At 46.4% G+C, this 72,089-nt stretch overlaps 1 protein-coding gene and 1 long non-coding RNA gene across 2 annotated transcripts; one reads left to right on the top strand and one right to left on the bottom strand.

Moving 5' to 3' along the window:
- The first annotated feature begins 3,951 nt into the window (after window positions 1-3,951).
- LOC135899395 (uncharacterized) lies at window positions 3,952-31,565 on the top strand. The gene is made up of 4 exons (XM_065428649.2): window positions 3,952-4,483; window positions 20,676-20,904; window positions 23,372-23,836; window positions 30,423-31,565. The coding sequence occupies exons 1-4, from the start codon at window positions 4,041-4,043 to the stop codon at window positions 30,936-30,938; spliced, it is 1,653 nt and encodes a 550-aa protein (XP_065284721.1). The 5' UTR covers window positions 3,952-4,040; the 3' UTR covers window positions 30,939-31,565.
- Window positions 31,566-41,401: 9,836 nt separating this feature from the next.
- LOC135898482 (uncharacterized) lies at window positions 41,402-49,458 on the bottom strand. Its single transcript, XR_010563344.2, has 4 exons — window positions 49,333-49,458; window positions 47,001-47,086; window positions 45,850-45,930; window positions 41,402-43,539 (listed from the first exon to the last, which is right to left on the bottom strand). It is a non-coding gene; the product is annotated as an uncharacterized lncRNA (long non-coding RNA).
- Window positions 49,459-72,089: the final 22,631 nt, after the last annotated feature.

Here is a 72,089-nt window from a genome sequence, read left to right on the forward strand (position 1 = left end):
TAATTTTATTTTTGTGGTTAACGCCTTATTTAGGTAACAGGGAAAGTTTGAAGTGCGAACTATTTGCAGCCGCGTGGAGGAACAGTGGATGGCGGTTATGAGGGCGTGGGCGGGGCTTCACTGCAGACTTGGGCTACGAATGAAAACTTGCAGCTGCATCTGGCGCGTAGCTTCGTGTCCGCACTGTCAACGCGGGTTTATACGGACGACACCCGCAAGAACCGTGCCCTTGGAGAATGCTGACGACTCGGGGAAGTCCGAGTGAAATGCGAATTGAGGGGACCTTCCGTCGGGCCCAAGGTTGAATTAAGCCTCGATCCGCTTGCGTTGACCGAGTCACACACAGTGACCTCGAAGGGGGGGGGGGGGGGGGGCAAGTTTCCGCAATCCTTGCAGCAGACGCCGTAATTCAGTGATTTACACACGCGACGTCCTGTATATATACTTTATGAAATTCAAGGGTGAGGCATCTCGATTACGACGCACGTGTCAGACGTTATGCTTTGGAGCGAGTACAAACATCAAGGGCAGGCGAAAACCGATCGCATTCAGGAAGTTTACCCGCGGCGCTCAGAGTGTTCGGAAGGTTAACTCCGGTGCACGTAATGTCAGCAAGGACGGATTCGATGTCGCCCGCATTTCGATGGGAACGAAATGCAAAGACGAGACAGGGGGCCAACATTAATACGGACCAGTCCACCACGACAGCGTGCTTCATAATCAGAGCAAAACTGTTGGCACGTAGAACCCCAGAATTCTTTTTTGTCATCAAGCAAGAGGGTGAATGAATGTTTTCTTGGGCACACTGTACTCGCGTCACTAAGGGGGGGGGGGGGGGGGGGGTCAGGTGGACCACCTAGGGTGCAGCCCGCTGAGCAGCGGCTGTGCTGCGGTCGGTACTAAATAACTGTTTCAGGTTATAAGGAATCTTATATTTTTCTATAACCATGGTTTGCATCGTGCGGGGAATTGTTTAACTTTATGCCGTCTTAGTGCTTAATATTTAAGCTGCTAACTATGGGCTCAGAGTGTGGAGTACCTAGCAGTGGCGCAGCCAGGGGGAGGGGGGGGGAGGCTTACCGGTCTTCAGCACCCCCCCCCCCTCCCCCCTAACGTATTCCGGCCGGCGACCTGCTCCCTTTTATTTTTGATGCCTAGCACGTCGCCTATGAACAAAGGCGCATATCCTTCGGACGCCCGCCCCAGACAAGTACGATGGTACACGGCTTCCAGGCAGACCAAGGGCCATGCTCAAGGTAATAGTTGCATTATTACGCGCCAAGCAAGCATGGGAAACTTAACAGTCAGTAATGCAACCTTAGCCCCGGCCCCCCTTCCCCCCAATCCCCGGAAAAAAAAAAACAAATCCTGGCTACGCGACTGGTATTCCAGCGCCAAAACTTCTAGATCTCTTACAAAATGTGACACGTCAAACTGCCACCATATTGTCCTTATTTTTTTATTTTCACAGAAATAAATGCCAAATTACAGGCAAAAATGGGAGCGTTGGCCGTTTAAATTATTTCCCATTCAATATACAAAACGGACGTCAAGAAATAGGAGGGAGTGGCAAGGGAAAGTGAGGAGGAGGGGGGTTGACACTCCCAGCAGCCACACCACGTCCCGGAAATCCAAGTGACGCCGGTAGGCACACCATAGAGAGTAAAACAAAGTTGGTTTATGTAGCCCGCATGTTGAAATATTAGTTCCAAAACTTAATCTGCATTTGTTTGGCAGAAAGGGGCATGTTATCAGTGGAGAAAACAACGTTCTTACCTTTTGAACGGCGCGCCTAGAACCTATACCCTACAATGCCCAACATGTCACGTATACCACGCTAAAGTTGACACCTCAAAATTAAGCTTGATTCATGCAAGGGAAACTTCGCGCATTGCGGTGTGTTTTAGGTGCCCTGCAGTGAGTTTCCCAGCTGTCGATAGTTCAGCAAACCGATTACTAAATAACCATTGTTGCAGACGTCGATTGCATACATATACGAGCTATCTAAAAACATATAATGGCTGTCGCTGTAAACTGAGTGTGTTATCTTTCTATGTAAATATACGAAAAGGAACAAGGAAGTATCCTGGGAAACTTCTTCAGGAGCAGTCACCGGCAGAAAGCGGTAAGTCTTCAGAGAGATCGACCTCCCCACCTGAGCTGCAACGATTAAACGCTTTGCGATCCACGCGTATACACATGCGTGTTAATCTTCACTGAGGAATTCTATACTGAAATCATTATCATTGTCACAGCGCGAGCGGCGACGAAAGCACATTCAAAGGACGCTGAAGTGAAACAGTGACTCAGATTAGACTCGTAACGTATTCTTGAAGAATTCGATTTTAGCCGATTTTGCTGTAATAGATTGATTATTAAAGAGAAAATGACGTCCAAGGTTTAATTTTTTGAAGTTCGCGCCGAAACAATAGGGTCGGTGCGTCACTGTGACGTCGAGGATTGCAACGCGTTTCTTTCTCATTTCGGCCGTCGTAGTTCAGTTTTAGTTTTTGAAACTTTCCGTGTTCGTTTCACTGTTTGACTCCTTCAGAGTAATATGTAGTCCATCTTTACCGACATAAGCTTAACTAGGTCCGGACAGACGGCATAAAAGTCTGTGACGTGACGGTGGGCTGGTGCGGGAATTTCAAAGGGGTGTCGCCACCAGTCTTTCGTTTTTCGCACGATTTCTCGTTACTCCAGTAAAACGCGTTGTGGGGCTAGTTGGTGCATAGCTTTCAATAGATTAAGCGCCAAAAGTGACGGCACACAAGAAGATATACAGACAGGACAAGACGCTTAGACCACCACCGAAGGATTCGGCGCACTGGAAGGCACACATAGAAAGGGGCCCACTGTAGAAGAAAGGTACTGCAGTAAAACACGTTGTGGGGCTAGTTGGTGCATAGCTTTTAATAGATTAAGCGCCAAAAGTGACGGCACACAAGAAGAAATAGAGACAGGACAAGGCGCTTCCTTGTCTGTCTGTATTTCTTCTTGTGTGCCGTCACTTTTGGCGCTTAATCTATTGAAAGGAATTCTCGTTACTCCCCTGATTCTTTGCCTATCCCTCTTAGTGGGTGCGAGCCATGACAGAGGTTCATCATCATCAGCATCATAATAATCGTCATCATCATCAACAAACTGTCTTCTCGCGGGAAGGTGGAAACTGTGGAAAGGTTATTTACCAACACAGCTGAAATAATATTTCTCCTTAGTGTCCCCCTTTAAAGGGACTTCTAACGAAAAATGATAAGTCTACCTGTGTAAGGAAATTGTCTGTAATAGCAAACAATTATACTCTTGCCGTATGAGCAAACTTGTGCCCAATAAAAGACGCTTATGTAAAGGAAGTGTGGCGAGAGGCTGCCTTGAAAAAGTTCCCACACATGCTTGCCCGGACTTCAAAGATCTTGAAGACGTCTGCTCGGGCCTTGCAAACTTTTTTTTTATTACAAAGGTAGATTGCATCGTTTTTCTAAAAAAAGTCATATACTGAACTGAGCACTCTTCAAGAACATTTACTACGTCACAATTAACTGCTAACATACGAGAATATTTACTTCGAAATTAGTGACACCACATTGACTTACCGACGCTTGGGTTTCGGTTGCGAGAATCGGAATATAAAAGTCTGGCCTTCAGCTTTATCTTTATACCCAACGTCTTATCACAAAAGCAGCAAAACTCAGAGTTTCCAAAGAACACTTTGTCGACCCAGTTATCGCTTCTTGTCACTGTTCATTTAATTTCAGCAACGCGCCCTAATAAGTGCCATTCCAGGGTTGTACATCGTCGAATTCCACCAAACTGTAGAATTCTGCAATGGCGGCGCTGTGAGCGAATCAGAGGAGTCGTAGCAGCCCTCTGAGCCAATCACAGACGACAACATGGCGAATTCGACAACGCGACGGAATTCGACGACGTTCAGACTGGCATTGCGGTACCGAAGCAACTGTGCAGAGAGAGGAATCAAAGACGACGACGAAGACGCCCCAAACACGGCGTGCACGGCCAGCCGAAGAGAAAAAAAAAAACAAATGTCCGGCCGCGCGCCAAGGCTGGCGAGAATGTACTCGACTGTCCTGCACAATGCCGTCGACGACAAGCCTTCCTCCCCGGTAGTGGTCCCTTCCTCCGTCGCCGCCTCGTCGGTCGCGTTGATGTCGCGCCGGTGCAGGCCGTCCTCGCTCGAGGCCCTGGCCACGGACGTTATCGTGGCTCGGGTGCTGCCGGCGCTAGAGCGCGTCGTGCTGGCTCAAGCCGACGGGAGCTGTGTGGACGACGCGCTGCCCGAGGGCCGCAACCCGTTCGCGACCTGCAAGCCGGCCATCATCGAGTCGCTGATCGAGAAGTTGCAGAAGAAGCGCGGCCACCTCAACCTGACCAGCCTGCAGTTCGAGATACTGCTGTGCCGCGCGGGAGTCAAGAAGCTCGACCTCTTCCTCACCTCCGAGTTCCTGGCGCGAAAGGACGCACTGAGGTGATTTATCGTCGCGGAATGTATCAGTGCGGTCCGCTGTTAAGCGGAACACTCGCTAATGATGTGTCACGTGCGGCTCTCTCCACTTTGCCGGCGCATCTAGCTGCCAGAGTCTGTTGAAGCTGTGTCGATGCAGGTGCGTAAAAAAGTGCCACTAGCCACAAGTCGTCTGCTGCAAAGCCGTGCGATTGTACGCTTGCCAGAGGAAAGAAAAGCACACTCACGTGTTCCCCCTAACAGTGGACCGCACTGTACAGCCTTTCACTCCACGTGTCGCTTGCGATTGTGACGGGCGGTAAAGCGATTGTCCTTGTCCGTCTTTCTTGTTTCCGTGTTTTTATACGCGCTAAGTTACTACTTCAAATATGGCCATTAGTGCCGACGTGTATTAAATGAATAGGCCTGTCAGTAGCAGCCTTGACGTGACAATAGCATAGCGCAGTCTACTTTTTATGCATGAGCTATGGAAGGGACACAAGCTTCCTGTACTTTACGTCCCAGTCTGCTTGTGCTTGCGCTGTTTATTTTTGTACTGAAATGAAAACTAGCATTCGCCAACTCGTCACCTTGCTTGTAACGCATAGTCGTTAGTTATCGCGAAGAAAGGGAGGGAAGAGGTGAACTGTGTCACTAGCTCTATTGTTTGACAGCGCCAAGGTGGGCCTCTGCGTGACGCGGGATTTTAGCCCCGGCCTCCGAGATCACACACCGCGCGCCGGTCGATCTCGGAGGCCGTGTTTTAGCACAATAAACTCAGGATTGTTCGCCGTGATGGTGCTGCGGAGAACTGTCAATAATCGGAGGTAAAGAGACAGGAAGGTTATAAGAGTACAACGGAATTGCATCTTTTTTGCTAAATGGGGTGTACTCGTGCGTGCTAAGTACCGTAGGAACGGTTACTGTTTTGCTGCGATATCAATCATATCGACACTCGAGGCGGGCTCGATCTGCCGCCGTTGCCGCCGTGCTGTCCGGTATCAGCGGCCCGCGCGTGGAGGTTTAGAAGGTCTTCCGGGACGCCAGAGAGGCGCCGTGCCCCCTAGCTAGTTTAGCTGCAAAAACGACGCAGCCAAGTGCACGGCTCCTCTCACTCCGCTCAATCGGCTCTGCCGCAGAGTCAGGGCAGCGTCGTCTCCCATGCTGGCGTGACCGTTGTGCGCCTTTATATACGGTAACGTTCTCGCTGGCCAGGAATGTGCGTAACACACTGTGGTGCATGAAGATACAGAGATCTTGAGCGGAACGGACAGCATGCACTTCGACATACAAACGCCGGCGGTTTTCCTTCTGCCGCATCTTGCGCACCGTTGAGGGTGTGGAGCCTGCGATGCCGGTGGCGAGGAGGACATCGGTGCGCACCCTACGGTGGCGGCAAGCGTTGGGAAAACGCTCGTCACGCCAGCGAACGGCGGTACCATCTGTAGAGGGCGCTACGCGCCATGCGTTCTATATATGTGATGTTGTCCAATAAAGGTGTGGGCATTCGTTTGGTCAACGCGGCTCCGAGTTACTTTGGTAGACACGGCTAGCGTCTGTCAGCACCCCACATCGTACATGCTGTCAGAAGTGGCTGCTGTTCGCTCTCTCTAATGTTGAACAAGCCGGACGCTGCATTTGCCGGGGTACCTGGACTCAACAGCCATCGAGCTTCGACTTAGCCGACCCAAGTGCATGGTCTACCTGGCTTGAGCAGTTCGAGGACTGTGCCTACGATACAGGATCACGTGTGGCGGTACAGCCACTCGTTGCAGACAGTATGCTGCAACCACACGAGCGCAAAGACGTGAGCCATTGGTGGTAACGAAGACTCAAGAACAAGCATGGCGAGAAGTAGGAATGGACTTGTGTTGTTACAAGGGGCACAATTACCTACTATTAGTTGATTATCGTTCTCGCTACCCTCATGTCATCTACATGCGAAGCACGAACTCTGAGGCGGTCATCAGCGCAGTCAAAAGCATTTTTGCTCGTTCTGGAATTCCTGAAGTAGTACGAAGTGATAATAAACTGCAATTTGCTTCACATGCCTTTGCAGGTTTTGCGAAGCGCTATGGATTCCGACACATCACCTCAAGTCCAAACTACCCGCGGTCAAACGGGGAAGTTGAAAGGGTGATGCGTACGACCATATAATTGTTTGCGAAAGCAGACGATCCTTTTCTGGCTCTTCTGTCGCACAGAGACACTGCAGGCGTCACATGGTTCAGCCCAGCGCAGCCACTGTTGGGTCGCAGCTTGCGAACCAGGCTTGCCAAGACAGTCGACCGCCTGGAACCGAAGTGGCCTGCGCCAGACGATGTCAGGTGCAAAGACAAAGAGGTGAGAAGGCGGCAGAAGAAAGACTTCGATCGCCGTCATGCCATGATCGTCCTTCCTCCGCTGCGGCCGGGATATGCGGTGTGGGATCGAGACGTCAAGGATACGACGTGTGTTCTCAGCCCAGTCTCCAAGCCCCGCACGTACGTCGTGGAAAAACCCAACGCGGTGCTTGTGCGTAATAGGATACATCTAGGCCCCTATTCAGACTCAACGATGAGCCAGCTCAACGATCCAGCTCGGAGTGAAAACCGTGAGGGGCACGAAGAGCAGACCACGGTGGCAGACGCCAAGGCAACAGCAACACCACAAGTCTCCAATGATTGTGCAGTGAGAGTCACCAGGTTTGGACTTCGAGTCAAGACTCCGGGACGACTTGACTCGTCAAGTGTTTGGTGTTTCTTGCGTGCATATCTCGGGGGAAAAATGTAGAGGGCGCCACGCCTTCTATATATATGGTGTCGTCCAATAAAGGTGTGGGCATTAGTTCGGCCAACTTGGCTCCGAGTCACTAGGGTAGACGCACCTAACGTCTGTCAGCACCCTACATCGTACACCATCGAATCGCCCTACGCCAGCGCTTTCTTAACACACTGTATGAGGAGGTCTACATGACGCTGCGCTTACTGTGCTTCATCCGTAGGGGTGTGCGCCGTGTCGGTTTCGAGCGGCGTCGGCGGCAGCGGCGTGGAATCCGAAACCAAAAATTTAAAAAGCTGTTTGCTACATCCTTCTTCGCTAAACTGGTTGAAAGTCTGGCTTTTTTCATACTAATGGGCTTAGAGGACCGAATACAGAGGTGTTGAAAGCGAGAAAAATGCGAAACGTTTTGTGAGTCTTATGCTTTTCAAAAACCTGACATGATGAAAAAAAATTGGGCACATATCTAAAAACGTCCACGTTGAGTGTGTTTCAAATCATTCCTCGACGAATATGCAGAGACTTGCTATTTTCTCGCGTCGTAGTCGCAATTTTTTTCTTTTTTTTTGCTATGCCTCGGTTTATATGAGATTCTTTCATTGAGTAAACAGTCAGTGAATTCGTGTAGAATTGCTAAGCCAGCACCGATGAACGTGACACGTTCTAAATATGTTAACCTTGCTTCCACTTGTTCTGAATGAGATTGTGTTTATACAGTATGCTTTACGTAAAAATTAAGCTGCCAACCAATGAGCAGATGTTATAACGCGCATTTCCGACTGGAAAATAAGTGATATCACTTGTTCTGAATATTATTCACCTTTTGCTCATGTAACTTTTCTTATAACGTCCTTTTTCCATGAAGAAAAAAGAATCAAAACAGTTTTTTTCTCTGCAGCAAGTTAAATTTTTTTTTTCAGCTGAGATGTTATGATGCGGTAGAAAATAAATTTGCTCAATTACTTAACTCGTCGTCGCCAGGTTGAATGAACGAAGTTTGGATTAGTATGAATGCAGGCATCGCTCGGATGCACCATTATTTCCGAAAAAAAAAAAAACTTTTTAACCTACACGTCGAAACTGTTTTATAGTTCAGTGCAGCTATCGGTGCTGATTGCATTCAATTTTTATATGAATGCTTCAAAGAAAGGGCACCACGTAGTAGACATGCAAAAAAAAACATTAAATGTAGAAGTGTAGAAAAGCTCCTTCGAATGCAACAGCCGGAATAATGCGAAAACTTCCGTTGCTACAAGTTGCATCACTCGCGCTGATGCCGCTTCCAAACACATTGCCGATTCTACCTGCAACTACAGTGCCCGCGGCCCTCAAGCCGTGATTCCGACGTTCCGAGGTCGCCTTTTATTCTTGTTGCGCCACATTGCGCTTTTGAAGGAGAAGTTTCGGAATCCCTCGTTGGCGCTGACTTGTGACGCCACGCATGCGCAGACGCGTGGTTGCTTTTGCTTCTATTGTGTCGCCTCATTGCGCCCCTTCTTGACATGATTCTATGCTCGAGACAGGCACAAGAATTGAGCAAGACAACACAACATCTCAAACGGAGCTGGATATCTTTATTCCCTTAGGCTGCTGAGCACGAGGTCGCGGGGTCGAATCCCGGCCACCGCGGCCGCATTTCGATGGGGGCGAAATGCGAAAACACCCGTGTGCTTGGATTTAGGTGCACGTTAAAGAACCCCAGGTGGTCAAAATTTCCGGAGTCCTCCACTACGGCGTGCCTCATAATCAGAAAGTGGTTTTGGCACGTAAAACCCCATAATTAATTAATTAATTATCTTTATTCCTATTTCAATGGCGCACCGAGCTCGCCGATAAGAAACATCGGCGGCGGCGGCAGCGGCGCAGCGATGTACCGGCGCACACCTCTATTCACCTGTCGGGCGAAACTGCTCTATTTTTTTTTTCTCGTTAAGAAGAATTGAATGGGTGTCAACGTATAGTCATGCGCTCGTTCCACCTCACCGCGTATATCTTGTCTGGAGACTATACTGTAGACACGTGAACACTGCGTCAGTACAGAACGTCGCGTATGCGCTATTTTCTTGTTAAAAAAGAAAAACCGTCCGCTTACGCTCACGATGGCTGCGCGCCTCTCGGTAAGACGAAGTTGCCGCCGCGCGCGCAACGCAAGACAGCCTGCCTTGCTCGATACCGGCCGTGGCGACCTCATTTGTAGTGAAGAGAAATATAAAAAAGGTGCCCTTGTACTTTGAGTTCGGCGCACGCTAAAGAACCCCGGGTGGACGAAATTAATTCGGAGTCTCCCACAGCGGGGGGCCTCGTAATCATGTCGTGTTTCTGGCACGTACAGCTTTAGCGGACGTCATCGTATGTATGTACTTTATATATACTACCTTTGCTAACAAGACACGCGGTGCGTAAACGCATTATCATGGACAATTTGACCTGCAGATGACCCGTCAGTTCGCAGCAAACCGCGACTGGGTGTTCTGCGTCTTCAGGCACAGTTTCAGGAATGTACGCATACAGGGCTCTTAAAGAAATACACGCGACAAACAAACACACGCTGACTCGCACCGTAGGGCAAGCTATCACAACGTCTCCACGTACTATCTCTCATTCACCAGCTCGCTGAGCAACCCGCTATGGCAAGGCGAGGAAAGTGCCTTGCAGTATACACGTCTCATAGGGAAATGTCCTTTTCGAGTACCGGAAACTCCATTTGGAAGAAATACTGTTCGTAACATTTAGCTCTATTTTCGAGAGTCATCATACTTCTTGATAAGCCCATTAATTTTGGGCGCAATCGGAGCCAGCGTACTCTGTCGTTAGAGTTAACGTATCGGGCCGTACAGGAACCAAATGGGGTGCATTGTCGGAGAAGGGTTGCGAACTGAGCTTGTTGGCACATATTTACTTGGATACTTGGGAACAGCGCGGAAATAACGGCACACGTGTTGTCTAGCCGTGTCCCATTTTTGTTTCTCAATGCGAAGCATTTCTCTGCCTATAGTGGGAGCCAAGGCGGTCCGAACGAGGTCACGCGCAAGGACGTGCCAATTTTGTCGCCGCTACCCATCCAGGACGTCCCGGACGTAGTGCCCATCCCGGATATAGTGCAGCTCGAAAAAAAAAAAACCCACCCGACATTGTGCAAGCGAGCACCGGAAATAGTGCGAATTAAGGCGACCCGCGGCGGCAGGTGATGCACGTGGGCTCCAACGTGACGTCATTGTCACGTTGTCACCGTCGTCATTTCTCTTTCGTGGCACTGCGATGCTTCTTTCGTCCTCTTGCGATCGCCATCTTTCCGCCGTACTTGCTTTGTTGCTGTCACTGCGTGGTCGTATCGTCGTCGTACTGTCATCGTCGTCACCGTCGTGACGTCATTGCCGGCATCGCGTCATCATCACAAACTCGTCGTCATGGCGTCGGGGTCGTTCCATCGACCTCATTTTTTTTCGTGGCGATTGCATTGTCGTCACGCAGGCGTCATCGCGATTCCACCTTCGTAACCACTTTGTCGTCGTTCCACTTTGTCGCGTTCCAGAGCAAGAACAACGTGTTGTTATTCCGGACACTTCCGCAGGCAGTCCTCCATGCAGGGAACAAGCTAGCGCTCGTCGGCGCGTTACATTCGTTTTCAAAACACCCGCGCTCCACACGTCACGTGGCTACGTCGCATGAAGTAATTTCCGGTTAGGCCAGGTGTATTTTTCAGTTTCCTTTTTGTTTGTAGCTCATCTCTTCCCCTTCTCACTCGAATGTCAGCCATGCAGTCACTGTACGTGCTACCAAACGTACATGCCACCAAAGGTCGGGGAGGTTAAAAAACCTCCCTGCCAAAGGTAGCGAGGTGCGCGTAGGTCCACCATCTTACCTGTCAAGCAACCGAAAGCTATGCGGCGAAGCCGCACTCCGGCTTTTTGCAAGCGGCATGAATAGCATATTAAACGGCACTTTTCTACTGCTTGTTAACCGCTTTTCCACCTAATTGCAAACAGGGCGCATCAAAACGGCGAACTATGTCACACCGTCTCGAAAAAAAAAATCAAAAAAAAAATGCTGCTCTCCTCAACGGGCGGCGTTATTTGCGACACGAATATTACGAGTTGTTTTTTTGGGCTCGTTTGAGCAATCACGAAACTTTTGACCTGATAACTTAGGGACGAACTGAGTATCCTAGGCATGCCGGCCAAATGCAGCACTCATTAATCTCGACGGCAACATTAGATCGCACTCCGACCAGTCTCAAGGAGAGTGTTTATAATGTTTCATTGAGAAAACAAATCTTACAAAATGTCCGGAGTGAAATCTACATACATGTAAAAGGGACAGTGTAAGCTTTAGAATAAAGTAGTTTATTCAAAATTGGATAAAAGTTGGCATCGGAAGTATAAGCACTTAGATGCTCTAATATTTTATTTGCTTAAGTACTGTTTGGCATTCTGAGTTTATATCAACAGAGATATATAGGCGACTCAGAGCTATTCCGTGTTCTGTTCTAGACTGTGAACGAAAAAAAAGTGCCGATCTGCAAGTCCAACAGCTTTTAGGCAATAAAACCCCAATGCAAGTTTCAGGGAAAAAAGTGCGTGCACTCATATAAAACACGATCACGGCACAACATATCCAAATATCTTAATCTAGCGAGCTGCCCATCAAGTTCATGTTCTCGTTCACACAGAAAGCTGTACTGAAAATAATGAGGTCTCGTCCTAGTTATGTGCCGGAGCTCTCAAGATTTAGGTGTTCCGAGAGCAATTTTCTGATAAATCAACATCCCACTGTTGGTATTTAAACTCTGTTAAACCTTCATATTTGCAGTAGACATGCACCTAGCACCCATTTACCAGCAGGCACTGGGTATCACAGCCACACTTGCAAAAAATCATTTTAGTATGGGCCTTTTCACTTTCGAGTTTCTAAGAGCAGCCTTGTGTGGGTGTGTAGGGAATTCTATAAAGTTATTCCATCAGAGGTAAGATACAGCTGCACTGCATAATAAAGCAAAACTGGCAAAGCCCTTAGCGTATCTTACGTGACGACACACGGGTCTCTCTTGCATACTGCTTCACATAAGCAGTGGCAGATGAAACACAATTACTGAGTAATAATATGTATTGTGTCCAGAAGCAACACCTGAAGCGGTGCATTATTAGGAAAAGAAGATGCGAGCTCGCTGTTTTACGACACTTGTGTGAAAGTAGTGTGGTGCATTCCGTGCACAAAACTGGCAATCCCAGCTAGAACTTTGCTATAGTTCTAAGAGCTCACATTATTTTCAAAAAAAAAAAAAATAAGAAGAAGAATACTTGCAGTAGCCTTTCATCTTCACCCTGTCAAGTTTTTAGCACAGCCGACAAAATCACTTTGCTTTGAGTCAAGCAATTTCATCTGAACCACACTTTATGCAATATGCAGTTGACTGAAAATAACTCTTTGTTCAGGCGTCCTTATACTTTCAAAGTTTGAGATTCTTCCAAAGTTTATTTCGTATTTACAGTACATTTACAGCAGGAGGCCCAAAAGTCGAAACTGGAAATAGGGCATCCTACAGCTACATGAACAGAGTATTTAAAAAAGGGTAATTACAACAATACGGGGTGCAAAAAAAGGAACAAGCAACAAAAAAGAAACAAATATGCAGTGATAGGTTCTGATACAGAATGGCTAAGGATCTAAGAATTCAAACATGTGCTGTTTTAACATTTCTGGGACTTGTACAATGACATTGGTGATTTCAGTGCTGGACACAGGTGGGAGATGGCAAGGAAAGAAGTTGCTTGCCATAATTAGTCCGTGATTCGGGCAGTAATAGATAGTTTGAAAAAGCAAAACGCGTCATATTATTGTTAGTAATTATATCTTCAGGAAGGAAATTAACAAATCCATACCTATTAATGGCTTCAAAGAGGAAAACCAGGATGTAAAATTTATGTAGTCTTTCAACAGGTAGGATATGCGGCGACTAGAACAAAGGCGCAAATGGTTGGGCAAAAGAAGATAAAATGATGATTCTAAGTGCTTGCTGTTGCATAGAAACACGTCTACAAAGATGAGTTCTGTACGTACCACCCCAGGATGGGATACAGTTATTATTATGGGATTGCGCAAATGCGTAACAGATTGAGAGCAATGTATCTAGACTGAAAAATGGTCGTGTTCTGGTAAGTGCTCTTATTCCAAAACCAACTTTAACTACACAGGCAACATGATGATTGAGCTTAAAATTCGACTCAATGGTCACACCTAGAAATGTAGCACTACGTGTTTGTGGTGTGGCAACATTATTGATATGTACTGATAGGTCCGAATGAATTTTCTTTGAGGGGCGTAGAATACCACAAAATTGGTTTTAGACGAATTAATTTTAATGCAATTAATGCGGCTCCAGTGCTTTAAGGATTGTAACAACGGGTCGAGATTCGCAATTAATTCAGAAGACGTGTTACCAGAAGCCATGATGGTTGTCTCGTCGGTGCACAAGAGGCATTGGTCTGTATTCAAATAATAGTGAAGGTCATTATTATATATATAAAAAAAAGCAGTGGTCCAAGAATTGAATCTTGGGGCACTCGTTAGTTTATGAGGCGACAACGTACCTTCAATACACACGCTCTGATACCTGTCAGATAAATAACTTTTAATAATGGTTAACGCCGGACCTGTAATGCCATAGCTTTCGAGTTTAGAAAAAAATGATATAGTGATTAATGTTGTCGAAGGGTTTGGTGTAGTCTATAGAGACAGCTCCAGCTATCATACCACTATCAAGTTGTGCTCTGATCCAGTCAGAGAAATATAAGAAGAAGCTTTTTATCTAATGTCCTCGACGAAAACCAATATTACCTTGATATTAACCTTGGCGTAACAAGTCTGTATTTGCATTTCAAGTAATTTTTCTACAACCTTTCTTAAGAAAGGCAATATAGGTAAAGGGCGGTAATTCTGCATTTGTGATCGACCCCCTTTCTTAAATGTCGGATTTACCTTAGCCCGTTTAATTGGACTGGGAAATACTTCTGTCTCAAAAGTTAGATTGATGACGTGACAGATAGGTTCGGAAATAATGCGCTTCACGCTTTTAGTGTAAGACGAATGTATCTTGTCTAATCCAGCTCCTGTATTGTTTAGATTGCTTATTACACCTTAGACTTCATGGGGCGTGCAAGCGCTCATGAAAAATGACTGCGGCTGACGGGTTAGTACAGGAGCTTCAACGAACGCAACTGTTTCAGAGAAGGAAAAGAATTCACAAAACTCATTCAATATCCTTAGGGGATCTTGAAGAGTTACTTCATTCATGGTGACAGAGGTAATAGATTGTTGACTAGTCTTCGCGTTTAAGAATTGATTACTCGGTTTCCATTTTCTTTTGGTATCGTCACTACATTCAATAAGTTTTCTTTAAAAAAACAAGTTTTTTTCATTTTCAAGAGCCTGGTTTAGTTGCTCAGATAGAAGCTTGTAACGGTGCAAAATGCGCATTATAAACGGTTTCCGTTTTGTTTCTACAAGTTGTATAAAAACGATTTTAGAGGGCTTGAAGAAACCCAGGGACAGCGAGGCGAGCCGCACCTCTTTGTCATTATATATTTTGTACAGGGCGTTACTGCACTTGTCATAACGTATGAGAACTTATCGAACGTAGGCCAGTTCAGCCTCTGAACTAGCAAGAACAGTTTAGAAATCCGCTCGTGCTATTTCATCATTGTAAGCCAGCATACCAAGGTTCGACGTGATATAATTGGTTTCGTTGTCGCTGGAACACAAGCCAAGGTAAAAGAACACAGGATAGTGGTCAGTGATGTTGACCTCTGCAACTCCAACATTTGGTGACGGCTCAACGTTAGATAGAATAGTGCCCAGCAAAGAATACGTATCGGCCGGCACGCAAGAGAGTCAGTATGTTTACGAGAGACTCAAAACCGCATGCATTAGATCCGTTAGTAAGCTCTTCATAACCCGGATATGACTCAAGTAAATTGACATTGAAGTCTCGTAATATTAGTGCGTTTTTGTTTTCATACGATATATTTTCTACTGTTGTTGCGAAAGAGTTGCAGAAGTCAGCAGCTGAGCATGATGGGGATCGCTTAACAGTGCTCAATATTGTTTTCTTTTAGTTGTACTGACACAAGGAATTTTCAATTTCTAGCCATAATGACTCCCATTTGCTCACCTTAATGCTTAAATATTCACGCCTGCTCTATGAGAGGGAAGATGAAACGAACGTGGCAACGCACCCATGAGGACTATGAGTACGATGAACAAATTCAGCTTTGCAACCGTGCCAAAAGAACAGTTTTTCAGTAAAGCAAGGTTTCTCAGAAACAGATAAGTCAGAAGGGGAGGTTTGTTAACTGTAGGAATGCAGCGCCGTCGTCGAAATGTTCCCTGAGGCTTGGAACACTGAAATGTACAGCAGAAGAAAGACTACGTCTACCTAACTGATCTGCCAGAACCGAAGTTGAAAAATAATCCATTCACTCGACGGTCGCTGTTACTGAAGCTTAAGCAAAAGCCTGCAGATCCTTGAGAGATGTTATTCTGAACACAGCGCTGCGAAGACCCCTCAGTGAGTTTACAAAGAACACCGGTGATGCAATGCGGTGACAGGATGTATGTTTAAATTATTCTCATTTCATTACCTATTGCACCATGACAATTGTACGCAATTCTACCGGCATGTCACTGTGGGCCTGTTGTTGCGTACATAAGTTACGCTTTCGCTGCTCACAGTGGTGCATCAAGTGCTGCAAGCATGCACAGACACAAAACGGTTGTACAACAGCTAAAACTTTAGTAGAGAAAGCTCAAATTTGCGCCTAACCTATGGAACGAAGTAAAAATAAACGAAGGAGGTAAGAATGAAAATAATTAAAATTTTGAATGATGCACATCTTCAAATCTGTCCAAAGTTACAAAATATACTTACACAAGAATCAGCATGACGATTTCGCGTTGACAATTGTGCCTCTTCATGCTCAGAATAAGCTTATAAGCTTCTAAGCTGAGCACAACTGACAAATGTCCATTGATAATACTTGTACTCACGAATCCATGACGTCAAATCTCTTTAAAGAATGTCTTAAGTGAAAATGAAAGCCGAGTTGATCAGCGGCTTGAAAGGGCGATAATTTTTCATTGTATTATGCTATCAAAGTTCTGGCGCAAAGCTTCGCCATGGTGTTGTAATTAGAGAAGCAATATAGCGTGTGCAAAATGCATTAAGCGCAATTGAGAAATTTAGCAATACGAACGATCAATGCCACAATGGTTTAACTTGTTCACTATAGCTTCGTAAACTCTGCTGTTTAGGTGAATGCAACAAGTGGCAAACAAAGCGCTGTCGTCTTTCTTGCTTAATAATTTGATAATTCTTTGCACGTCCTCCCCCTACCCCCCCCCCCCCCCCCAAAAAAAAAAAAGAAAGAGAGAAATTGTGCATGCAGAGACACTTAAGACTGATTGCGTATGGGAATGCGAAAGCATGGTACCATTTGTCGACCTCGGAACGTCATGAACGCCCTCGTTGTACACACGCTCACGACCTGGCGCGACTTCCTCCCCATTGGCCGTGCCCGTCACGTGCCTGATGACGCAGGCACCAGGCCGCACGTTTAGACAGCCAGATGACTGCGACGTGACGTGTGCAACGACGCACGCAGCAGGCACACCTCTAGTCAGGCAGAATCGCGGAGCCGCTGCGGCGTCAGGGAGGCGGGCTCATCTCGCACCCTGGAGGCTCGGATTGGATTCCTGTCCAGCGCGCAATTTGTCATCAGCCCGTTCCTTGTCCACGCATGCCCTTGCCTGCGTTCTAACTGCGCCTCAGTAAAGCCAAATCAAAATGCGCCAAGCTTCTCAACGCGCTCGCGCGAGGAGTTCCTAACTAGAACAACCCCTCAGCGGCGTTCGATTGGACATACGTGTTTTCGCATCCACAACTCACGAAAAGTGCTTAGGTGTCTTTGGATTTTTGACAAAGGAACAATTTATAAAGGGAAAATCAGACATCCACCCGCTCGTAGCAAATGCTACAAAGGAAACCCATACGGGTTCCTCGAAAGAAAAGCCTCGCAGTTGAAGGAAAAATCGTCCTGGTCCGGGACTCAAACCCCGGACAAGCGCCTTTCCGGGGCAGTCGGGGCAATATGTGCCATACAAATGCCGGACAAAAAAAAATACAATATGTACCGGGTATCCCCCTTTAAAAAATACGCAGGTCCAACGCACATCTTGGAATTCATGTGAAGCAAAGCTTTCGTGAAGCGGTAAATCGAATGTTATAAATTGGCCCATTTTACTCCTGCGTCCTTGGCATAAATGAAATTGGCTTGCGCGCATGCGCTTTCGCGCACCAACGCTACACGTAGTTTCATACCTGCGGCGATAATCTCAAACGGCTATAGTTTGCATTGGCACGTCAGCTCTTATTGCGGCTTGATGGTCAGAGCGCCAGGCTGCTCCCGTGAGAGGCCTTGGTTCGATTGCGTCATCGCGCAGGTAATTCGATTTTCTTTCTTGAAGTGTGAGCTTTTCGGCAAGGCACCGGTAGCACCAAGCAGTCACTGTCGTGAAAGTCCAGCAGGGTTCGCAAAGAAAGCTACGCTTAAAGTAACACCCGGTTTGGACAACCCGAATTACAGGAAATCAATGGCGATGGAGCGGCAAGTGCATTAGCATTACGTCGAACGTCTCTGAGGCCCCGGATCCGTGATTTAAACTATTTTCACCACATTGTAAGGCGTTGTTCAGGAGCTCACTCGATACGCACCATGCCTCTTCGAGGAGCGATATATATATATATATATATATATATATATATATATATATATATATATATATATATATATATATATATATATATATATATATATATATATATATTGCAATGAAGAAGGCAAGAGGACGACGAAGAAGCTGAAAGCCACAGTGTTGGTGGTAGCCACGCGACCCAAGCGCCCGGATTTTTGGCCCGCCGTTTCTTGACACTCGCCTTCGACGTTCCTCGCCGTTCCTTGACGTCTGCGCGCCAATAAATCATGTGACATTTGGTGGAGGTTGCGTCGATCTCCTGCACCACCCTGGAACTTCGTTCCCGGACGCTCACTTCTCTTCTTGCTCCCATTATGGCCAACGACATCTCGACTCAAACTAACCCTTCGGCCGCCCATGCCACCTGCATGCGGCACCGTGTACCATCAGCGGAATGTGCCCATCTTCAACGGCTCCGGTGATTCAGTGTTGAAGATTGGTGGTCGACGAACGAGGGCGTCAGCGCCAACAACAAATGGGACGATCCAACGAAATTGACTCACGGCATGTTTATCTTGCGGACATGGCGGAACTGTGGTATCACCACCACGAGGCGGCCATTCCCATTTTGTCCGTTTTTAAGACTTCCATTAAGGACGTCTTTCGTCGGCCTACGGCCCGCCAGCTTCGCGCCGAGCAGGGCTTGCATCGACGCGCGCAGCATCCCCACGAGATTTTCATGGGCCACATCGAGGATGTGCTCAACCTCTGCAATCGCGTCAACCCCAGCACGACTTAGGATGAGAAAATCAAGCACATATTGAAGGAAGGTATCGAGGACGACGCTTTCTAGATGCTGCTCGCCAGAAATCTCACTACGGTCGCTGCACTCGTCTGATGGTGTCATAGCTTTGGCGAGTTGCGCAGGCAGCCCGCCGCGCCCTCACGACGCCCGATGCACTATGCAGCTAGCTACCCGCCATGCCGATCAACAGCCGCTGCTCTCCACAATCAAGGACCTTATCCGTGAAAAGGTAGCGCGTCAGCTTAAATTACTACCTCTCACGCACGAGCCTGCGCAGTCTTTGGCTCCGGACGTTCAACATGTCATTCGGACAGAGGTTGCTGAGTCCGTCCCGCCGATATGCCTCCACAACCACCCGTCACTGCACCGCTTACCTACTCTTCCGTCGCGGCTCGGCGACGGACATCTCGCCTGCATGTCGTCGGAGCACCGCAAGGAAGTGTGGATTTGTCAACCCCTTAACATTCTAACTTTTCCATCAGCTAATGCAGCTTCAAGAACTCGCGTCGCCAAGCCACCCATTTCAGTATTCGAGGCGATCTCCTCTTTTATCGAAATTACGCGTCTGATGGCTGGAGGTGGCTGCTAGTGGTACCCCGCCACATGCGCACGGAAACCTGCACTGCTTTCCACACCGACCCGGAAAGCGCTCACGCCGGCGTTCTCGAGACCTACAACCGCCGGCGTCAGCGATACTACCTGCGCGAAATGTAGACATTTGTATGCAAGTACATACGTGTACCTGCCTGTCAGTGGTGCAAGGCTCCACCTCAATGCACGGTCGGTACACTTCAGCCTCTTTCTTGACCAGCCCGTCCATTTGACCGCGTCGGTATCGACTTATACGGCCTGCTTCCCTTGACCACATCCAGGAATAAGTGAATAATTGTCGGCGTCGACCACCTCACGCGTTACGCGGTGACTACAGCTTTGCTCACAACAACAGCGAGAGACGTTGCGTTTTTCTTCTTACGCAAATTCGTCATGCGCCACGGTACTCCCCGTGAGTGCTTGAGCGACAGAGGACGTGTTTTCCTGTCTGCTGCTATTCAAGCCTTGCTCGTTCAGTGCAGCATCGATCATCGCATGACATCTGCAAAGTATCCGCAAACGAATGGGCTAACTGAACGATTAAGCCGCACTCTCGGTGTTATACAATGTACACCGCATCGGAACAAGCCAGTTGATACACTGTCCTTCTTGTGTCGCCATGGTCGAGAAATCGTCCATGTGAATCGCCTCAAGCCCTCTTATGACCCCGCTATGCTGTCAACTCCTTAAGTCGCCAGGACGGCTAAGCTATTCAACGGGGGCCAATGTTATGAAGAAGGCAAGACGACGATGAAGCATCCAAGTAAGCAAGCCAAAGTGTTGCTGGCAGCCACGCGACCACAGCTTGCGTTTGCCCGGATTTTTGCCACCATTTATTGACGCTCGCCTTTGACGTTCCTTGTCGTTCCTTGATGTCTACACGTCAATCACGTGACACACACACACACACACACACACACACACACAAACACACAGAATATATATATATATATATATATATATATATATATATATATATATATATATATATATATATATATATATATATATATATATATATTGTAAAGGGGGTTTATTCGGCTCGTAGAGCAGCAGCGACAAACTCAGCACCAGCAGATAGGGCGCAGCCAGCGAACATATATATATATCCATATCCTCTCTTCTAAGCTCTTCCATCACCTCTTTACCTCTACCCCACTTCACACAAATACACTTTTTTCCACTTTGACATTACTTATGATGACATATCAAAAAGGAAGATACAAAACTCGAAAACGAGAGAACCTTCTCGTAGGCCATCGGCTGTGCACCCCGTACTGTGCACCTTCAGGAGGTCTTAAACCCGTGCCGCAGGTTCCCCCGCATGTTCCGGCGCATCAGCACGTTCGGCGCCGAGCTGACGGACCTGTCGCTCGAGTTCTACCTGACCTGCAACAACGACGAGCTGTGCGCCATGCTGGCGACGCTGCCCAACCTGCGGCACTTCTTGGTCGCCTTCGAGAACCTCTCGGACCGCGTGCTCGAGACGCTGGGGGACAAGTGCCCGCAGCTGCAGAAGCTCACGCTCTGCGAGACACCCCAGGTCGGTACGGGGTCGCCGGCCGCGTTGCTTAAAGAGACACTGACATAGAAAAAAAACTGCAGCAGGGCAAATGAGTTGAAATCTATATGCAGCGAAGCTTCGTGTGAGCGCATAGAGAGTCAAAACAAGAGCGCGTTTCAGAGCCAGCACGCGCATACGTACGTAGCGCAGTTCGAATTCATTCTATCCGCAAAAAGCGTTTACTTCCTCATTACCGTGCACTGCGGATGCGCGAACGCGTGCTATGTGGTTTCTGTTTGTTTCCTTGGAACGGCTGGCGCCGACGCTGCCGCGGATGCGCAGTGGCGAGAGCCATCTTGTGGTGATGCAAGGAATTAATCCAGCGGCGCACGTGGGGCGCGTGCTTGGCTGTAAGTGGTTGACCTATTCGACAAGAGAACAGCCAGGCCGCAGCCACGGTCGCAAAACCCGGTGACGTTCGCAAAGCTTCGCTATCGAAACTGATGTTACTTGTAGTGCTGCGCCTGTGCACATATATTTTTCAGTAAAGGGAACTTCTCTTAATGCAGCACACTTTTCCGGTGCCTTGAAGTTTAACGAGATTCTACCATAAATCAGTCCGGACTGATAAAGTATTTATTCATAACGCTCTTTATCGTTTATTTGTCAGCATAAGTTGTTTAGTAGAATAGAAAACAAATGTGAAAGTGTAATTTTGACAAGAAAGGGGGCCTCAGCATCGTACGTCATGAATTTCAACCTTTGTTCCTCTTGGGCATGGTGGCTCAGTAAACGTTCCTTGAGCGTTCAGTCATTGACTATGTTAAAGTACAGTGTCATTCTTTATGGATAAAATTCAAGTACATCTAAAGAGAGATTGCTGAAATTCATGATCTTACGGCCTGCTTGTTCAAGAACTCCAGGTATCGCCACCTGCCTTTCATTTTTTGGGTTGTGTCTCTCTTACCAAGTCTCTGTCCCGTACTAATATTTTTGGCATTGGAGACGGTTATTTAATACCAGACCGAAAATTATTGTTGTCCTTGGTGTTCATTCAAAGCCGACATACACAGCTATATAGGCAACAGAGAAAACAACATGACACTGGATATACAGCTGAATGATTGGCAACTCGTATTTGACACTGCAGCAAGTGCGTGCGAGACAGCACCGTTGCACTTGCCTAGCAAGGCCGATGAGGGACAATCGAAAAGAAAATCACTAATCCAAACCTGCGCGGAGCATCTAAATCCTTTTCCTGTCAAAATTATCAGCCGTGCTCTTATGCGCAACTCTCAGTTTCAGAATTGGGTCTTTGGACCTACGGAATATCTGTAATATCCGTAGTCGACGCCTCACAACTTCTGGCAGATAATGAAACTTTGCATTGGGCCTGGTGAGGGGCCCTTCAAAGAAGCCCAGGTGGTGGAAATTAATCCCGAGTCTCTCCCACCAACCGGCGTGCCTCATAATAAGATTGTGTTTTTGGCGTCTAAAACTTCATAATTTTATTCAAGTAACAATTTTTTTTTCGTTTGAGAGAAAAAGTATTTTTAAATATTCTTGAGAGGTTGAAGCTCAGGCGGGCAATAATCCCCTAGCTGGGTATCCCTTAGTATAGGTGCACAAATTCGCATTTGTAAGGTACATTGTAACTAATACAATATATAATGTACATTGTTACCTTTTAGAAAGTTGAAATATAGAGGTTGCGCCGTGACATTCTATTCTCTAAAAGCAAATTAACCTCTAATAGACGTATTAAAGTTAGGGGTTACTTCAGTTACTGATAAGGATCTTTTTCTTTTTGATTGCATTCTATTTTTATAGCCAACGTAGGAAATTTACAATGTCCTACTTCAAGATATCCTGCATCTCGAATCAGGCTGATATTGTCATGCCAGCCAGTTAACTGATTCGTTGTCACCTCAGATTGTTATGCCGACGTTTAAATTGTTGGACTAAAGAAGAGACTTCCATAGTCAATACATGCCATTCAAACTTCGAAGAGAGCATGTATTTTGCTCGAATTTATTTCAGTCCCATAATTCAGTGAGAGGAAATCAGAGGCAACTATAGCAGGCATCACAACGTTGGTCGAATTCGGGATGCAGAACATTTTGAAGCATGACGTAGTGATAGATTCTCTTGGTTAGCAATAAAAAATATGGTGCAATCAAAATAAAAACATCTGCATAAATAGCTTAAGTAACCCATTAATTTAACATATCCTTTTAGGTACAGTCACTACTGGACCGGGCGTATAACTCAGCTGTATATATGGCGGGCTATCGTATGTTTATGTTGCTCGCATGGACTTCACCAGGCGGAGTCCAGCGGCCTCCCAGCTGGAATCGTTGCTCCCACACAGTAATTCTGCTTACTGGAAAAAAAAAAGCAAGGGCATATACGAGTAAGCCCTTCGACCAGATCTGGCAGCGCTACTGAAGCCGTTTTATCACGACACGATTTTTTCATTTGCCGCGTACGTGGAACTGTCCCGCAGGTAACCGACGCCGGTCTTCGGTCCCTGGTCGACGAAACCGGAACCAGAGGCTGCCGGCACCTGGTGTACATCTCGATAGAGGGCGCACCAGTCGGCGTCACTGTCAGAAGCGTCGTGTACCTCCTCGAGAAGCTGCCCCACCTGGAGGCCATCCACCTGCCCTCGCTGGACAAGGCGCTCGTGGTGCTCAACGAAATCAAGCCTCCGGACTTCAAGCTGGCCTTGCGCGAGTACAAGGACGTGAACGTGTTCAGCGTGCAGACCTCGGTGCGGCCCACCATGCGCGAGTTCCTCGCCAAGAGCATCGAGCTCTGCCCCCGACTGCAGGCCATCGACATCGAGGTCAAGACCTCGGACGACATCTCGCCGCTCAGGCTGCTGGTCGGCCTGACTGAGCTGTCCATCCGGACGGCGGAGTCCACCTCCGAGTGGTTCTTCTACACGCAGCTGGAACCGGTCCTCCAGGTGCCGAAGCCGTTCTAAAGCGAACGGCTTTCTTTGAAGTGCAGAATGCCGAGCGTGTTGGTATCACGTATACTGACGAATCACGCTATTGGGGCTTTCTTTGTCTCTCTCGCCCGCTTTTGTGGTCGGTGGTCAGTGGTCCGACTTTCAGCGCCTTGCAAAAGCACCGATGCAAAGTGCGCGTGTGGTCGCGCGAGAGCTTTGGAGCTTCTGAATGCTTACGTGTTACGGTAGAGCCATCGGTAAGGTCGTCCCTACTCTTCTGCAACCACCCTTCCTTCAGTCACATGGCAGATGTGTGAGCGGATGATGGCGGTTTTCTTCCACGCGTACGCTTCGTTCTCTGCGGAATGGCCCGACTGAACAACAAAAGCGACCTAAACACCCCTCACTGCAGCGTACGTACTACGCCTTCGAGCGCGTCATCCCTTCAAATAGAGCGAACGGATTTCTAGAAGCGCTCGGATATACGCTGACAATCGTAGTGGACGCTTTCATGACCATGTGATTTTGCTTCCTCGTGGTTCGAGTTATGCACTCATTCCTTAGTTAAAAGACCCATCGTCGAGCACCATCGGAAATTTTATTTATACGCGGGAAGTTCTGAAGCGCCGTCTAGGGAACGTCTTAGTGCAATAATACATATATTGTTTTCAATTTGGTTCGTTATTAGAAGAAACTAAACCATACTTCAACAGCACAACAGGGATGGACAAAGATAACACAAGAGATGTAGTGCTGTTGCGGCATGGATTGCTACCCATAGGGGAATTAACATCACCTGTCATCAAGCTGCTGCAGGAGGCGAGCGTCACTGGTAGCGGAGACACTCTCTCTTTGCCTCGACTACAGAGTTAGCAAGTGACATAGCCAGAGGCCTACGCAAGGTCTACGTCAGGTCTTCGCCTGAAATCGCACCTTAATCCTTTTCCATTTTATTGCTGCTCGATACACTTTCATGGGCTGTTTTGCACCTTCTTCACTGAATCATTTACTACTAATGCCACTTGACATACATCAGCGACGTTGCAGGCGGTGCGCCTGGCGTAGAGGAGTTTGTGACCTTGATTATACGCCGCCCGTGTTGCCTTTACGTGTCTTCCTTCTGTGTGTGTTTTAACTTGCGGCAAAAAAACATGTCTTTTAAGCGTGACTACCTCGAGAGAAAGGGCACACGGGCTTGTGTTTGAAATTTCAATTGTTCTCACGCCCTGCCAGTGGCGTAGCCAGAGATTTTGTTTGGGGGGGGGGCTACGCCACTGGCCCCATGTATATATATATATATAATATGGGGCCAGTGGCGTAGCCAGAAATTTTGTTCGAGGAAGCTTTAGCTCGGGTGCTCCTATTTAAATACATGTAGACGGGGAATTCGTTTTTCCCTGCAACCACTTCCTCAAATTTGAGGAGGTTTGTTGCATTTAAAAGAAAAAGTTTAATTCTAGTGACTACTGGTTTCGAATTTTTCATTGAGTTGGTCAATTATTTATTCAAAATTGGCCAAATCGAAAATTTTCAGAAAATGAAACTATCACGTTTAAAACTCCGTGACTCAACAATGAAAAATGATATCACAATTCTGTGAATTGCATCTAATAGTACATCTACAGCGGACGAAATGGATATGTTACACATGAATCTAAAAAAAATTTAGTATTGTGGAAATACGGCTTGTGCAGAACCCTTGTACACAACGTAACCAATTCACGTAAGATACAAATTGACATAGCAAACTTGTCCGCTTTGACTGTTATAATAGATGCCGTTTACAGAACCACAATGTCTGTTCTTCATGCAAAGCTATTAGTTTATAAACATCGTGCTTCTATTTTTTCAAACTTTCGAATTTTTCAAGATATTTTAAACAAAATTCAGGCCCTAAATCGAAGTTGTGTTTCCAACAGAACTAGGATTTAACTTTCTCTCTCAAATGCAACGAATCTCAACAAAAGCGATTAGCAAGATTATCTAAGAAGAGCGTTTCTGCATTTTACAAGTATTTGAATAGGCCGCGTCGGATTGGGCCCGAGCTAAAGCTTCCTCTTAAACAATTTGTCAAGGGATCAAATCCATGAATAATAACTGCATTGTCATTGCCAAAGATGCTGCAAACGAATTTTTGAACGCTACGCACAGTCAAAACAATAAAATATGTATTTTTTCATAAAAGCATATACTCGTATGTCCAAAAAATTTTGCCCAAAATAACTGGTATCAATGCTTCCATATTTTTGTCTATTTAAGTAAAGAAAATATCACACGAACTTTAGAACTATATCAGTTCGAAACCAGGAAAGCAGTGCATACCACTGATATGAAAAATTAAAAGGCAATGAACTGAACAAGTTGAGGACAAATATGTTAACGAAACTTTGTCATTCAAGAACCGTGCTTACATTCTTGTATATATGCAATGGCCAGTGAAAAATCTCAATGACGCTGTAATTTGTTTTAATGTATTACGCAGGAGCAGCTGTCACTGGTCGTGTATCGTGAGTAATTGCACCGAAATCATAGTCGCAACAGAGGGCATGCACGTATAAAAAGCAGGAATTCTGCAAGATATAAGAGGGCAAGTCAAATGAATATGAGCCAACAACGGGGTACTTTATTTAAAAGTAGTCTTCATGAGAATTTAGACATTTGTCCCATTGACTAACGAGTCGCGTGATTCCCGTCTTATAAAACTCCTTGGGTTGCTGCTTCAAAAAGTCTGTATCTGGTTCCCTTGAGCTGTTTTTTCGGCTGCCCCAAAATGTAGAAGTCGCAAGGTGACAGGTCTGAGCTGTATGGCGGATGCTGCAGCGTTTCCCACTTGAATTTTGCCAGTTTTGTATTAACCACATAAGCGACGTGGGGACAGGCATTGTCGTGGAACAAGATGACCCCATTCGTCAATTTTCCACGTTGTTCGTTCTTGATTGCGACACACTGCCGTTCTGGCGTTTCACAATATCGGAAACAATTGATAGCCTCTCAAGATTTAGCAAATTCTATCAGTAATGGACCCTGACGACCGAAAAAAAAAGTCAACAACACCTTTCCAGCGGAAATGATGCCCTTTGCGTTCATCGGGCGTGGTAAATTCGAATGTTTCCACTGTAAGCTTTGCCGTCGTGTTTCAGGCTCCTAGCAGTGGCATAAAGGTTCGTCCCCGATCACAAATGCAAACAAGAAGTCGTCATCCTCATTGTGATACCCGATCAGATGAGTCAAGGCAGCGCGAAACTTCTCCGTCTTCTCGCGATGGATCAAAATCTTGGGGAACCATAGCGCACCAAAGAGCCGATAACCGAGAAGCTCATGAATTATGGCGTGAACCGAACCGTGACTGATGTTCAGATGGTCTGCCAGTTCATCGATGCTTATGCTCCCTTCTTGTTTCATTAGCTCATGAACCTTTGAAATTGTGTGGGGGGTGATTGCACGATGGTTTTGGCCCGGTCTTGGAATGTCTTTACAACGTCCTTTAAACCGTTTGCTCCAACGCTTCACAGTGGTCAATGATATGCCGTGTTCAACGTAAACGGCAGCCATACGGCGATTAATTTCTGTTTTGGAAACACCTTTAGCTGTCAAACACTTCGCGACACCGAGCTGTTCACCTTTTGAAATGTCCATTATGCGACGCAACCATATTCAACCCAGTGTATGAGAGCATTAAAGAACAGTTATCTTCACACCTGCGTGTTACTTTTGTAAATGAGACATGCGGTTGTCCTACGTGCATGCCTCGCAGATAATGAACCGAACCATTATTGCGCGGTTAGGGTAGGCGCACTTTCATTTGACTCGCCCTCGTACATTAGAAATGCAAAGATACAATGGGATATAGAAATGCGAAAATACGGCTTGATAAAGGACAAAAAAGTGTCACTGGAAACAAAGTTCACTGCATGCATACACAAAACCTCGCAACAATATATTTAAGTATACGTATAAGTCTCCAATGAGTCCATGTATGTAAGAAAAAGTAACTGTATGTATGCGTCAAACAAGGCAAATAAACATGTTGCACAATCATATATTCACAGAATCCTAGATTCCGCCCCATTCCATCCACTCCCCCCGATGTATTGCGCGCGACGGAAGGCGGCGCGCTTGCTCCCCGCTTTTCTCCTTTGCGCACACAAGACTGAGCCACCATCGTCGGCTCACCCATTCCACCTCCCGTCCTACGCTTTCACTCGCACATACAGCATGCAGCGTGTGGTCACGATGTTATCACCCTTGGACTTTATACGAAACATGAGGGCGATGGCAGGAATGCGCCTGGAGTGTCCATATAATTGCTTTCGGAATAATATAATAAACGTATCCGGCAACTGAAGCGTCCCGTCGCCCATTACTTTCCGCAAAAGAAGTATCAAAATCGAACTTTCACCATGCGACAATTCGCTGCGCTGCAACAATGTATTTTTTTTCTGTGGGGCGGAGGCACCGAAATGAAAAAAGAACGCATAGGAAACTATGTTGGCCAGAATCGAATGCCTACATCGGGCACCTAATGGGGCTACGGAATTAATACCGAAGAAAACATGAGACGATTGGCCCACTGAGAACCATACGCATACTGCTCAGTATCCTACACCGGCGAAACAAGACTTTCCGGAAAGGTTCCGCTCAAGGAACGCGGTGCAATCCTTCGAGTCCCCGCAGTGATGGCGGTGAGCGACCTTTGTTTTTTTTTCTTTTCTTCTCGTCTGCTAGCCAGAAAGCTTCAAAAACTCTGTCAGGTGAAAATCCACTCTGCCAGAGCAAACCGAACGCCCACCGAAGTGCACCGCATGGTGGTCGGTGCCATACGAGAAAAACATATGCGCTCTGGCTCGCTCTGGCAGCCCGTGGGTAGGGTAGCGAGAACAAAAAAAAAATTGAAGAGGCTCAATGTGTCCTCGGCGAATAAAAGTCAAAGCAGAAAAAATAAATAAGAACGTAGTTACTTTGGCTGGCTTTAGTGTCTTGACATGGATGTTCTGGCGTAGGTTAAAAAAAATGTTGATATTTTTTTTATGTGACATGACGGCACAAATGAACCACCACAACGCATCGTCTCATTGGACCTCGCTGCGTGCTTTGTCAACTGGTCTGCTAGTATGTTGATTTTGGCTTATCTCGTTGTATGTTCCGATGTAAGACTTTAGAAAAGTCAATGAGCCTTTGGCGTCAAATGTTTATAACAACTTTAAACCCACAAAGTTCCGCAATTGAAAATTTAAAGCACAACTTTGGAAATGTCGATGCACGTTTCACATCAAGAGCTTATGATATTTATACCCATAAAGTTTCGCAATTGATATCCATGCGCTCCATAGATTCCGTGGCCTCAGTGAGATGCCGCGGCGAGCCCGCTCACCATCAAAGCGCCCTTGAAACTTTGTGCTCGGATGGGACTGCTTGGCATTATATGACTGCCGATGTATGGGCGTTGCCACGAAATCCAGCCCGAGTTCGCAATCTTCGCGGTTAAATGTCTTTTCGATCGTCAAAAAGACATTCTAGACAAAATCCAGAGTGATTTCCGGCGCCGGGGGTCGCTTTGGTCGGCGGTGCATGGACAGCACGAAAAAATTTCGGGGGGGGGCTGAAGCCCCATGAGCCCCCCCCCCCCCCCCCCCCGGCTACGCCCCTGCGCCCTGCATACGTTGCACACGCGATCAGACGTATCGGAATGCCGGGGACGTGCTTGGACTCGTAGGAAGCTGAAAATAAAAAAAAGGAAAAACTAATCCGCGAGTAGTCTGAACGCTCGATAGACCACTTGCAATGCGGCTTACTTGAGGTAGCATCGGAAATACGGTCATTGGAGTGCTGGTGTCGGGGTCAAACCTAGTGTCGTAGCCAGGGGGTGGCACACCGGGCAACTTGCCTTCTCCACCTACCCCCGAAATTTTCGTCAGTAAGCCGCGTTCCCAGCCCCTCTCTCCCCTTTCTACTCCACCCTAGCAAATTTCTGCCTACGCCACTGGCCGCACCAGTAGCCGGTCCCGTCAGAAAAATACCGGCTGATTGCAGACCCCAGGGGATAGGCAATCGCGCAAGATAACATTGGTGAATACAAGTTTGAATATGTAAATTGTGTCGTTTTGATATCCTTCAGGAATATGATATTTTATCTTCAGTGCACATCCTAAATGCGCCATCACCCGCGGTGGTGGCGTAGTGGCTTTTGGGTTGCGCTGCTAAACCCGAGGGCGCGGGATTAAATTCCGTCCGCGGCGTCCGCCATTTAATTGGAGCGAAATGCAAAAACGACCGTGTACCCTGCATTGCGTGCACGTTACACAATCCCTGGTGGTCAAAATAAATCCGTAGTCCCCCACTACGGCGTGCCTCGTAATCATATAGTGGTTCTGGCACGTAAAAACTCCAGAATTAAGTGCGCCATATATACGGTACCAAGTTGGAATTCTGCAAGTCCAACTTTGTTGTACATATTTACAGTTATATTTGAGTGGAAACTTCAGGGACTCTATGGCCAGGCTCCAAGAGACGGAGATGAAGCCCAACTGCGTCTTTGCCAGTGATCAACCATACACGCAAATGTTCGCTACACTCGAAGTTTCTCCCTCGTTTCTTCCTCCAGGAAGCCGGACTCAGACTGACCTCGTTGAAGCTGGTCATGCCTGACGTCGACTTGGCCGCAGTGGACGCGGCCTGTCCGAGCATCAAGACGCTGCAGCTGATCGCCATCAACATGTGCTGGAAGCGCAACGGCGTCAAGGTCAGGGACCAGCCGTTCGGCGAGCTCGAGGCACTGTTCCTCGACCCCGAGAGCCCGCACTCCATGAAGCCGCGAGACCTGGGCCTGCTCTTCAACGGGTCGTACGCCCTCAAGGAGCTCGTGCTCGGCTGCTGCGACAGCTTCGACGACGTGTTCGTCATGGAGGCACTGCAGAGGGGGCTCTTCAGGCACCTGACGCGTCTCGAGCTGCACAACCAGCGCAAGGTGGGCATCCTGGGCATCCAGCAGCTGGTGCTGCTCGACGAAGTCCTCGAGTCACTCACGCTCAAGGACTGCACGGCGCTGAGCGCGGACGACCTCGCCTTCCTCACCGGATCGGCGTGCGCGCTCAACTTCCAGCTCAAGGTGCAGACGTGATGTGTCCGAACGCGGTGTTCAAAGAGTGAGCAAGCAGTGCAGGTTACGTGCGACCGCTAGGCCTCGGTTAAGCCGCGGCTGACTGGTGAACGCTTCCGTTTTCGCTGCACTAGCTTGTGGGTGGTTGCCGTGCTCGAGGAACGAATGTGACCGACAGTGAACGTACTTTTTTTTTCTCGCGCGTACTGGAACAACGAACAAAACGCGACTTGGAATGTGGGCGGGTCTGACCAGTGTTTTGGCACGAAGAGTGTCACTCAGTGTCTGCAGGTAGCCGGCCGGCTTCTCGTTTCGTTTACACGAGACAACACTTCAAATCTCTTGAACATAAAATGCTGCAGGAGGTCTTGAATTGCCACAGCTTAGGTCCCGAGGAACAACGGAGGCCCAAGACTTTTGGACGAAAGGGCAAGGTAATTGGGCTGTGGTCAGAAGCGACTCACAAAGTAACGTGATCGCAGGCTGAACTATTAGTTTCCGGGCCTTGCGCATATCCAAGGCTGTGTGTTGAGATGGAGTGCAGCTGCTACCACGCATGGCTATCGTAGCACCTATATGCACACGTTGAGCATGTTTTTTTTTTCATTGCTTCTTTGCCTAAATGTGAATAAAGGTGTTTACAGTCAACAGCGTTGTGTGACCCATTCGCGATCTTATCGGATTGCGAGTTTGACGTTCAATTACTCCTCTTAAACATAACGGAATACGTGTTCTTGCGCAGACGAGTGTGGGCGTTTGGCGGAAGACATAGACGGAGAACAGTAGCACCGCTTCCAACATCTTGGGACGACATGTTTGAGTATAATACTGTTGGCAGCGTTTAGCGACTCTTGCTATAGATGCTTCTAAAAAAAGACAATACCCTGCCTCAATATTGCGAGGGCACGTAGTTTACAACATTAGGTGTGTTACTGTGCACTCTCTCAAAGCTTAGGCCATCTCGGGCTTATCTTGGCCACAAACAATACTAGTCGTCATTCTTGCTTGCGTTTCTTTTCCTGAATACTCTGCGCCCACCGCTTGCCTGCGGAGAATGCCATGCCGTTCTGATCACCATGTCATGTCTTCCTTAAACTGAAAGTACTGAGCGCTCAATGTTAAATAAAGAAAATGCGTATAATACATATTGAGAACGATTACTGTTTGTGCAGAAATCCGAGATGGCGCAAACTGGTACAATCTTTTCTCGTAGAGTCGCACGGTCACACAAGGAAGTTAAGCTACTCCGGTCACCCTTAACGGTGGAAGTTCCAGTACGGAGCACAGCAGGCACAGACACATGTTATATTTAGAGTCTCGTTCTTATTCAAACGGTGAATAAATAGCCGGAAAGAAAACTCTGGCAGGCGAAAATCCACTCGACTAGAGAAAACCGAACGGGCACCGAAGTGCGCCGCGCGGTGGTCCGGGCAACACGACAAATACGCATGCATTCTGGCAGCCCGCGGGTATCGAGAACAAGACAATTGAAGAGGCTCAATGTGTTGTCGCGAATAAAAGTCACAGTAGAAAAATAAAGAACAACGTCGCTATCTTTGCTGTCGTGTCTTGACATGTCTTGTCATGTCTTGACATGCATGATTTGGCGCAGGTGAAAAAAATATTGATATTATTTTCTGTGACTTGACAGGACAAATCAACCATCACAAAGCCTCGCCTCATCGGACCTCGCTGCGTGCATTGTCAACTTGACTGATAGTGTGTTGATTTGGCTCGTCTCGTTGTATGGTCCGATGAACGACTTAAGAAAAGTCAATGCACCTAAGGCGTCAGATGTTTATAGAACATAAAACCGACAAAGTTCCGCAATTGAAAATCAAAAGAACGATTTTGGAAATGTCAATGCACCTTTCGCATCAGATGTTTATTGGAACTTTATACCCATAAAGTATCAGAATTGTAATCCAGTTAAATAGAGCGCAGGCATTGACCCTCAGATTACTGCAAACAGGCTCATGTCCCAGCCCGGCTTTATTCCACAAAATTTATCCCGACACCTATGCCACTAGTTCTTGCAGGCATTGCAATGACATCGCTAGCCTAGATCATATGCTCTGGCGTTGCCCCTCGTTACGAGGCACAGAAGAAATCAATGAAGACAAGTGGCTCTCCGCTATCAAGAGCCCTGATGCCGGGGTGCAACTATGGGCTGTCCAGAGGGCCCACGATGCGGCGGTCGGGCAAGGCCTGACTGTCCCAACGTGGGAGCGGCCCACAGCGCGCTGAGTCGCGTACCTCAGGACCTTATTAAAGTTTCGCATCCATCCATCCATCCATCCATGCACTCCGTAGGTTGCCTGGCCTCCGCGAGATGCCGCGACCAGCCCACTCACAATCAAAATGCCCATGAAATTTCGCGCTCGCATGGGCCTCCTTGCGTTATGTGACTCCCGGCGCGCGGTCGTTGCCGCGAAATTCAGCCCGAGTACGCAATGTTCAGGCTGAAATGCCTTTTAGACTTTTAGAACGTGAAAAAGAAATTCTACACAAAATTCAGAATAATTTCCGCCGCCAGGGGTTGCTTTGGTCGGCGGTGCATGATAGCCCGAAAATATTTCGGGCGTGGGGGGGGGGGGGGGGTGTAGGCTGAAGCCCCATAAGCGCCCCTCCTCCTGGCTACACCCCTGCCTCGGCGGAAGTACTTATTGACACATATCTATAGGTTTTATTGTGTTGCATTCACATGAAGTACTAAAAAACGCACTTATATAACAACAGTACGAATTGCCGACGAAGCAGTACCAGTAGGCGCACCTTGGTTCAGCGTAATGGAAAATATTAATTTCTGCAGAAAAGCTGAGCATGCCATAACGGATGATAGGGAATGAACGCACTCCGACATCTGAATAAAACAGTCCACTTTTTCCATTTCGTCCATTCTCTGCCACTTCGTGGCTCGGTTGTTGCCTCTGGGTACGTGCCCGCGCCTGGCCAGTCCTGCAGGATTGTTATGTGCCACGGTCACGCAAGCGGTACAAATTCTTTCAGCGCAGCGAGATACTGGCCGTGCTTTTCTGCGCGCGCATGTCAACGACATTCTTCCATTTAGAATAGTCGTCCATCACATTCGTTTTCGAGACAGCCCAGCATCTATGACTGTGCACCTGCCTGATTTCATGTTTGCTTCTTGGCATAGAATTGTTAGCCGCGTAGTGCATAAAGATTAAGGTGGCGTGAGTTTAGAGGTGTGATAATTCTAGTGAATAAACTTAAACATCGTCTTGAGCCTCAGCGGATAAAATGTGCGAGCACCGCCGATGCTTCTATGGCATTTCACCCACACCGCTCGAGTAGCGCTCCATGGCATACCTTCCAACATGTGCATTGAACCTGCATTTGCTTTCCTAATAGAGACAATGATAACTACAAGAATGTTTCTGCGACGAATGAGAGGTTTGCTTCTTTTTTTCAGCTGTCTTGAGCAGGGGGCACTGGCCCCACAGGTAGCTGTTCCGTGCATTTCCTATCCACGTATAACCTCTAGCGAAGTGGTGGAAGCACTAAAACAAAAGTCAATTAATTATGAAGCTGTGTATTGTGCCGAACCAGTAGAGATAAAATAAAGCAATACGTCAATGACGACAGCGGCGGACTAAGTCGAGTTGTCTAGTTGGATCAAGCTGCTCCTTGGTGTCGTATACTATATTCGTGACCATACATTCCACAGCAGTCTCTGCTGCTCGTGCAAATTTGAGATTGTACAGCACTACTTACGTGGTGTATGGAACCTGCTAAGCTTTATCTGGCTCCTACTTGTCCTGCTGAGATCCGTAGTGCTTTGCTTGCGTTAAACACAAATACTTTAGGATATGATCACATACTTGTAGCGATGTTTAAACAGTCAGTAAATTTAATTGGGGAAACTTTAGCAGACATAACAAATACAACGTCCTTATCTGGCGTCTTACCGGTATACCGGTAATACCGATATTTAAAAAAAGAACAATCTACAAGTCGAAATACAGGCCCATCACATTGGTTTCGCCTCTATCCGAGAGAATCCAGACACTACTTGATCTTGGACTGCAGCGCGAAGTGACATGGACCGTGACTAGATGCAGACAGAAGCAGCGCTTCTATTCACGGTTAGTGTCACTTTCCGCTACAATCCGAGGTCCCATTACCGCAACAAGTCGCCCAACTTTCTATACTTTTGCAGACACTGCCTCTTAAGCCAATTAGGCTTTATTTCGAAAAGAACAATATTTTATCAAAATCAGATAAGGGCTACGTAAAAACGAGAAGTGCAAAACTAGCCTCGCTGACTATGACTGAAAAAGAAAAAAAAACTTAGTGGCTTTCCACTCTGTGAACAAGCATAACCAGCGAAGCCGTGTATGTGGGCACCTTAATGGCGAACTGCGCCTTCGCCGCGGGTCGGCTCGGCATTGCACTACCTTCGGGGTTGGCGCCTGTATGGAGAGTGCTTAAGGCCTGCTTCGCTTCCGCTGTTATTGGGAATGCGGAGCGGGTCTCAAGTTTAGGCAGGCTCGCGTTGAGGTCCACATTGTTTCAATGATGCGGTGGCAAATCTCATTGTGACCCAACTACAACCCGCACCGACGGGACGGTGAAGTTACGAGGAATCAATGGAGACTTCTCTTTCGGCGCTGGGACGCCTTCACGGGATCAGCGATTTGAAACAGGTCCGCATCACGCCGTAGAGCTGCTAAGCCTAACGGCGGTATAGCGGTAGCGGCTACGCCGGAGACGCGGGTTGCGGCTCAAGAGTTAGACCTAACTATAGCCGCGGGCTTGACGTGAGAGTCTGATATCACTGGAACGAGAGCTCGTCAGTTCAAAAACGACGACGAAATCGACCTGACAGGATCCTGCACTCCAGAGATCGGGCATACCCACCACAAAGAATCCAGTGGAGACATTCCACCCTCAAACCTGCTCAACACCGGAGCCAACTGGCAGACAGTTTTGATATCGCGTCAGCGCAAACAACAAGCATTGGAACGAAAACGCGGCAACGCGGCAAGCAAATTCGTTATGGAAACCCCTACCACGAGACGAACGAAAGGAAATAAGTTCCCTAAACTCCCACGCTTGCCGAAAGACGACGTTAAAATAGTCATAACACCGCACCAAGGCCTACCTCGGCGGAACATCATAACTGTCACACTGGTGACAGCAGTCATCGAAGCTTGCCAACATCAATTGTCTAGGGACCAATTCATCGTATGAATCAACCCGGTATTTAACACAGCTATTTCTTTCCACCAAACACTAGGCGGTGGCAGAGAAAGCAAGAGGTAAAGGAAGCCTAACGATTGATGGTCATGCATACGCCGTCAAAGTGTTCGCCGCCACCGAAGAAGACGCGCTAAGAGGAGTGGTTCACGGCATTCCGCAACACACCCTAACCAAAGCATTGTTTGCAAATATGCGGGTGCGCACGCGTGAAGTAGATCTGGCACACGTGCGCATGAAAGGTGACACCAAGAGCGCCGGCCTGAGTTTTAGCGTGCCCATAGTACCCAAGACGGTCTCCTACTACGGAGGGGAATTTTTTTCTCACCCTTTCCGTGCCACAATTCAAGTGTGCAAGATCTGCCGCGACGAAGGGCGTCGAACGGATGCATGTCCCAACCCAGACCGCTCTATCTGCACATAATGTGGACTTGAATATCCAACCGACGGACACCGATGTGAACCTAAGAGTGCCTTGTGCGGGGTGAAGATAGGGGTGGGGGGTGGGGGCTCATCCAACCTGTGATTAAAGCTGCAACAAGCGATTGAGAGAAGTACCTGCGCTTACACCTCGAACCTCTCGATCGCCAGCCGCCAAACAACCACGCTGGTTTTCTTCGCATGGTAAAGAAGAAGACCACAAAGGAAAGACTGGACACAACACAGCAACTAGACGCATGTCCCGCTCAAGCTATCCGCAGCTTACCTGAATCGGGGACTTCAACGCTCCACACACGCAGTGGGGCTATGGACACTCGTCCAAGAAGGGAAAAAATCTGGCCGACCTCATAGAAAAGGCCGGCCTAACCCTTCTCAACGAGCCGGCCTCACACACCAGAGTGGGTGCGGGCCCCCATAGGGACACCACACCAGACCTAACGCTATGCAGGAGAGCCGGGAGAATCACCTGGGAGAACACCTTCGAGGACCTGGGGAGCGATCACAGGATACTCAGCATTGCCCTAGGAGAGCCCCGCGTCACGAAGGTAATAAAACATAAGTTCCAGCTAGTAGACTGGGACAAATTCCGCAAAATCAGAGACGAAAAAGAACAGGGACCCATAAGAAACATAGAGGAATGGAACGGAGAGCTGCTACGAGACGTAGAAAAGGCCACGACCGAGATGGAGTGGGGCGACTGGGAGGCTCAACGCGAACATGAAGACGACGACAACGGTGGTGGTCACTCTCCGCGGATCGACAGCAGGCTAGCGCACCTCGTACAAGCCAAAAAATCCATCCAGAAACGGCTGCAAGGGCAAAAACACAATAGAAATCTAAGGCGCAAAATCGCGGAACTAAGTAAGACCATCGAAGCACACTGCGCCCAGTTATGCAATCAGGATTGGGACGAGGTATGCGACGCCATGGACGGCAACATCAACACGGGCAAGACGTGGAAGATCCTCAAGCACCTTCCCGACCCGTCGGGAACGAAGACAGCGGCGAAAGCGGAGATGACCAAGCTCAGACACAAGTACAAAGGAAACATCCGTGAAATGGGTGATGAAATCGTCAAGCTCTACCTTGAGAGACCTCCAGCCGTTGAACACCGGAACTACTCGGGCTCTCCCAACGAAGACCTCGACAGAGATTTCTCCCAGCAAGAAATCAAGGCGGTCCTGCAGACCATCAAGACCAAGTCGGCTCCGGGCCCCGACAAAGTGACCAACAAGATGCTCCGGAACCTGGACGACCAGGCAACGAGCCGCTTGACAGACTACATCAACGAGTGCTGGTGGAACGGCGGGATACCCGACGAATGGAAGAGGTCCGACGTGATCCTCATCCCGAAGCCGGGTAAACCCTTAGAAATACAGAACATGCGGCCGATCTCTCTCACTTCCTGCGTTGGTAAAGTGATGGAGCATGCTTGCCTGAGTAGAGTTAACGGCTACCTGCACTCTAAAAACTAAGAGAGTGCCGGGCACTCCCTTTGAGGGAGTAGCGGCTTGTCCCATATTTCACTCTCTTTTCGAGAGTAGATCGACCCTCTTTGAGACAGAGTAGGTCAACTCCTGTTGACAGAGTTTCGTTACTCCACCGCAAGGGATTGCTAGTACTCTTCTGCAGAGTGACAATACTCTTCCGACAGGGAGTGCTAGTACTCTTCCGCAGAGTGGTAATACTCTCATCGTAGGGGTAATGGCACTCCACCAGACCGAGTACTTCTACTCCCCCAAACAGAGTGCTAGTACTCTTCCCAATACCCTCTTAGCGAAGTCCTGGCCACGCATGCAGGCAGGAAATCAGATCAAATTAGGGTCGCTGATACACCGTTCCCTAGGCGGCTCCTCAGACTCAGTGGCCCAATTCCAAGCGGCCTTCAGAATAGGCGTGAGCAATGTTATGCAGGATTTTAAAGTCATTTTTCCTGGCTATTTGCTTCCTACCATGAGTCGTGACTGCTCGGAATCGGCCTATGCGTATGTGTCCCGAACGCCACTGCGGAGAAAAAAAAGCTAATTCACATTCAATTCGCAAGTATCTTCGCATATTTCACAATCAGGAGACACATAATCTAATTAGAACACAATAGTCGAGGTAATCACACACATAGAGAACCACATTGCTCTATACATCACGTGGATTCGAACCCGCGTATCTATACAATTAAGCACACATCCTAACCATTACACCACAGAGCCACCACGCTCAGTCGTGCTGTTTTAGAGCTTATATATATAACAAATGTATTTGAGGAATCGGCTGCGGTGGGTGGAGTTTCTCAGCAGTGTGCTGTGCTGTTGTGTACTGGAATACGTTTACGTTTGCATCATTTCCATTCCTTGCTACGATTAACGGAGGAATACAACGTAGACGACGACGTGAGAGCTATTCACGGCTTGTCGTCACCATAGGAAAATAACAAATGTTCCGTTCAGCTCACGATCGAGTGCTTTTCCAGTCCATGCATTATATGTTCTCCGAAAATACGCGGATACAAAACATCGTGCCAACCACCCACGTATGTGAATTTAAGTCGCGCGTGTACTGGTGAGCATTTCTGTTTATTTTTTCCGCCAGTTGCATTCATATGTGGTCAACTGCGACGTCAGTACCAGGCATTTCGACGTGCCTCACGCTGCCGTGTAGGCGTTCTTTTCAAGTGCATTAGTTTAGAGTTTGGTTCAGTCCGCTGTGAGCTGTTGTCCTGCATTAGCAGCGGATCGTTAGCGTTTTGAAGAGCATGCATTCCAGCATTTGGAGACTGCTTATGCCGATAGCCGCGTCACATGCATTGGCACGCATGTTTAAATGACTAATGTGTCCATTTGTTACGCGTGCACTGCTCGTATCCGGTGGCAGTGCTCGTTCTAAAAGCTTCGAAGACCATCTACATTCACACTTGTGTTCAATATATATGCACAGGATAGACTTGCCGGCTAGTTGGTTGAGCATTTTAGAAGAAACAGCGCAACACAAGGACGACGCAAAAACATGGACAACACCACGAAGCGCTGGTGTGGTTGATGCTTTTTTTTCGTCGTGGTGTTTGCGCTGTTTCTTTTTCCACGATACACGCACACCACAGGTACGCGAAAGTTTAGGAGTATAGGGCGTTAACTTTGTTTTCCCCGTTTACTCAGTGTAAATGGCACAATGCGTTGCCCGGAATTGCGCACGCTTACCCCCATATTCAGAAATGCATCGTAACTTGAAGCCCATGCTTGACTTGATCTAAATGACGCAAGTCGTGAACGCACCAAAAGAAAGGCAGTGAGCGTCTGGGGGACGTTCGCACCAGGCGTCGTTTATATAAAGTCAAGCATGAGCTTTGTATTATTATACATTTCTGAATACGGGGGTTAGTCCTCTACTTCTCACAGAAAATGTCGAAGAAACGCCCACCAAAACCAGGCACATTCGTAAACCTAACTAGGCAATACGAAGCTCCATAGAAAAAGAGTGGTATTAAAAGCTTTCAGTATTTCTCTTTACTCCAAAATGGTTGCGCTCTCGTGGCTTCAATGTAGAGATAGTGCAGCGTTAGCTAAAAAGCATGAATTTCCGAACTCCATGCCAAAATAAGCTTGTAAAATTATTGAGGTGCTAGAAACCAGGGTTTGTAGCGTTCCTTGAAAACCCTTTATTTCTAAAATGCCATTTTTAAGGCATTGAAAACCCTGGAATTTTTAGAAGTACTGGAAAGTCCTTAAATTTGTACACTTGGCTAGACTTAGCAGACATTGCCAAGCGTTTTTTTTTTCCCTTCTGTGACACTCTTCGCATGTCACAGAGAATTGTCTGTGGAGGTAATAGAAGGAAAGCGACATCCTTAAAGTTGAAATTACAAAGGAGCTGCAGATACCAGTTTTAGGCACACGGAACCGGCTACAAATGTACTTGGAGGAGCAGAAGCAGGAAGCTCAACAGTTGAGGCATTCAAAGAAAAGCCGTGATGAGTAAATCGAGAGCTACAGACACAATAAAAGGAAATTACAAATGACTTGCTTATTTGGTGGTGAAAAGCTGAGGCAACAGATGACATCACATACACTGTCAAACTAGACAGTATTCAAAAACTGCAAATGTTGCAGGTCCAAGTAGTTAATTGTGCTATTGCAGAAAAACTTTGAGCGCTTTCTTGAAATGCTTCCTTGTGTGCGTTTAGTGATGGGCGGTGAAAGGCAAATTAGCAGTCTTTCAAATGTTTGAAATCAGTGAAATGCGATTTGTTTTGTTTTATTTTGTTTGCATTAAGGTTAACGATGTTGGTGAACAAGTTATTGCCTGTCCAAACTACTAAAAAAATCGCACAAGGTCCTTGAAGTTACTGTGTCGGGGCCTCGAAAGTTCTTGAAAACCATTGCATTTTTTTTCTTCAATTTTGCTACGAACCCAGTAGAACTGTCATGGAGTAAAAACCTTGGCTGAACAGGGGCTTATACGAAGAGCACAGGAAGACTAGAAGTGCAGTAGTAGGCATGGAGGGCCCAGAAAAAAATGTGCCACATCTGCTCGTTTGCCTTATGTTTCTGCTTTGACTGTCCCATTTTTAATAGAAGTGCACTTACTGTTCTACTCCAATAAACGCAACATTACCAACTCCAGTGTGGGGCAGTCCTTCAGCCAGTGCAAACTCTTTCTGTACATCCCTGTCAGCGCTGTCATTTTTCCAGCATTGTAGTACAAGATTTGTTAAACTGGTTTCACAGAATATGAGCAGTATACTCTTAAATTAGCTGTTTATTTGTATGCACAAGTTCAGGTCCTCAGTTTGGTTGCATGACAAATTGCCATACCTCAATAGATACAAAAAAAAATGTTATTAGAGTTTAATAAAATCCAAACAGTAATAATCACAACAATATAATGACATACATTTCTTTTGGTACGTATACAGCCCATGTCTTGGCACTGTATAAATTCAAATATACATCGCAAGTACTGTGTCCTGACCACTATTATTCACATGTGTAAAACCATCACAGCAATTCTTCAACAAATATCACAGTGATTAGTGACATACACTTTGTAACTGCTTTACATGAGCATAATGTATACAAATGGTCCCTGTGTACCTACACACGACTAGTGCCACCCGAGTACTATTACTCACAGGTGTAAAACCAACAAAGCAGTTCTTTAAAAATATCACAGCGCTTAGTGACGTACATGCTGTAACTCCCTTGTAAAAGCTTAATACAAACACGTGAGCACACAGAAAGCTCGCAGTGCGCCTACATGGAAATACCACCGCCTCAATACTAATTCACAAGTGTAAAACCAACCAAGCAGTTCTTTAAAGAATATCACAATGCTTAGTGACATACAATTTGTAACTAGCTTATATAAGCTTTATACAAACATGAGAACATACCCAAAGCTATCGGTGCACCTACATAGAAGTGCGGCCATCTGAACAATATTATTTGCAAGTGTAAGCTCAACAGAACAGTTCGTTATAGTCACGCCCATTTTGTAACTGCCTTATACAAGCTTAGTGCAACAAGAATGCGGAAAAAATAAATTAAAAACTTGCTCTATGAATACACAAACAGATCAACACAAATGGTAAACACCGCTTTGAAGACACGTGACCGTGACAAAACGCAGTGCTGTGCCGGTTGAAACTGCCATCCACAAAAGTATTGAGCAATGCTTAAACCATACACAATAAAGTGCTCAAAGACTGCGTCTCTAACGTACCTATTTTAATTCAAATTTCTTGAATATAGGGCTCTCTTGCAGATAAGGCATCTGATCCAACTGACCTGATTTTACACCTGCTAAATGCATACAATGCACTCAGATATAACTGGTAATAAAAATTATAAAAGGCATTTAAAAACTTGATAGTATGATGAAGATGCATGACTAGAAAAGTTCTGTCCCCCTCGTACTTGTTAAAAAGGTGTAAGTATGACACATGTTCTTTTTTTCCGCAATTTTTGCATTAATGGACACCCGGGAACCTCGAACCCACAAAAAAAAGAAGATACTGCTGTGTTAATAGTGTTGTGAATAATTTTTTGTGAAAGCTTTTTACAGACAAGTTGCAGTCTCGTTTCTAGAGGTTGAGCTGTATCATGCAAAATAACATGGAAAGTGGTCACATGGGAGCATGACACTATGCCATAATGTTCGTTTCAGTTGACTCTCTTGCCCTACAAGTCAGTGCTCAATGTGACCAGTGATGGAACAGCAGTGTCTGTGTGATTTTCATCACACTTCTGTCCTATGCCATCTTTGCCAGAGTTGGCGGCACATAGATACCCAAATTTCGATAGTGTTGCTTTCTCAGATGGTTGTTTTTGATTTGCTCAATATCAGTTAGCACTTCAGCTGCATCAAACTTCTTTTTTACCTCTTCAACAACAACATAAACAACAATCTTATGACACCTGTGTTGTCCTTCTAGTTGCCTCCAAAGACCAGTTAATCTAGCAACAACACTGACAGTCTCTACTATCTTCTAATGGGGAAGAGATGTGTCCCACCATGTGTTCCACGTTGTTGTCGCTATGTGGCCTGGCTGGGGAGGCAACAACTGTAATATGTTTGCATATTTTAAAGTGATGCTTGTACTGTGTTATAATACCTAACTTAGTCTTGCACTTGCTGCACAAGAACACTGGCTCGCAGTCGTGGTGAAAAGCTTTTGTATGTTGAGCAAATGAGTTGTATGCACGACAAAAAAAGTCACAGTGATAGCACACATGTTGCTCTACCAGGCCTGGTGCGGTTCCTTCTGACACTGCTGCTGATGCTGACACACTGCTGCTTGCCTCGTACACTGTTGCAGCTGCAGTAGACATGGCCGTCTCTGTATCTATTGCTGCTGTGCCACCTGTCATGGTAACTTCAGGTGGTATCGGGCTCACTTCTGCAACAGAGATGTCGTTTGCCCCTTGAGGGCTCTCGTCATCAGGGCCAATAATTTCGTAGGCATTGTCTCCTGCATCGAAGAACCAATAAGAACAGCCTGAATTAATAAACATAGCTCTAAAAAGTACGGACATCAAAACTTAACCACAAGCTTTGCACATCAGTGACCAGGCTTAAGGAATAATACTTGCAGGAGGAGTTACATAATTGTGTGTACATTACAGTTAAGCCTCATTAGAAGAGATACTCAAGAGGCACGGGAAACATGTCTCTCGAAACCAAAAATTTTAAAACACTGAGGAGCCAGACTAGATCACCTTATTATGCATCATCACTAAAGTATGTTTAGATATATCTGAAGGAATAATTGCTCAGGATGGCTTAAAGGGCCCCTAAACCACTTCTTGACATTTTTTGAACATTTCAAGTAAACATGCGCATCAAAATCAGAATGCCGTCACAATTGATGACGCCAAACGCCACAGTGCGTAGCACTGTGGGAGCATCACAATATGACGAAAACGACCCCGTGCGCCTCTCTGGAACTATCCTGCACCCCCCAGTTTGTCCTGACATCACCAGGCTGTCTCTGATGATGTCACCAGTTTCCGGTGCTGTCGATTGGTCGAACGAAAGTGTACGACTGCCGGCAAGGCCTGCAAGCAAATACACACTCCTTCTTCCTCGTCGCGTTGCTCGCGATGCCATTGTGGGCAGCCAATGGGGGCAAAGAACAGAAACGCCAACAGAAGGGTCTCCCTATGAGGCTCTTTAACTAGTCACCATACAGTTCCATTGTATTGGCAAGGTCATTAGCGCCACCCCTCGCAGGATGACGGGCCTGCGCGGCAGCAACAGAGCTCGTTGGTGATGGCCTGTCCCGTAACATTCGGAGGTGTACTAGGCGAGGAAAAGACGATACTGTCCAGATGGCGTGTACCAGATGAAAGAGTAAAATGAGCGGGGACTACTTTTCGATAATCAAACACGTAGCTCCACTATTACTGCACCGTTTTGAAAAATTCTCGTGGCTATGTGTTCGTTGCCTTAACATGTACAACTGCAAGACCGCAACTAAATTTCAACCTCGGTGGTTTAGGGGCCCTTTAAAGAAGACATTCACAGCTTTCTAGTGACTGTAGATTGTGTTAGCTTCCTTCCTAACTTCTGGAAGTTAAACACTTCACGTTGCAAGCCTTGTTGCTCGCAGTGCCTTTGAGGTGCTCTTAGACGCTCGTCAGCTTCAACTGTCGACACTTTCTGCCCTGCACTGTCCTCGTTGCCCTCCTTTTCTAGTTCATGCTAAAGAGACATGCGCACTTGACCTGTGTGAGGATTGAGTGATCTTTACGCCCTTCGAAGCACACAAGGTGCATGAAGTGAATGTGTCTGGGTTGTGTCCCTTCGAAGTAGTGAATACTTAAAAAGTCGTTAGTAACAAAGGTGACTCTTCTGTACAGTGTCGTTAATGTGGCAAACCAACCAAACCATTCTCAGATGTCTCTTACAACCAAGTGTATCTTGTAATGAGATTCTACTGTACTGAATATTTTTCATCTATGGATCATCTGCATGTACATATAGTCACAAAGACATGCTGTGTGGAATGGCGAATTAGGAAAAAGCTCGTACTCTTACTTTTTGTCCCTAACATAAGCAGCTGATAATAATATGATAAAAAGCAGGTAATGAGGCAAGCATGGAACATAATCCTTCAGCTCTCTAAACAGTTTTTTGGGCCCGCATCATTCCCTCATGACATAAGGAAACAACTTGATTGCAGTAATGGCTGCATGTGATCCGAGTTGATTGAAACAAACAATACGTAAGGTTGCCCTGTATGTAATTTTATCAGTGCTTTTTAAATGTCCTGCTGGCGATCCTGGCTTCACAATGTTTCTCATGCTTTTTGGCACGATTCCTTTATTTTCCACTCCACTCTTTTTTCTGGTTTTATCCCCTTTCCCTTCCCCCTTGCGTAAAAAAGCACACCTGAAGTACCAAATCTGTGGAATTATTGTGTGTATCATACCTGTTAACATGCGGGCTTCTCTGTGGTCTGTGTTGTATTTCTGCGCTGTACAAGTCAATTCAAAATGAAAGATGGAATGTCCCTGATTTTAGTTTAATTGTGTGTGTATATATATATATATATATGTCTCTCTCATGTTTTGAAATATATGTACATTCAGGAGTGCCTGCATGCTCTTCTCTCCTGCTCCAGTGACGAAAAGGAGAGCCTTTTTATGTACCATAGTAAAACATTCACATGTTTTCACTGTGCCCATTACATCACTTATCATATGGATCTGTCACAATACAGAGTAGCAGTGGTCCATAATACTAACTCATCCCAACAAAGCTATAGATTAGCACATACCGACATGCTGTGAAACAGCTGTTTCAAAGCCGCTGGTGCTGGCAATTTCCGCAGCACTGCAGCGGTACAGCCAAGTGCCACCTGTAGAGTGAGAAATGCATATGCATGTTAGCAACTCACTAGTTGCTGATGGTTTCATAAGCTTTACACTACACAATAAAGTAAGCTAGACAACTTTGTTGGAACAAATACACATAATTAGGACACCACTTAAAGACTAACACGTTTAATTGCCCCCAATCTCACACTCACTAAGGGATAATACTACTGAAACATCGGTGGAGAGCTCAGAATAACACAGTCCATAAAGGACAAGCTTTCTTTGAGGAAAACAGCTATAACAGCGGTTAGTTTTCTTGATCATCTTATGTGCTAGCTTTGATTTAAATGTCATGCAGTACTATAAAATATGAAGTGCCGCATTTCTAGCAGCAGAAGGCGTCATCAGCCTCATGGTACAACTGATTTTTGCACTGTTTGTGTCAGTGAGCCGACACATACAAAGAAAACCGAATTCACACATACATATACAGTGCCAAGTGCACTCCTCCTTCTGCCCCCCCCCTTTTTTTTCTGTACTAGCCATACTGCGTGCCATTGCACTTATACGCACGTCAATAAACCTTACGACACAGAAATAAAAAAAGCGCCAATCACCCATGCCTGCATGTTGTAGTGGGCCTAACCTAACCAAGCATGGGCTGTTGCTTTTTATAGTATACACAGGCACCGTGCTCATTGAAAGTATGTATCATGTCACTAAGCAAATATGCAATTTCATTGTACCACTATTTTTTTATCACATGGATGTATCTGTTGAGAGGCAAGACAAAAAGCAGTCACTTCTCAGAACTGATCAGCTTTTTTAAAACACATTTCTAACTTTTCGATGACACTTGCTGCTATGTGTTTGTCTCCAGAGAACATACTTGATTTGACTTTCCAATCCAAGACATTACATAAATATACCATGTTAAGATGACTGCCTGGAGCACGTGAGAATTTTCATCTTGGTGTAACATACTGTATCTTGATTTTGTTTACATTTGGTCAAATGGTACACCCAATATACCCACATACTAGTTTTCTTGTCCAAATTGCATGCCAATGTATTTTGATTTTTTGGCATTACGCACTACGTGACTACGTACGTGCACTACGTGAAGTCACGCTGCACTGGCTCTTTCACATCCTCGTGTCCTTGCAGCTGCCTTCTTGAGTTATATAAAGCGGGTGCCTGAAAAATATCATATGCAAGTCAACACAAGGGCATGGTGCAAAACATCAAGACAGTCAAGGCCATGGCAATAAAAGAAAGTCTTAGCTCTTAGTCTTCTTAGTGAAATGCATGCAAAACATCCAAATGACTGCAACAGTCAACTGCTAAATTAACTTCAATTTTAGATTTACACAAAAAAGAAATAACGGACAGTTCATCCTCGTTCGGCACGAATGTTAGAATACTCCTGCTAATGAATAGAATATTGGTCATTTTCAGACATCATAGGTCTGTCATGAGCCTGGTGTATCGCAAACACCACTTGTGACACATCCTAAGCACGTGCCCAGTGTGCCCCCCGCACCATCCCTGGTTGAGCCACTGCTGAAGCCATAATTTGAGGATTATAGCTGCAAACATGATGCTCAGTAGGGATGAAAATATTGTCCTTCAGTTCAATGGATATATGGATGTGCCTATAAGAAAGGGCAACAAGGCTTGTTATGGCAAGCTTACCCACATTTCAATACTAACAAGAAAGTTCACTGCGGCCTGCATCTAAGCTTACTAAAAGGTATGAACTTATTTTCATGTATGAGGTGCACAATGGAGTTCATTTTTGACAGACCCGACTACTGCTGCAGTTTGAAATCTAGCATTTTAGATTCTTGAAGGCATGTAAAAGTTGCAGTTAAACCGCAGTTATTAGTTTATTACACCAACCTATTGTTCTGTGTACGACAGACTGGTAACACGGAATTAAAGCAACATTTTATTTTGATATTTTATTTCTCTACTAAAAATATTCAAGCGATAAACATTTTGATCTGCCATGCAATAGCAAAATGCAGACATTACGTTTGTAACCCCCAAAGGAAAGCTGATTTAGCTATTCATATGACATAACTCTGACACGCCAACTCATATTAGCAAATGCACAGGCATGTCCAAAACAATAAGCGTATGCAAAGCGCCCTTGCAATTGTAATTCCACACAGCAGCCGTTATATTCGATGCCGATGCATAACTAGCTGCTCGACAATTCACCGAGTTCGTAGACATAAGCATCCTTTCAGTTTCGCACCATGCACGAAAACCGCAACAGGAGACAAAACCAGGCCTACCTATAATCACACCATTTCAATACATGAGCAAAAACAGTTCAGTCTTAGGGATAAACACTGTGAGAGCGATTTAGTGCGCGACGGCGACGAGCGACAAAACGGGCCGTCGCTTGAACAGATGGCTCGGTTCTCGAAATCTAGAAATCGTCGCTCGTCGCCCGAAAGTGCTATGAGCGACTAGCCAATAGCGCGAAGCCGGAACTAGATGTACATCGCTCAAATACTACCGATTGTAGCGCGGAACGAGCAAATGATTCAATTTTTATACGTGCAAGGATAAGAACCTACGACAAGACCTCCGGAAATATTTTATGCTACTTTTTTAGTAAAATACATCAACGTAAATTACTAAAGCATGCGTCACGCGTGATTGCAGCCCTCATGCCGGCAACACCGGGGAGGCGTCGCTCAATATCGTCGCTCGCACGGAGTGCGACTTGTAGGCGACGAGCGAACGCGACAGCCATCTCCATCGCGTCGCTTGTAGCTGCCGCGCGCAAGATCGCTTATATGGGGTTTATACTTTTTTCAGCATAAAACATGGATTCCTCATGCGTTTTCAGTAAGTTCAAGATAACGCGCCCAACTGACCTCTTGCAGCATGCAGCTGAATGCCTGCGGCAAAGTTTCTAACTAGCACTGGTGCTGCACGTAACTTCAGTGGTCGCAGATTCCCCCTGCGCGAGACACCGTCAAGCGCGCGGTTTATTTATAAAAAAAGCATGCTGCCAGCAAAATGACGCCTTCTGTTATGTGATTCCTGAGTTCAACAGCGTTCCGTACACAGTAGACTGCTAAACTGAATAAATTCAAACACACAAAACGCACGCTAATCACGCTTCGCATAGGCTCGGAATCACGGGCTGGTGAACGAACCATTTTAAGCGTCCTCTCGCCTGGCGTCTTATTGAACATACCATAGTTCTGGCAGCGTTTGCGATCTTTAAAGCTCTTACGGACAATGGCAACGTGATAAAATCACATGCAGTTATCGCGACGACTGGCTTTTTCGATTGACATGGAGAGACACAGCGCGTATGCCTAGTCCTTTGTCAATCGCGTCGGCTAAGCGCAGCGACGACTTCCTGGCGATAGCATGAGATATACGGAGAATGTGCACCTAAGTTAGAATTCACTTACCGTGGAGGATTTGCTGTTATATCCAAGGCATGACGAACGACTGTCGTGTTTTCGTAGCGACGCGAGATGGCTGACATACGATCTCCGTTGGCTGGCCTTCGCGGCGGCGGTGCAGCTCGCTGTACGCAGCTGTACGGATCACCTTTCTCCGGTGCTGTGTTGTTCCGCGATCTTGAGCGCGCGCGCGCGGTGGAGCAAATCCGAGTGAAAAAGTAGAGCGCTTTGAACTGCGGCGGCCTGTTCTCTTAGAAGCAACTGCATGTAATAAAGCCACAATTAGGTTTCTGGCCTCCTGTAACAAAATCCCGCCGGACAGATGTCCTATTCTGCCGTCTAAGAATAGGACACACTTTTGGCACACATAACTTCTTACACACTGGAAACGAGCCTCCAACCTGTGGTAGATGCGGGGAGAGGCTGACCCTCCTCCACGTCCTACTGGAGTGTCGGGAAGCCGTATCCGAAAGAAAAAAAACATTTTCTCTTAGCATACCGGCACCACATCCCCCTTCATCCTGTTATGTTACTTGGCCCAGAACCACTCTTTGACACCAACGCCGTCCTAGGTTTTTTAAAAGATGTGTTGCATGTTATTAGCCCCACACGTTCGTAGCGCTTCCTCTCTTCAGAGGATGCCGCTGCGATAATTATTTTGAATAGCACATGCCTCTAGGCCCTTGTGGTTCAAGGGCTCTGGCGTGGCAGTAGTGCTGTAAGCAATTTAACATCTCGCATATTTTAAACAATGCATCATTCCTTTACGATGGATTTTAATGTTCATAGTATTCGTCATTAGTCATCGCCATAATTTTATAGCACGTAGATTTTACGCACTTTACAGCGATTATTTTTAGGCCACTTTACAGCCAAGTCACATCTTCCATAATACATCGTTAACATTACCACTTGTCATGGCGCTCTTTGGCCAAACCTGGCCCTTGCGCCACAAAACACCACACAGCATCATCTTAGAAGCAAAACGATGTGTTCTTTGCTCAGCGTGCATGAATGATACATTGCCATGTTCGGGGCCAGCCACCTACAGTTGAAGCAGAAGATTACGCTACGTTTTGTTTTCTATTGTCGCAAGAGTAGTTCTACTCTCTCTCTCTCTGAAGGGGAGAGTGAAAAGCACATTTCACTCTCTCCTTGGTGACAGAGTGAACAATGCATTTCACTCTCCTCGACATTTTGCGAGAGTAAAACGACGCTTTGAAGAGTGAACCGGCCGCTTCACTCCTGCGATACCCTTCCTAGTTTTTAGAGTGTGGAGTCAAACGACCTGTACCACAGCAACACGATTGGCTTCAGAAGAGGGCTCTCTACACAAGACGCAATGATACAACTAAAGGAGCAAGTCATAGATACCACGGGGCGGGGCTTGAGAGCAATACTTGGGCTTGATCTAAAGAAGGCCTTCGACAGGGTCAAGCACACGGCCATACTCGACAGAATCGTGCAACTCGGCCTGGGCGAACGAACGTATAATTTTATCCGAAATTTCCTTACGGGAAGAACAGCCAGAATCAGACTGGACGAGGAGGAGAGTATCCAGGTGGACATGGGCAGCGCTGGCACGCCGCAAGGGTGCGTCGTGTCACCGATGCTCTTCAACCTCGTCATGATCGGACTATCGGAAAAACTGGACCAAATAGAAGGCATTAATCACACCGTTTATGCAGACGACATTACGATTTGGACCACGAAAGACGCAAGCGAGGGTGATATGGAGAACAGACTTCAAGGGGCGGTGGAGGCAATCGAAAATCATCTAGAGGGCACCGGACTTGAATGCTCACCGGAAAAATCGGAACTGCTGCTCTACCGGCCCAGGAGGTCCGGCAAACCGTCCAGAGACGTAGCGGAACTACACAAAAGGGGAATCAGATTAACCACGAGGAAAGGCACGGAGATACCCATGGTCCAAAAGATTAGAGTCCTGGGTCTCTGGATCGAAGCCAGGGGAACAAACAAGGAAACTATAACACGCCTGGAAAAGAAAGTCATGGCGGCCATCCGGCTAATACAGAGAGTCTCCAACAACAGGAGGGGCATTAAGGAAAGAAACGTCGTACGGCTCGTTCAGGCCTTCGCGATCAGCCACGTCGCGTACGTGGCGGCATTCGTCCACTGGAACAAGGCTGAGAAAGACAGGATCGACGCGCTCATTAGAAAAGCGTACAGAACAGCACTGGGTCTCCCCCAATACACAAGAAACGAAAGGTTACTACAACTCGGGGTGCATAACACGCTGGAGGAGATCGCAGAAGCACAGAGAATAGCGCAACTTGAAAGACTCTCCGGAACCAAAGCGGGCAGAGAAATCATGGAAAAGATCGGCATAAACTACCACGGAATGAACGGCCCCAAGATGCAGATTCACCCAGACGTCCGAGCCGCAATTAACACGGAAAATATCCCGAAGAACATGCACCCCGTGCACAATGTCGAGAGAAGAAAATGCCGCAGGAAAACGATTCTCAAAAATCACGGTGCGCGGGAGGGGGTGCTCTTCGTAGACGCCGCGTTGTACCCCTGAAACAGGGACGACAATGGTGGTGTCGGCGCTGACAAAGGTAACTCCCTCTTCGCAATGGCGGTCGTATGCACGAAAGGAAAGACCGTAACTGCGGGCTCCGTAAGGACTAGATCGTCGGAGGCAGCGGAAGAAACGGCAATCGCATTGGCTATAATCAGCGCTCGGCAACAATACAGAACAATAATCAGCGACTCGAAGACGGCTATTAGGAATTTCACAAAGGGCTGGGTCTCCACCGAGGCGGCCAAAATCCTGAACCACAGAGCAGAAGACTTTAAGAACGGCACAATTACACCCAAATACCTCAAATGGATCCCGGCACATATGGGAGAAGTTACCATGAATGCCCCTCCCAACCTCAACGAGAAGGCCCACCGAGTCGCGCGAACACTAACCCACCGCGGCACGGACAGTGACGGCCCAACACCCCGCAACCCCCGGGGAAGGGGGAAGGACTGCGGCGGAGGCGATGGAGAAGACGGAGGAGGCGACGACGACGAAGAGGCGATAAAAGACGACAGTGACAGACTGGTCACGTATCACGACATACTGACACACTACACGAAACAAAGAGAAGCATACCCACAACCCCACAAACAACTCGACAGGTCTCAAGAAACAGATTGGAGAAGATTGCAAACCAGAACGTTCCGAAACCCAGTACACTTAAACAGAATAAATTCAACACAATATCCAGACGCAAGCTGCAAGCTCTGCAAACACGAACACGCAGACATGGCACACATCTTGTGGAAGTGCACACAGATCGGTTCAGTATACGTAGAGGACAAGATAGAACCGGACCTTCTCGAGGAGCGATGGCTAAGCGCTCTGACTAGCTCAGAACTACACGACCAATTATGGGCTATCCAGCGGGCCCGGGCAGTGGTGGAAAGGCTATGCCTCACCGCACACAATGCCCGGGTGGCCTGAGCCCGGGCTGGCAACCTCGCAGGTCCTTTTTCCATTAAAGTTTTTTCCGTCCGTCCGTCCAAGACAGACGAACCTAAGCAGAATCGTGTGAGCTCCCGGACTGCGGCGATGAAACCAGCAGGGGATACCCACACCCAGTGGCGTAGCAAAAGGGGGCGGGGGGCCGGGGGGCCGTAGGCCCCGGGTGCACGGGGCAAGTATGGGGGGGGGGTGTCATATACGTCTGAAGACACCCGAAAATTGTCGATATCCTCGCCTTCCTCGACTACACCCGAGGGGGGGGGGTGACAGAAGAGCTAAGGGCCCCGGGTGCCAGACGACCTAGCTACGCCACTGCCCACACCCCCGCATGCCGCTGGAACCCCTCAGAAGACACCGGCACAGGTGAGCTGGGCGGGAGTCACGCCCTGCACAACCAAATCCATCACACTGAGTGAAGAATATACGCGCGTTCTCGCGGAAAACAAACACCTGAAACTTAACTTAGCATCAAACATGAATTTGAAATATTAAAACACCAGGTGGAATGGCTGACAGCGTAGATGGGAACACAGAAACCCCAACTATACACACAGCAACAGCAACACCCACAAAACCTTCAATACACGAGGGTCCCTCTACAGACCTCTCCGCATTCATCGATATCACATGCAACACTCTTCGCGGTTTTGCAAACAACGTCACACAGCAAATGTTCGCTGAGATGAAAGATGAACTAGAACAACGTTTAAAGACACATATTTCTACTACGTAGAAGGAGCTCCAAGAGCTCAATAAGTACCTGTATGAGTCTCCCCAAGGAGTTAAGAGGATGCAGAAGCGACAGTCGAGCATCGGCTACGATAAGCCATATGTCAAATACGTTAAAACCACGGAGACTGAGGTAGGAACTTCGAACACTGCCCAACATGGCTTACAGAGCAGCCAGGCGAAAAGAAAATCTTGTTATTGGGCAGTGGAACTGTCGCTCACCATATAACAAACACGCTACATTGACACACCGCATCAAGGCAGTGGTATTCCCACACGACCTCATTTGGATACACGAGGTCGGTAAAACACCGAAAAAACATATTAGGTTATGGTGTTTACATCGACCCAAATCACCCGTAGCTACCTTGGCAAGGAAGGACAGCCCATAACGGCGACCGTAACATTTAGGGACGAAACACACAATCAGATAGCCACCACTTGGCCGGTCAAGAAAAGACGACATATATGTACATTGGTGCACGTGTACACTCCACCCAGTGAACGCAGGGCCGACTTTTTGCAATCCTGAGCCACGTACCCACAGTTCTTCCATAGCGGGACCAATTGATTCCCGTTGGCGATCTTAATGCGTAGCACACGAAGTGGTGTAGAAGAGAGATACGAGCAAAATAGTCAATCTGCTCCGCGCCACACAGGCCCACGAGTTACTGCGGCTCACTCATGCGCGAGTTCCTATAAGGATGGGCAACAGCGTGGCTCGCACACTATGTCAGATCTTACGTTTATCATCGATGACAACACGCAGCGATACTTTAGAATTCTTCATCTTGTAAATGAACGTGATCCATCGTCACAATATTCTAGATTTTGCCATCTTTTCAGCTATCATTGGCCCAGAGGGCTGCTATGGCTTTTCTGATTGACTGAGCATACCGTTATCACAGAACTCGACAAGATTGCCGAATTTGGCGATGCCCACAATAGCGTCGTTGATTGTGTGAGTTAGCCGGTTTTAGCCGTCTTACGCTTGAAAGGCCAGCTGCAAAGTTGCATTAAAGCCGCGACCAACGCGGTGCATTTGGGAAGTCTAATAAGTAGCAGTCGTAAAAAAAAGAATGTTTTGCAATTTTTGCGAGCACTACTTAGTCTGATAGTTAATTGATTCTCATGTTAATGATATGATAATAATGATAATAATTGATACTCATGTAATTCTTTGGTTGAGTGATTTCAGTTATAGAAGGCACCTGATTCTTCATTTTTAATAAAACTGATTCAGAGACATGCAGCGTATTACTGCCATAACACAAATGGCGCAATCTCTGAAGCGTATGTTCTTACCTTCACTTCAGTGACTTGGTGCATCTTGATAGTGTTCATAAAACGCGCTAAAGACGAAGACTAACGAAACACATACGACAGGAAGGGCACTCAGATATATTCTGAATAACATATTCCCAATAAAATGTTTTCTGGGCGCTGGCGTATATCCTTCTTGTAATATTTTTTTGCTGTGATTCTATGTGAAAATCGCGCTTTTCGCGATAACTTGTTTCCTCCTGGCTATAATTGCGCCAATAATAAAATTAAGATAAAGAAGAAGAAAACCTCTAAAATAGCCATACCACATTGACAATCACCGTTATCGATACGGTGCGATCATAGTAAATGTTTAGCTGTTTGCGATATACCACTGCAGCTTGCGTTTGTTATGGCATGTGCATAATGAACATACAACTTTACGATGGAAAAGACAGTGGTTTGAGGCGAAGGTCTCCTTGCCTACAATCCCGGTTTTGGCGTACATGTTCCTGTCTGCTGCTGGGCAGTCATGACCTCGGCGGAAGTATTTGTGGAATCATATCCAAAAGTTTTGTTGGGTTGCATTGAATTCAAGTACTAAGAAGCGCGCTCATATGACCACTGTATGAATTACAGACAAAGTAATATGAGTACGCGCTCCGACTTCTAAATAAAAGAGATCTTTTCATTCCTAATGTTCTTCCATTTAGTCGATTCTCTTCCACTTCGCCGCAAGGTTGTTGCCTTTGGGTACGTGCCCGCTCCTGGGCACGGCTATGTGCTACGTACGGCTATGGTTATGGCTATGTAGAACGGCTATGTGCCACGGACACACAAGTGGTACAAAATCTTTAAGCGAAGCGAGATATTGGTTGTGCTTTCCTGTGCGCGCATGTCAACGACATTTTTCCATTTAGAATAGTCGTCCATCGCATTCGTCCTCGAGCCAGCCCAGCATCTATGAACACCTGCCTGATTTCATGTTTGCTTCTTGGCATAGCTTGTGAGCGTCGTAGTGCATACAGATTAAAGTTGCGACCATTCTAGTGAATAAACTTGAACATCAGCAATTGAGCAATCAAGCCTCAGCGGATGAAATGTGCAAGCACCGCCGAAGGCTCTATGGCATTTCAAACACACACCGCTCGAGTAGCGGTTCACTTTGCATACCTTCCAACATGCGCATTGAACCTGCATTTGCTTTAATAGTAGAGACAATGATAACTACAAGAATGTTTCTGCGACGAATGAGAGTTTCGCTTCTTTTTTCAGCTGTCTTTAGCAGGTGGCACTGGCCCCACAGCTAGCTGTTCATAGAAAGCGTGCGGGCGACACTAGCCGTGCACTTCCGATCCACGTATAACCTTTAGCGAAGTAGCGATGATGAAGTGGTGGAAACACTAAAACAAAAGTCAATTAACTATGAAGCTGTGCATTGTGCCGAACGAGTAGAGAGAAAAGAAAGCAATACATCAATGACGACAGCGGCAAACTAAGTCGAGTTGTCTACTTGGATCAAGCTGCTCCTTGGTGTCGTCTATCAGTGGCGTAGCCAGAAATTTCGTTCGGGGGGGGCTACGCCACTGGCCCAATATATATATATATATATATATATATATATATATATATATGTAGCTGCACGTTTTTCCCTGCAGCAAATTTGAGGTTTGTGGCATTTAAAAGAAAACGTTTAATTCTATTCACTACTGGCTTCGAATTTTTAATTTAGGAGGTCAATTATTTATTAAAAATTGGCCAAAATTGAAAATTTTCGGCAAACGAAACTATCAAGTTTAAAACTCCGTGACTCAACAATGAAAAATGATATCACAATGCTGTGAATTGCATGTAATAGTACATCTACAGCGGACAAAATAAATATGTTACACATGAATCTCAAAAAAATTTAGTATTGTGGAAATACGGCTTTTGCAGAACCCTTGTACACAACGTAACCAATTAACGTAAGATACAAATTGACACTGCAAACTTGTCCGCTTTGACTGTTATAATAAATGCCGTTTACAGAAGCACAGTATCTGTTCTTCATGCACAGCTATTAGTTTGTAAACGCCGTGCTTCTATTTTTTCAAACTTTCGAATTTTCCAAAATATTTTAAACAAAATTCAGGCCCTAAATCGAAGTTCTGTTTCCAACAGACACTAGGATTTAACTTTCTCTCTCAAATGCAACCAATTTCAATAAAAGCGATTAGCAGGATTATATCAGAAAAGCGTTTCTGCGTTTTACAAGTATTCGAATAGGCCGCGTCGGATTGGGCCCGAGCTAAATCTTCCTCTTAAACAATTTATCGAGGGATCAAATACATGAATAATAACTGCATTGTCATTGCCAAAGATGCTGCAAACGAATTCTTGAAAGCTACGCTCTGTAAATACAAGTAAAATATGTATTTTTTTTTCATAAAATATTATACTCGTATGTGCCAAAAATTGTGCCCAACATAACTGACGTCAATGCTTCCATGTTTTTTGTCTATTTATTAAGTAAAGAAAATATCACACGAACTTTAGAACTATATCAGTTCGAGACCAGGAAAGCAGTGCATGCCGCTGATATGAAAAATTAAAAGGCAATGAACTGAACAAGTTGAGGACAAATATCTTAATGAAACTTTGTCATTCAAGAACCGTGCTTACATTCTTGTATATATGCAATGGCCAGTGAAAAATCTCAATGACGCTGTCGTTTGTTCCATTGTATTACGCAGGAGTAGCTGTCCCTTGTCGTGTATCGTGAGTAATTGAACCGAAGTTATAGCCGCGACAGAGAGCACGTATAAAAAGCAGGAGTTCTGCAAGATGTATGAAGGCAAGTCAAATGAATGAGCCAACAATGGGGTACTTTATTTAAAAGTAGTCTTCATGAGAATTTAGACATTTGTCCTATTGACTGACGAGTTTCGTGATTCCCGTCTTACAAAACTCCTTGGGTTGCTGCTTCAAAAAGTCTGTATCTGGTTCCCTTGAGCTGTTTTTTCGGTTGCCCCAAAATGTAGAAGTCGCAAGGTGACAGGTCTGAGCTGTATGGCGGATGTTGCAGCGTTTCCCACTTGAACTTTGCCAGTTTTGTATTAACCACATAAGCGACGTGGGGACAGGCATTGTCGTGGAGCAAGATGACCCCATTCGTCAATTTTCCACGTTGTTCGTTCTTGATTGCAACACGCTGCCGTTTTGGCGTTTCCCAATTACGGAAACAATTGATAGCCTCTCAAGATTTAGCAAATTCTATCAGTAATGGACCCTGTCGATCGAAAAAAAAAAAGTCAACAACACCTTTCCAGCGGAACTGATGGCCTTTACGTTCTTTGGGCGTGGTAAATTCGAATGTTTCCGCTGTAAGCTTTGCCGTCGTGTTTCAGGCTCGTAGTAGTGGCACCAAGGTTCGTACCCGATCACAGTTGCAAACAAGAAGTCACCATGCTCATTGTGATACCCGATCAGATGAGTCAAGGCAGCGCGAAACTTCTTCGTCTTCTCGCGATGGATAAAAATCTTGGGGATCCATTGCGCACCAAAGAGCCGATAGCCGAGAAGCTCATGAATTATGGCGTGAACCGAACCGTGACTGATGTTCGGATGGTCTGCCAGTTCATCGATGCTTATCCTCCGTTCTTGTTTCAGCAGCTCATGAACCTTTGAAATTGTGTGGGGGGTGATTGCACGATGGTTTTGGCCCGGTCTTGGAATGTCTTTGCAACGTCCTTTGAACCGTTTGCTCCAACGGTTCACAGTGGTCAATGAAATGCAGTGTTCAACGTACACGGCGGTCATATGGTGATTAATTTCTGTTTTGGAAACACCTTCAGCTGTCAAAAACTTCGCGACACCGAGTTGTTCAACTTTTGAAGTGTCCATTATGTGACGCAACCATATTCAACCCAGTGTATGAGAGCATTAAAGAACATTTATCTTCACACCTGCGTGTCACTTTTGTAAATGAGACATGCCGGTCTCCTACGCGCATGCCTCGCAGATAATGAACCGAACCATTATTGCGCGGTTAGGGTAGGCTCACTTTCATTTGACTCGCCCTCGTACATTAGAAATGCAAAGATACAATGGGATATGCAAATGCGAAAATACTGCTTGATAAAGGACAAAAAAGTGTCACTGGAAACAAAGTTCACTGCATGTATACACAAAACCTCGCAACAAGATATTTAAGTATACGTATAAGTCTCCAATGAGTCTATGTATGTAACTGTATAAGTTAACTGTATATAATGCGTCTAATAACTGTATAACTGTAATAACTGTATAATGCGTACATAATACTGTAATAAAGAAGTAACTGTATATAATGTGTCAAACAAGGCAAATAAACATGTTGCACAATCATAGATTCACAGAATCCTAGATTCCGCCCCCATTCCATCCACTTCCCCCGATGTATTGCGCGCGACGGAAGGCGGCGCGCTTGCTCCCCGCTTTTCTCCTTTGCGCACACAAGACTGAGCCACCATCGTCGGCTCACCCATTCCACCTCCCCTCCTACGCTTTCACTCGCACATACAGCATGCAGCGCGTGGTCACGATGTTATCACGCTTGGACTTTATACGAAACATGAGGGAGATGGCAGGAATGCGCCTGGAGTGTCCATGTAATTGCTTTCGCAATAATATAATAAACGTATCCGGCAACTGAAGCGTCCCGTCGCCCATTACTTTCTGCAAAAGAAGTATCAAAATCGAACTTTCACCATGCGACAATTCGCTGCGCCGCAACAATGTATTTTTTTTTTGTGAGGCGGAGGCCCCGAAAGGAAAAAGAAACGCATAGGAAAGTATCTTGGCCAGAATCTAATGCCTACTTCGGGCACCTATTGGGGCAACGGAAGGAATACCGAAGAAAACATGAGACGCTTGGTCCACTGAGAACCATACGCATACTGCTCAGTATCCTACAGGGGCGAAAGAAGACTTTCCGGAAAGGTTCCGCTCAAGGAATGCGGTGCAATCCTTCGACTCCCCACAGTGACGGCGGCGAGCGACCATTGTTTTTTTTTCTCGTCTGCTAGCCAGAAAACGTCCAAAACTTTGTCCGGTGAAAATCCACTCGGCCAGAGCAAACCGAACGCGCACCAAAGTGTACCGCACGGTGGTCGGGGCCATACGAGAAAAACGTATGCGCTCTGGTTGGCTCTGGCAGCCCGCGGTTAGGGTAGTGAGAACAAAAAAAAATCGAAGAGGCTCATTGTGTCCTCGCGAATAAAAGTCAAAGTAGAAAAAATAAATAAGAACGTATTTACTTTGGCTGGCTTGAGTGTCTTGACATGGATGTTCTGGCGTAGGTTAAAAAAAATGTTTATATTTTTTTATGTGACATGACGGCACAAATGAACCACCCCAGCGCTTCGTCTCATTGGACCTCGCTGCCTGTTTGTCAACTCGTCTGCTAGTGTGTTGATTTGGCTTGTCTCGTTGTATGTTATGATGTAAGACTTTAGAAAAGTCAATAGACATTTGGCGTCCAATGTTTATAACAACATTAAACCCACAAAGTTCCGCAATTGAAAATCTAAAGCACAACTTTGGAAATGTCAGTGCACCTTTCACATCGAGAGCTTATGAGATTTATACCCATAAAGTTTCGCAATTGATATCCATGCGCTCCACAGATTCCGTGGCCTCAGTGAGACGCCACGGCGAGCCCGCTCACCATCAAAGCGCCCTCGAAACTTTGTGCTCAGATGGGACTGCTTGGCGTTATGTGACTTCCGGTGTATGGGCGTTGCCACGAAATTCAGCCCGAGTTTGCAATCTTCGCGGTTAAATGTCTTTTCGAGCGTCAAAAAGACATTCTAGACAAAATCCAGAGTTATTTCCGGCGCCGGAGGTCACTTTGGTCGGCGGTTCATGGACAGCACGAAAAAATTTCGGGGGGGGCTGAAGCCCCATAAGCCCCCCCCCTGGCTACGCCCCTGTCGTCTATTACATTCGTCACCATGCGTTCCACAGCAGTCTCTGTTGCTCGTGCAAATTTGAGATTGTACAGCACTACATACGTGGCGTATGGAATCTGTTAAGCAACGCCCCCCACCCCCCACCCTAGAAAATTTTAAAGAAATTTCAGATAGAGTTGTCGTGTCGGGCGCCAAGCGATAACATTATAAAATGCTAAATCAGTGCAGGTGGTGAAAGGCAATATGCAAAATTTTCTTTCAAGAACCACACCAAAGAACTAACATGTGATACTAACCGGTAGCATATTGTAGTGTTCTATTGAAACCAATACTTTTATTCAGAGCGTCTGTATGCTGATGCGAAGTAATTGTGTTTCCTCCTTCTAAGTTTCCTCGGCTTGACATTCATATGCACTACGGGTCAAGCCAAAACAGTGAAGATTTAAGAAGGATAATGTTATTTTCATCGAAATTGAGCGATTGCCTGAATATGTGATAGGCCCCTAGCGCAGCCTTAGTGCCGATTTCAGTATGAGTGAGCTGTGAACTTACAAGGAAGGAACGTGGCGGGCATAAAAATAAAATAACGGCCTACACTGAGGACGGAATCTGGGCATATTATAAGATGGCAGTACTGTAGCCATTTTGGTTTCTATTGCATCGGTTGATGTAATAGCTTCTCCGCCCACTAGGCGCTGTTTCTGTGCCATATACGCTGGCTTTTTTGCTCAAATGGCTAATTGATTCTTTCATGTCAAAATAATTATCGCTCCGTAGATGGACGAAAGGAGCATAAATAGGGAAGCTAGATGACCCGTTACAGCTGACAGCGAAAGCTATAGAACACCACAGGGCCATAGACATTACATGCTCAAAAACCAAATATGGAAGCGTTCTGACAAGTTAAAACAGTCCAGAAAGCAGAGTAGATCAACACGCACATTTAAATATAGTTGTGTCTGTACGCGAGAACATATGAGTCCATTAAATTTAGAGATGACGCCCGCCAGGAGTGCTTAGGACTCCAATTGGTTGCCTTATTTTTGTGAGACAGGCCAGGCACGCTAAAAGCACGTGACCACTTGTTTCATTCGCATCACAATGTAGACAGTAGAGGGACGGCGCCTTCTTCATGTGTTACATGTTGACTTGAGTGAACGCCGCATGAGTCGCGCAGGCAGCATGCCTTTTTCCTGCAAAGTCCTGCAGTATCGGCTATTGGATGAGCATGCCACGAGGAGCAGTGGGAAACGGAATGCGGCCATTGATGCACCCGGAAAAACGTGGGTGCCAGCTTGGACAAGTATTTTTCGCGTAAGAGAAGAATTGTATGTGAGTGGCAACTTAACAGCGGCAAGGTTTTTTTTCGGTCCGTGCTCAATAGATAACCGCATGCTGGCGCTACAGAAAATCCCAGCCGGTGATAACGTCATGAGAGCACGGGGAAAGCATGTATAATTCTGTGGCGCATAGAACGTTATCGTTCACAACACGAGCTGTGCAAGCAGCAAGGGAATGAAGGCGCTGAGCACCATATGCGGAGGGACAGCCCAGAAAAGGGCGTCGTGATTTTCCGAAGCTAGCAGCAAAGCTTAGCGTCCATAACTCATACGGCGGCTCCTGCGTCAACTAGTGCAGGGGCGCTATAACGTAAAACTATTCCAAACTATTTTTATTCGAATTCTGCCACCAGCCTTCCACGATTGATCGAAAACATTTTTGGACCACCCCCACTTCACCTGTCTGTCACACGACATCACGAAAACGGCGGAAACGCCCTATGTCATATGACATGTGCACTCTTATTATGCATGGTTAGGAAGAACAAAAAAAGAACAATAGTTATTTATGATTCGACGCCCTCTTATGATTAGCCTTCAGCTATTGGTCAAAAGTTTTCTGGTTGCACCCACTTCAGCTGCCTGTCACGCGACGTCACACAACAGTGAAAACTCGCCGCATCAAAGTGATGTGTACGCCTTAAAAATGCATTAATATGCCGAACAAAACTTACTTTTTTCTTAATAGCTGCAGGGTGCCCCGTTTAGAAAGGAATAAAAGATGGCTGCCGCCAATCACTCAGGTACTAACTACTCGTATCTGCCGGAAGGCATGGGTTTATTTACGCGCAATAAAACTTTTTGAGTGGCCGTGTAACGTTTTGAAGCACTTTCGGCACGTTAAGACATCGCTCTGCCACCTCTTCGCTGAGGATTCGTTTTAGTGGTATCCTTAGCCTTCCGTTGCATGCCGCCGCGTTTTTTGACCAGCTGCTCAAGGTAATTGAGCGAACGCGGACCAGTCGTAGACGCCGGCGCCACCTTCTTCATTCGGTTATCCAATTTTAGTGAATTGGCTCTGCCCCATCGAATCCCTCTCCACTTGAGCATGCTCGTCGCCTCTTGTCAGGCAATTAGAGAAAACAAACCGCTCAGTGCAGGCAATGTTACTCGTTTTTAAAGCAAACAAGAATGACCTCCTATAAATGAGGAGAGCGTTTAATTGGTCTCTAAGAACCAGTGTCACAGCCACATACACAGGAACTCTCCTGCGCTCTGCAGCATTTAAGGTTATTAATGTACACTAACAAGACCAAACTCGAGTTTGTGTCATCAGTGTGGGTTGGTAGACAAATTACATTAGCCGATGTTACTAAACCTGCTCAGAACTGATCAGCTTACTTTGTCTCCTCCAACTTCTTCTGCACAGCCAGTCTTGTTTTAATGTAGAGAGACCATCTTCCTTTTAATTTACAGCTTTGAAGAATAATTTTATGAAACTGTTTATTCCAAAAGCTCTTCTTCTTTAGATCTGCAGCCTTAAAAAAGCAGGTGATTTCAGAGGTGTCCACGTGCCAATCACATCTTGGCCATGCAGCTTATATTCCCTCCTGAAAAGACAAAATTTCTACTTTACTCATTACCAACACTCGCACGTAATGGGACCACCTTCCCTCCTCCATCACCTGCACTGAAGACGTGTCATTGTTTTAGACCTAACATATTATTATATAAGTATGCCTATTTATTGCTTGTGCGTGATTTTTATGCTAATTTATTGCACCCACACCACCAGGGTCCTGACTGCATTGAAATAAATAAATCAAACTGCTCTTTATGAGTCATCAATGTACAGTCCAATTCTTCACATAAGTAAACATCAGGCGTCGAACCATTCTGAAGGTGCACAGATGAGAATGCATAATAAAAAGAAAAACCCTCAGCAGTTCACCAATGTTAACTGTGTCTACACTGTGGTCATTATGAATTGTAATGGCTATCGATCAAATTCAAAATGTACAAGCTTCTGCAATGGCAACAATTAACAATGACTGCACCAGACAATGCAAATACAGCAATTGCTAAACTACATGCTGCCTCTTGATTTACACAACTTAGTAGGGGTGTGCGAATAGCAGTTTTTGGGGACGAATCGAATATCAGTCAAACAGTGCCACGAGGGAATCAAATGACGAATATATTTCAATGTTGTTTGCAAAAAATGTACAATCTTCTCGCCAACTATTTTCATACCCTGGTATCCACAAAGAATGTAGATATTCCATCGGCACACAGCACATTATAAAACGTGTTTTCTTAAAAGTGCAAAGGAACTATTAGAGACAACTAAAGTTTTTTCGGAAATCGGGACCTCTCCGCCATATGTGATCATGCATTATGGTATAAAGGGCATAAAGGTTACATTGCGCCTAAACTTAGTATGTGTGCATACCTTAAAGCCAAACCAGATGTGCACTGTCTGCAGCAATGGCAGAGTAAAAAAAGCACTATTAAGCTCAAATGATCGCAGCAGACGGCGACGCTATTGAATAAAGTATGTTGCAATGAAAAGTATCCTTATTTAATCGGTTGAGAGGAAAAAGATGCTGGATTTCTATAAGCTACCAACAGTAGCAACTACGAAATGCCATGTCTTGGCAACATGTTATTGGGAGTGATCGGGTTAGCAGCAAAGGTATGGCGGTCTGAGCAATGCAATGTGCTCTAGTATGTCACGTCCTCTGGGGATGGAAGAAAAGTCACAATATTGCTTCAATTTCATGCTTGATTGTGCGCAGCCGACAACATGAAGTATTAGCAGAATGTTTTGGTTTTCAAGTGGTGGCTGTTTAATTTCATGACCTAATCGAATAGAGACTATTCGTTAATGAATAGCGGGTATTCGCTGCGAGGACTGAACCAAATTGGACAACGTTTGCTTTGTTACTCAAAAGTTTTGAACATCCGCACACCCCTACAAACGTGCCACATATGTCCATACTTGCTCAAGCCAAATTCATAGTGCGGGGTACCGGAAGTCGACAGAAGATGCAGATGTGTACTCTTCCCTTATTTTTGCTACAACGCAAGCAGGCAAAACCGCTCGGTTGTGTCGCCCAAGCCTCTTCCATATCCAGCGGGTGAACATCCGATAGGCAACGAAGCGATATTTTCTGTAAGCAAAAAGAAGGCATCAGAAAGCCACATCAACAGCGCACCTTGCAGGCCTTACTTGTGGATTTCCCCCGTGACGTTGGTGCGATGTTCCGTCAGTTCCCAGTACGTTTATTCTAATACTGATGGGCTCAAGCAAAGCATTGAAAAGTGTGCATGTCGAGTTATGCAGTCGTCATTGTCTTTTTCAGTGATCTTCGAAATATCTCGGCAGCATAGGTTTTCCACAGCGTTTTCACTCGCCATACACAGCCCACAGGTACATCTGCGTTCATAGCCACGCAACAAAATTTCTTGAAAGCAAGCGATGTTAGCGTTTTACCAATGTAGCTACGCGTCGTCGTCACGCTCATTTGTCAACCGCAAGGCTGCTGGTACGGTTGGCGCTCATTAGCCAGCGTGTAAAAAGCAGTCTGGCAGCTGGACCAAGCACGCTATATTTCTTATTACGACGCACACGACAGTTCAAGCACAAACGATCCGCTTGTAAACAGCTTGCTTATTAACGCTCTGCAAGACAACAGTACAGCTGTGTGCCATTGCGCCGTAGTACATATTCTAATTACCCACACGAAAGCGTTCGCACGCAAGCCTCCAGGAAACTATGCATATTACACAAGACTGCGTCTACGAAGGGAAGCAAACAAGCGAAATCGACCACATTTTCAACAACTAAACTTTTGCGCCAGTTAGACGTTGCGAAGCACACAGAAAATAGCAACATAGATGCGAGGCTTGAACGTGTGTTTCTCGCTCAGTAAAGGCAACGTACAATGATGATGTAAGCTTTCACGTGCCAATTGATGCCGTGACCGTCACGTTGTGGAGGTCCTGGAGGCTCTGGGTCGTCCAGTTCCCGAGTTCTACACCTTCGAGGCGTTGGGCCACAAGGGTCGAAGCCCATTTCGTTTGTCATCCGCTCAATGCGAGCACGGAGCGCAGGATTCATCGGGGAGCTTTTAGGCGCGCTACCGATGTAACTATACACACTACTGAAACTATTGAAACAGGCCGCGCACAGACAGCATTACGAACAGCGGTTTGGAGGACCAGAACAATGAATAACCGAAATCACACCAACACACAGCGCGCAGTTGCACAGACGCGCGCACTGAGAAGCAGGCGACCGCAAATACAATGTTGCCAACAGCACCCAGCACCCGGTAATTTGCCCGAAAAGTAGCAGCGAAAGTAGAAGCACAACATTGTAGCCTGGTGACGCAACGCCATGGGCGGGGCATCACTATAGGCTCCGCCTCCCTCCATCGGAACGGAGGATGTTGAGGAGGAATAAGGGAGATAAATATTCCTCTCGTGATATCTACGCTCTTGCTAGGTATCTTTAAAATATCATTTCCATTATATGTTCCTGGGAGGTACAAAACTCGTCCGAAGGCACTTTTGAGGCTTCAGAGAAAGGTGGTTCACGGCCCCTTTAGAAGCCCGCAGATCCCACGCCCTGCGGAAATCCATGTTATGCGAAGTAGTGTGCGGGAAGCCTACGAAGGTAATGAAACCGCTACGAGATCACCAAGACGTAGGCGGTTGTTTTATGACCAACTTCGCACGCATATAATGATATTCATGTCATGACTTCTCATTTATATTCGTCATACACTCTTGTCGTACTATGCCGATTTTGGAACATACCAAGCTAACGAAACGATGATGAGAGCAGAAAGACGTAGGAGGCTGTTTCATGATTTACGTGACACGCATGTCATGACAAATATATGTTCGTCAACACTCTCGTCATACCATGCAAATTTTGATACATACCAAGACATAGGCGGTCTTTTCATGACCTGCATGACAAGCACTTCATGACAATAATATCATGCGCTACCACCTATGTTCTTCACACACTCTTGTCGTAATTTGCCGATTTCGGTAAACACCACGACGAATGTGGCTATATCGTGACCTGCGTGACCCACATGCTATATTTGTGTCGCGAGTGACCATTTATGTTCGTCATACACTTTTGTCATACTATGCCAGTTTTTGTACATACCAAGGTGTAGGTCGCTATTTCATGACCTACAAGGACGCATATTGTGACATCCATAGCATGACTTATCATTTATGTTCTCACACCTTCTTGTCATACTATGCCAAGTTTGGTACATACTAATGTAACCAAATGACCATGAGAGCAGCAAGACTTAGGCGGCTAGACAGCTACTGCCGAAGTGGCAAATGTTCGCAAAGAAATACTTCGCATTTAAAAGCCGGCATATCCCACGCCCTGTGTGAATCGTTGTTACGTGAAGCATGGGCGGCGAGCTCACTAAGTTAACGAAACGACCACGAGAGCACCAAAACAAAGCCGGCCCCTTTATGACCTACATGACACGCATGTCATGAACTGTCATTTATGTTCATCGTACAATGTTTCATGCTATGCCAAATTTGTTACGTGGCAAGACGTAGGCGGCTGTTTAAGACCTACATGAAACACATGTCGAGACATGGATGTCATGATTTATGATTTAGGTTGGTCATACACTCTTGTCATACTATGCCAATTTCGGCCCATACCAAGTTAACGAAACGACAATAAGAGCGCCAACACGTTGGCTGCTTTTTCGTGACCTACACGACACACATGTCATGATATTCATGTCACGAGCGATGGTGTGTGTTCGTCAGACACTATTGTCATAATATGGCAATTTTGGCACATGCCATATTACAACGAAGCTTTAGCTCGGGCCCAACAACGACGCAGCCTATTGAAATATATGTAAAACGCGAAAACGCTTTTCCGAGGTAACTCCTGGACTCATTTTAAAGGAATGTGTTGTGTTTGAGAGCGAAGGTTACATTATAGCGGACTGGTGGAAGCGTAATTTCAATTTAGGGTGTGAATTTTGTTTAAAACGTTTTGAAGAATCAACAATTTGAGAAATATAGAAGCTCGAAGTTTACAAACTAATAGCGCTACACCAAAAAAAGATACCGCGGTTCTCTAAATGGTATCTATTAGAACATTCAAAGCAGACAAATTCGATATGTCATTTTGTATCACACGTGAACTTGTTACGTTGAGTACAAGGGTTCTGCAAAAGCAGTATTTAAAATTCCTAGAGTTTTGTGAGCTTCATGTGCAATATATCACTTTTGTTCTATTTAGATGTGCTATCAGATGCAATTCACAGAATTGTAATATCTTTTATTCTTGCTGAGTTAGAGTTGTAAACTTGATAGTTTCGTTTTCTGAAGATTTTTAATTTTTGCCAATTTTCAATAAAAGTTGACTACAAAAGCGAAAATTCGAAACAGTTCCTAGATTTTAAGTTTTTATTTTAAATGAAAAAAAAACCCTCGTCATATTTGGTGCATTGCTTGCAGAGAAAAACGAATTCTCCGTTTACATGTATTTAGATAAGAGCACCCGAGCTAAAGCTTCCTCTTGACGAAACAACCATGACGTAGGCGGCCAGATATATACTGGAAAATTGGTAAATGTTCGAGAACAAAAGCTTCGCATTTTATATAGACGGTGCTCATGCATGTACATGTGCACTTCCGTGCTCGTTGAATTACACTGGATAAATTTGCAGTATCTCGCACCAAATGGTCCAAATTGAAGTGCTCCTCACAGATTACTCGCACCAAATTTCAGCTTTGTACTCCCTATATACTTTTGGAACAGCATATCTTTGAAAACCGCACAATCTAAAGTGTATAAATACCAGAATCTTGGTAAATAAAAAAAAGGCGCGTGCTAGCCGATCACTACAACAGGAATACAGGAACAAGAATCACAGTGGGCATGGGGCAATCACCTAACCACGTTCACAGACCTCACCCAACACTACAGATTCTAAGGACGCACATTCGCGCCACCGCACGATAAATTAAAAAGGAGCGACACCATAACTTTACGCTTGCTCCAGACAGACGCCTAACCTAGCCACACCGTGTGTCTTACATCACTGCTACCCGGGTTTATATCCAACAGATGCGTGTAAAGCTTGCGGACAGAGAGCAACGCTGCGACACCTGCTCTGGGAATGTGCCGGCAACAAAGGTAATGAAACCACCTCCGTTCGCGATGCGTCCATAATCGCGGCCGTTGCCAGAGTACGAGAAGCCTCGAACTCGCTCCTTCCCGATGCCGCCCCGGCTGCGGGATCTACAGCGGACCTTCTCCGTCGGCGTCGCCGCCGCTGGGAGGCGGCTCCCAGAAGTTCAGAGCTGGCAGAGACCTGGGCTGTCCGGCAAGCCAAAGCTGCCGCATTAGTCCAAGGACTTCGAGCCGCCACCTGAGCCCACCACAACAAAAGCTGCCGGACCATTTTTTAATAAAGTTTCTTCTTCTTCTTCATGCTAACCCCACAGACGTTTACGTTTTCTCTGACATCGCACATGACATAACCAAACCAACCTCCCGACAGTATTTCATAGATATAACTCCAATGTTTCTCTTTATATATATTCAACCTGGCCTACGGAGGACATCCTCCGCCACGTCAATATGCTCCTTTGCTGCTAAAGGCGTAGAAGTCTTCGGGGAAAAAAAGATCGATCACGCACAAGCAAGTGAGCCGCGCACACTCGATCACGCACACAAGTGAGCCGCAGCTGAAATGGCGCCCTAAAATTGTTCCAGATGCTTCAGTTTCATAAACAGCGTATTCCATTTCTCAGGCTCATACGAACGCAGCTGCCTTTCCACCCTTTGGGGGGGTGAGGGGGGGGGCAGGCGAGAAGCTGGCGTCAAGAGTGAAGCGCGGATGACGTAAAGTGTGAACTGTAGACATGCTACACTTCTAATTGTTATTCGCACTAGCGATCTTTGCAGTGGCAGTTGCCTTTCTTTTTTCATAATATTTCTTGTGACGCGCGCGTTTCCAAGCCGTCGCTCTTCGTCGTCACGGTCCTCGTACCTCTGCATGCGGGAAGGAAGCAGTAGCGTTCTTTCGTCCGTTAGCGCTCTTAGGTGCGAGCTCGCCTAGAAACACACACACACACACACACACACACACACACACACACACACACACACACACACACACACACACACACACACACACACACACACACACACACACACACACACATATATATATATATATATATATATATATATATATATATATATATATATTGTCAGGCCTTATAAGTATAATTCTTATAGCTCCGTTCTTGAGTGAGTTGTTGACGAAGCGCCGAAAACACAGGCTTGTCGTCTTCGCTACAACATCCCTTCGGACCCACCGTGGTTGCTCAGTGGTTATGGTGTTGGGCTGCTGAGCACGAGGTGGCGGGATCAAATCTCCGCCACGGCATCCGCATTTCGGTAGGGGGCGAAATGCGAAAATACCCGTGTACTTAGATTTAGGTGCACGTTAAAGAACCCCAAGTGGTCGAAATTTCCGGAGTCCTCCACTACGGCGTGCCTCATAATCAAAAAGTGGCTTTGGCACGTACAATCCCATAATTTAATTAATTTTAACTTCTCTTCGGAGAAGAGGGTGCCATCCTGCTGACTCAAGGGGAGAAGAGGACAACCGGGTCGTAGTACGGTTTGAATCGCAGCACGTGCACCGCCTCACTTCCAGGGCGCTTTAAGACAGCGGACAGCGTGACAGGCTCGACGATGTAATTGTTAGAAGACATCTGTTGCATCACGTGGCAGGGACCGTGGTACTTGGTTAGAAGTTCAGAGAAAACACTGGGGGTGGTGAACGTATCCACATCCAGACTAACGAGCCCATCCTGATATGAGCAGGTAGGTGGGTCGTCATCGCGACGAAACATTTGTTGTCATTGGCCTTCAGTCGTAAAAGAGCGGGTTAGCTGGCGGCATTCCTCAGCATATCTATAAGCCTCAGACAGTGGCGTGCAGTCGAATAGGTCAGGTCGGTAGGAGAGAATCATGTCGATGATGCAGGAAGGTTCACGACCACATACGAGGAAGAATGGGGAAAAGCCTGTCGTGGCCTGTGAGGCAGTGTTGTATGTGCAGGTAACATATGGTAAAACGAGGTCCCAGTTGGTGTGGTCGAACACAATGTAGTACATGGATTGCACATCGGCCAAAGTGCGATTGAGTCACTCTGCCATGCCGTTAGTCTGCGGGTGATAGGCAGTAGCGGCGCGGTGGACAGTACGGCATGCAGTAAGGAGCGCCTTAACTGCTTCGGAAAGGAATACATGTCTGTCACTGAGAAGTTCACGGAGCACACCATTGTGAAGAACAAAGTGTTGCAAGAGAAAAGACGCAACGTCGCTGGCTGAGGTGGTTGGTAGGCCAGCTGTTTCTGCATAACGCGTTAGGCGATCTACGGCAACAACAATCCGGAGATTCTGAGCAGGTGTGTGAGTTTGAGGGCCGTAGAAGTCGATGCCTACACGTTCGAATGGCCGAGAGGGGCACAGGATTGGCTTCAAGGGATCACAATGACGGCGAGGCAGGAGACTTGCGACGTTTTCATTCTGAACATGAGCGGAGAAAACTGTACATCCCAAGCCAATAAAAGCGCAAGCGGAGCCTGGTGTACGTTCTGAAGAGGCCAGCGTGCGCGAATTGTGGGTCTGCATGGGAAGCGGACCACACATATACGCGGACGTGGCGAGGGATGACGAACAGCCAGTCGCGACCATTTGAAGCGCATTTGCAGCGATAGAGCTGTCCATCTCGTAACCGCAAAGTGAGAAACTTGAGGGTGGAGAGCATGGTAAGGGCGAGTTGCCGGGGAGTCATTAGAGAGGTCAGAAGAGCCGCAATACAGGTATCTTTGCGCTGCTCCGCAGCCACATCGATGAGCGCTGGTGACGAAACCACCGAGTCGATAGCAAAAAGGCAAGTTGTGTCACCTGGCGTGGAGGAGCGAGAGAGAGCGTCCGCGTCGGTGTGTTTGCGGCCAGACCAAT

The sequence above is a fragment of the Dermacentor albipictus genome, chromosome 10 (assembly GCF_038994185.2).
Source record: "Dermacentor albipictus isolate Rhodes 1998 colony chromosome 10, USDA_Dalb.pri_finalv2, whole genome shotgun sequence".
In the NCBI taxonomy this organism is placed as follows: Eukaryota; Metazoa; Arthropoda; class Arachnida; order Ixodida; family Ixodidae; genus Dermacentor; species Dermacentor albipictus.

Excerpts from the sequence above, each read along its gene's own strand:
- LOC135899395 (XM_065428649.2), top strand. The coding sequence starts at position 4,041 with ATGTCCGGCCGCGCGCCAAGGCTGGCGAGAATGTACTCGACTGTCCTG. Across the intron at positions 4,484-20,675 it reads GCGCGAAAGGACGCACTGAG|GTTCCCCCGCATGTTCCGGC; the intron begins GTGATTTATCGT and ends CCCGTGCCGCAG. Across the intron at positions 23,837-30,422 it reads AGCTGGAACCGGTCCTCCAG|GAAGCCGGACTCAGACTGAC; the intron begins GTGCCGAAGCCG and ends TTCTTCCTCCAG.